Below are 72,089 nucleotides of genomic sequence, written 5' to 3'. Positions count from 1 at the left end.
TTAAAAAATGACAAGGCTACTTGCTACGTCACTTGCATAGCATAAAACAAACAACATAGATATATACAGAAAAGTATCAAAGTGGAATTATTTTCTGTACTCTTGTGTGATGGAAAGCATGGTTCTTCTGTGGTCACTCGTTGTTCTCAGGTGGTCAAGAGGAGTACGTGCTGTCATACGAGCCAGTCAGTCAACAGGAAGGTGAGCTTCTTTTTCTCCATCACAGTCAAATACCTTCGGTGCCTTGTTAACATTTAAATGACATTTGATTTCAATGTGTAAAGCTTCAGGAGGCGTTGGTGTGTAAAAACACAATTTATATCAGTTAGAAGTATGATGTTTTTCCAAATTGCTTGACTGTGTTTGGATTTTTCAAACACAATCTTAGCGGTTGGCTTTTTGTTCTCCCATCAGTGAACTACACCCGTCCAGTGATTATTCTCGGTCCCATGAAGGATCGGGTAAACGACGACCTGATATCGGAGTTCCCCGACAAATTTGGGTCCTGTGTACCCCGTGAGTGTAATGTTACTTGTCTTACGTGTTTGCCCTGGTAAAAGACAGCGCTTTTACAGGTTATGTAGTTCCTCAAACACAAGTTGTGGCTGAGAGAACGTGCACCATTCATTACAATGGTAATGTTCCCTTTATGCATAATATTGTTCGTGGTGAAAATAGGACATTTTTCTACTTGCAGGCCAACCATTTTGTCACGCAGTCTGATAAACACAGTCATCAGTCTGAGTTGATCTCTTCTCACTAATTCTCACAAAATATGCATCCCAAATGGCACTCTTTTATACTCTGTTCAAAAGTAGTGCAATATAGAGAGCAATTTGGAACTTTTGCATTCTTCCCCACATATTTAAAAGCATTGGATTAATGTAAGGATGGGAAAGAGGGAGTTTCCGCCATACGTCTAACACTGGTCCTTTCCTTTCCCCCCAGACACAACCAGACCTAAGCGGGACTATGAGGTGGACACCAGGGACTACCACTTTGTGGTGTCCAGGGAGCAGATGGAGAAGGACATCCAGGACCACAAGTTTATCGAGGCGGGCCAGTACAACAACCACCTGTACGGGACCAGCGTACAGTCGGTGCGTGAGGTGGCAGAGAAGGTACGTGAACCGAATAGAAGGCCATCCTTAACGGAACTTCTTCACTGTCTGCAGTCCCACCACAGCAGGCAAAACTGGTTGAAAAAAACAGCAGTTTCTGGTTGTATTGACGTACTTTCAACCAAGGCAAAGGTGTTCAGCCTTAAAAGCAACAGTCTGTAAGATGCCCTGTAATTTCCAGTTGATAAATATGCCCTTAGATTTTTAGGAATATGCATAGACACACTAGCGGTAAAAGTTTTAGAAAACCTACTCATTCAAGGGTTTTTCTTTATTTTTACTATTTTCTACATTGTAGAATAATAGTGAAGACATCAAAACTATGAAATATCACATATGGAATCATGTAGTAAACAAAAAAGTTAAACAGATTCTTCAAATAGCTACCCTTTGCCTTGATGACAGCTCTGCACACTGTTGGCATTCTCTCAACCAGCTTCACCTGGAATGCTTTTCAAACAGTCTTGAAGGAGTTCCCACATATGCTGAGCACTTATTGGCTGCGTTTCCATCACTGTGCGGTCCGATTTATCCCAAACCATCTAAATTTGATTGAGGTCGGGGGATTGTGGAGGTCAGGTCATTTGATGCAGCACTCCATCACTCTCCTTCTTGGTAAAATAGCCCTTACACAGCCTAGAGGTATGTTGGGTCATTGTCCTGTTGAAACTTTTGACCGCTAGTGTACATGTACCCGAGGTAGCTAAAAGGGGTCGCCATTGTTTAACTTTAGGTTCACTCACTAAGCAAAGGTGCTCATTCAGGGCTCTGTGAAATCCTGCTCCAGTTAATAGGAGTTATGCCTTATGTTGTCACCCAGTCATGTCTTTTATTTTCCAAGCTACAGCATATCATTTAAAAAGAATTTGGGACAGTACAGCGGGAAATATAGAGGGAGACCGATAGTAGGGGCATAGACAGAAGGTGGCCAAGACGGGGCTCGAACCCCCATCGCCAGGGTGCATATGTGGTCCAGAGTCGGAAGCTTAGGCAACTACTCCTGACTCCGGCACAGCAAACAATGTTTTACATAAAGCATATCATAGAGTTCAGTCTGGTTTGTGTTTCTGTATCGTGACAACACTGCACCCACCAGATTTCTCTGTTCCCCTCCCTAAGGGCAAACACTGCATCCTAGATGTGTCGGGCAACGCCATCAAGAGGCTGCAGCTGGCCCAGCTCCATCCCATCGCTGTTTTCATCAAACCCAAGTCTGTGGAGAACATCATGTGAGTGGGAGCTGATTCTCTGTCAGCTTTAGATGCATATCCACCTGGTACAACTGTCAGCTTAGTTTAGCAGACTTGATGGTTGCTGTCGGTTTGGAGCTTAGCTGGCACAAAAGCCTGTGTCATGCAATCTGCAAATAAAATTTTAAAAATAAAAAAGAAGTTTAGGTAGGTCTGGTATCGGTGTGTCTTTCTACAATTGTTTTGGATTGCTAGTTGTTCTTGCCGGAATTAGTACCTGGCTCTAGACACACTGTTGTGTACAGGGTTTTCACTGTGCTGTTCTCTCCCTTTCTATCAGGGAGATGAATAAGAGGCTGACGGAGGAGCAGAGCAGGAAGACCTTTGACAGAGCCACCAAGCTGGAGCAGGAGTTCACCGAGCATTTTACAGGTGACAAACTAGCCCATTTCTCTGTGACCTTGGCATGACATGGGACGGTTAGTTTAACATTTAATTGTTTACTTTATTTATATGTGTGTATCACCCTTTTTTAACACAGGGAAATCTTAAGGGGCTTCACAGGCAAATAAATTACAATGAAAGCAACAGAGTAGACACAGCATTGCAAGTAGATGCATATAAAGGCTATTGGATGAGAAGCTACGCTTAACCAGTCACTAAGCCTTTTTTGTGTCTGTTTCAGCCATTGTTCAAGGAGATACCTTGGAGGAGATCTACGAGCAAGTCAAGCAGATCATAGAGGAACAGTCTGGCCCGTTCATATGGGTGCTATCCAAGGAGAAATTATGAAGAGGTCACAACACTTTCTACTCCCCTGTCATCCTCCTCTCCTTTTTATTTATGATTTATGCCCTGTTCTGCTGAAACTGGAAACACTACCCTACCACCTCCAAAACGGTTCGAACCTTATCACCCCCCTTTTCCTCAATCGCCCTCCTCTGCCAGGCTTCTCTCATGACCTAAGTCTTCGGTCCCACCGACCGAGAAGTGACAGTGACGGCCAGTGATGTTGACAACGAATAGCCAGACCAGCAGAGCAAAGCACAGAGGGGCAGATGATGTTGTTCAAACGGTACAGTTCCTTAATGTTTAAAGGAGGTGACTTTCAAAGAAAAAAGGAAAGTGAAAGAACTTTTTAATGGCTTAAGGCTTAATAGTACCTCCGATTTAAGTCTAGTTATTTTTCGGCCGAAGACGAAGGAAGTTCAGGCATTAGGTTATAAGTAGTGGAAACACAAAGCAAAACGTTGCACGTGATGGCTTTAACAGCATGTCTTTTTAGTACCTTTTTTCCACTTTCTTTTACCCCCCAACCGTCATCCTTCAACATATTTATCATAGTACTCTTTATTTTTTTTTTAACACAGTTGTATTCACTTTCCCCCCCGCTCCTTACTAGTGTATCCATGTTAGAAAGCCATTGAATTTTGTGTCTTTGAGCGGCACACAGATGTTTCTTGTGCGGCACTTGATTGAACAGGGTTCTTCAACTCAAGTCCTGGAGGGTAGAGTGTGTGTAGTGTGTCCATTCAAAGGGTTTAACGCTGACCTCTGCTCTTAACAAAGAACTGTGTGACGCAAACAGCATTACTGTTTGTACGGTTGTAATTATCGTTTGCATCCTACATGTGTGTTTGATTCCTGGAATAATATTGACATTTTCATAAGCAAAATGTGATATCGCTCCTACTAAAACACATACTTCCCTCTAGAACTTGAGTTTGAGATCAGATCAGTGTAAGAACTATGGAGACTTTTTAAGCTGTGTCTTGCTGTTTAAATGACCATCTTTGATCGTTTTAATTGTTTTTGAGAGTGCTTTTACAGATGCGAAAGTAAGGAACTGCCATTTTTAGGTGTCCTTAGGTTTGTCAGCAAAATGCAGATGCAAAAATGTAACAACTTTATTGTACAATGAGATTTTAACATATATTTAACCCTCCGTAAACTGCCTATTTTGTTATAATAAAAGTCTATATTGAACTTTACTTAAACACTAATACTATGGGAATTATTTTGATTGCATTTTTAATCATATATAAATAAAAAAGTATAAAAGATATTTAAATATAAAAATATATTTTTTTGTTTTCTTTTACCACCACCTCCTTTAAAAATGTTTTTTTTAAAGAAATTATTAGTCTACATCAGAAAAACGATTATTATAATACAGTGCTCCCTTATTGTGGTTCTAAAGAACCTATGGGTATGCTCTTTCCCCCTACAACTAATACCTCAATTATTGATTAAACTGTGAAATTATGAACAGGGTGTCACTATTGTGAAACATTATCCCTGTTTCAAGTTTGAGGTGTAAGGTGAAGTTGCCCCTAGATGCTGATCTTGGGTCAGTTTAGCATTTTCTCCCCAATGGTTAAGGTTAGGATTGATGGAGGGGAAGCTGATCCTAGATCTGCACCTGGGGGAAACTTCACACCGGAGCAGTTAGTCTCTATTGTACCAGGACTATAGAGACCACTTTCCCTGCCCAGGTAAAACCCATGTTTTAGATTGGAGAGCAATCTCAGAGAGGGCCACTATGGCAGCTAGAATCCTCCCGTGTCCTATTATAGTAACCGACTAGTTGTCTTTACATCATGTGATGGCCTACAAGATTTTGAAAAAAACGATGTAACCCATAAAACTACAGATGACTAGAAGTAATATAACAAAAATATTAAATAACATTTGTTTATTACACCTGCCAAATGTTTAAAGGCCCTGACTTGAAAACAACACAGCTTCACGTAAGGAATGTAGTGGCTATTCTTGAGTGTTTTTTTCCCAGAATGCAATGATGCCGGTTCTATCGTAGATATAGGAACTGAAGGTCCAGACTTGACCCATTGGACTTTTTTTTATAGACTTCGTTCAACGGAGGGCTCTGCACATGGCTTGTGTCCCTCAGCGAGGCCTCCCCCATCCTCGCCTTCAAGATAACGGCTTTTTCTACACTACAAAACTGCTTCTTCCATCACCTCACCACCTCCACTTTTCTTCAGAATTTTTGGGGACTGTCTGGAAACATGTAAATAACCTACCGATTCTCATTCATTCCATTAATCAGAGAGGAGAACGGCTCATAATTGAATAAAAAAATATAACATTTCTCATACAACTTACTGTGGTGTGGGTGCGAGTATTTTCTTTCTGTTGTGTGTGTGGAGTGCCAGATCGTAAACCCTATTTCAATTGACCACCCCTCCAATTGTTTGTTTGTGTGTGTGTGTGTGTGTGTGTATTGTAGAAATAGATGTGGGTCTGAAGATGGCTGTTGATGATTGTTGAGATATCCAATGACATTTTCATGTGCAAATTACACTTGATTTCAAGACATCTGTAGGCTGGTGCTCAAGGAATGACATTCCCATGAGCGCAACATTACTTTTTTAAACATTTGAAGATATACATCATTAGGTCATTGCAACAAACAAGCACACTCTGCCTATTGGGGAAGTCAGACAGAGGCAGCAAGAGTCAAAAGCCACACCAAACTAGTAACAGCAATATGGTCGGATGCCTCTAATAGGAGCCGGTTTCCTGGACTGCTCAAGCCTTCTCTTGGACTAAAAAGCATGCTCTATTCAGTCTATTGAGAATCTAATTTGTAAGGGCTTATTCTTTTCCACATACTGTTATGCTCACAACACTCAATAATAGCCCATACGGGGGGGGGGGAAAAACATATCAAATATATTTTTTTATACATTTTTTAGGATACGTGAAATATTTAAAATTGGATTACGGAATGTATGGAAAAGGTATACTGAAAAAAAATATAAACGCAACATGTAAAGCTTTGGTCCCATGTTTCATGAGCTGAAATAAAAGATCCCGAAATGCTCCATATGCACAAAAGCTTATTTCCCTCCAATTTTGTTTACGTCCCTGTTAGTGAGCATTTCTCCTTTGCAAAGATAATCCATACACCTGACAGGTTTGGCATATCAAGAAGCTGATTAAACAGCATGATCATTACACAGGTCCACCTTGTGCTGGGGACAATAAAAGGCCACTCTAAAATGTGCAGTTTGGTCACACAACACAATGTCACAGATCTCTGAAGTTTTGAGGGAGTGTGCATTTGGCATGCTGATTGCAGGAATGTCCACCAGAGCTGTTGCCAGAGAATTTAATGTTAATTTCTCTACCATAAGCCGCCACCAACGGCGTTTTAGAGAATCGCAGACCACATGTAACCACGCCAGCCCAGGACCTCCACAATCAGCCTCTTCTCCTGCAGGATCCTCTAAGACCAGCTACCCAGACAGCTGATGAAACTGAGGAGTATTTCTGTCTGGGGAACACTCATTCTGATTGTCTGAGCCTGGCTCCCCAGTTAGTGGATCTATGGCCTCCCAGGCCCAACCATGGCTGCGCCCCTGCCCAGTCATGTGAAATTCATAGATTAGGGCCTAAATTAATAACTGATTTCGTTATTTGAAATGTAACTCAGTAAAATTGTTGAAATTGTTGCATGTTGCTTTTTATATTGTTTTTCAGTATATGTCACAAATATATGTATTTATTGATATATTTGGTAAATATATATTAAAATGTATTAGAAAATGTTTTGTTAAATATATTCCAACATCTGTATATCTGTAAGATATACAGATATATAGTACCAGTTAAAAGTTTTAGAACACATACTCATTCAAGGTTTTTTCTTTATTTGTACTATTTTCTACATTGTAGAATAATAGTGAAGTCATCAAAACGATGAAATAACACATATGGAATCATGTATTTAAACATATCAAAATATATTTTTTTGAGGTTCTTGAAATAACCACCCTTTGCCTTGATGACAGATTTGCACACTCTTGTCATTCTCTCAACCATGCTTTCCCAACAGTTTTGAAGGAGCTTTTCCTTCACTCTGTCGTCTCGACTCATCACAAACCGTCTCAATTTGGTTGAGGTTGGGGGATTGTGGAGGCCAGGTCATCTGATGCAGCACTCCATCACTCTCCTTCTTGGTAAAAATAGCCTTTACACAGCCTGGAGGTGTGTAAATAAATCACAGACAGTGTCACCAGCGAAGCGCCCTTTAACTACATGATTCCAAAAGTGTTATTTCATAGGTCCCGTGTGGCTCAGTTGGTAGAGCATGGTGTTTGCAACGCCAGAGTTGTGGGTTCGATTCCCACGGGGGACCAGTACGGGGATTTTTTTTAATGAAATGTATGCATTCACTACTGTAAGTCGCTCTGGATAAGAGCGTCTACTAAAATGAAAAAAATTTAATAGTTTTGATGTCTTATTCTACAATGTAGAAAATAGTAAAAATAAAGAAAAACCCTTGAATGAGTAGGTGTTCACCCCCGTGCCCACCCCCGTGCTTCATATTTGGGATGGTTTTCTTTGACTTGCAAGCCTCCCACTTTTTCCTCCAAACATAACGATGGTCATTATGGCCAAACAGTTCCATTTTTGTTTCATCAGACCAGAGTATATTTCTTCAAAAAGTACGATCTTTGTCCCCATATGCAGCTGCAAACCGTAGTCTGGCTTTTTTATGGCGGTTTTGGAGCAGTGGCTTCTTCCTTGCTGAGCGGCCTTTCAGGTTATGTCGATATAGGACTCGTTTTACTGTGCATATAGATACTTTTGTACCTGTTTCCTCCAGCATCTTCACACGGTCCTTTGCTGTTGTTCTGGGATTGTTTTGCACTTTTCCCACCAAAGTACGTTCATCTCTAGGAGACAGAACGCGTCTCCCTCCTGAGCGGTATGATGGCTGCGTGGTCCCATGGTGTTTATACTTGCATACTATTGTTTGTACAGATGAAAGTGGTAATTTCAGGCGTCTGAGGTCTTGACCTTTTTCTTTTGATTTTCCCATGATGTCAAGCAAAGAGGCACTGAGTTTGAAGGTAGGCCTTGAAATACATCAACAGGTACACCTCCAATTGACTCAAATGTTGTCAGTTAGCCTATCAGAAGCTTCTAAAGCCATGACATCATTTTCTGGAATTTTCCAAAATGTTTAAAGGCACAGTCAACTTAGTGCATGTAAACTTCTGACACACTGGAATTGTGATAAAGTGAATGATAAGTGAAATAATCTGTCTGTAAACAATTGTTGGAAAAATTACTTGTGCCATGCTCAAAATAGATGTCCTTTCCGACTTACCAAAACTATAGTTTGTTAACAAGAAATTTGTGGAGTGGTTGAAAAACAAGTTTTAATGACTCCTACCTATGTGTATGTAAACTCCCGACTTCAACTGTATACTACTCTATCCTATGCATTCTTCAGATATACTGCATATTCTATCCACATGCTGTCCATAATGTATATACTGTACATCCCATCACATACAGTATATGTGTATATATGTGTATATATATACTCCAACAGTGCAGTATATATATATATACGCACAGTAATAGTGCGTATATATATATATATATATATATATATATATATATATATATATATATACACACTCCGGACTAGATATTACTGCACTGTTGGAGCTAGGAACACAAGCATTTCGCTACACCTGCAATAACATCTGCTAAATATGTGTATGGAAACAATAAAATTGATTTAATTTGATAATATTCTCACCTCTTTTAGAGGCCATCAAACCTCTGTTTTCTCACGCAATTGCATTGCATTCCATTCATCAATCAGCAACAGGTGATCCCATTCTGCAAAAAATGTTTGATTACATTTGCATTGATGTCAGAGTGATTAGAGGGACAATAGAGCGCTGAATACCAGGGGCCTCATTTATGAACGTTGCATACGCACGATTAATATGCGTGTGCTAGTTTCAGCAAAAGTTGGCATTTATTAAAACTTAACTTGACGTGAGAATGTGCTTAACCTCCCGCAAACTTTAGACCACAGTTTCTTGTGGTTGAAGTATTGCATTGCAAGAAGGCAAAAGTACCCTAGTAGCCTTGTGCAGGAATATACTGTATGATGACACTCTTATTCATAACAAAAAACAGGTAGATAAATATAATAACAAGATGCAATCATTTGCCATTAATGAGAAGAGCGGAAATCAATGTATTTTATCTTTACATCACCGTCTGGTATGGCAACTGCTCGGCAATCGACCATAAAGCACTACAGAGGGTAGTGCGTACGGCCCAGTACATCACTGGGGCCAAGCTTCCAGGACCTATGTACTAGGCAGTGTCAGAGGAATGAAAAAAAATTGTCAAAGACTCCAGTCACCCAAGTCATAGACTGTTCTCTCTGCTACCGCACGGCACCGGAGCGCCAAGTCTAGGTCCAAAAGATTCCTTAACAGCTTTTTTATTTTTATCCCTAATTGGTAGTTACAGATTTGTCCCATCGCTGCAACTCCCGTACAGACTTGGGAGAGGCAAAGGTCGAGAGCCATGTGTCCTCCAAAACATGACCCTGCCAACACAACCCTGCTTCTTGATACACTGCTCGCTTAACCCAGAAGCCAGCACCAATGTGTCAGAGGAAACACCATACAACTGGCAACCTTGTCAGCATGCATGCGCCCGGCCCACCACAGAAGTCACTAGAGCACGATGGGACAAGGATATCCTGGCCGGCCAAACCCTCCCCGGACGACGCTGGGCCAATTGTGCATCACCTCATGAGTCTCCCAGTCTCGACCGCCTGCGACACTGCCCGGGATCGAACCCTTGTCTATAGTGACGCATCAAGCACTGCGATGCAATGCCTTAGACTGCTGCGCCACTCGGGAAGCCTTAACAGCTTCTACCCCAAAGCCATAAGACTGCTGAACAATTAATCAAATGGCTACCCGGATTATTTGCATTGAACCCCCCCCCCCCCCCCCCTTTGATTTTACAATGCTGCTACTCACTGTTTATTATCTATGCATAGTCACTTTACCCTTACCTACATGTACAAATTACCTCAACTACCCTGTACCGGACTCGGTGCACCCTGTATATGGCCTCATTATTGTTATGTCATTGTAATTTTTTCTATTTTTTTATATATTTTCTTAACTTTTCTCATAAAACTGCATTGTTGATTTAAGGTGTTGTAAGTAAGCATTTCACGGTAAGGTCTACACCTCTTTTATTTGGTGCGTGTAACAAATACAATTTGAAAATAATTAGAAAAATGCCATCTATTTCCTATTATTTCTTTCATTTCCATGATCATTGCAAAATAAATTCTTCACCTTTTCTGACTGTGGTTTCATAGTCACGAAATAGCCTATAGGCCTACAACAAATTAGGATAGGCTACCATTCATCCCATTTCTCATTTAATTGGAACCACTTCACAGTAGTACAGAGATAAGCTATTTCAAGTATTTTGCTCTATGCGATCCGATTTTAGTTTAACTGTAGAACAGACGTTTCATTTTTCCATTCTACGTCTGAATACTGTAATATCAAATTTCTTGAGTAGACAATATTTAATTTATAAACATAATACATATAACCATTGCAGAATAAATTCAAACATTTTTCTGGCCATGACGAGTTCATGTTCCCGAAGTAGTCATACAACAACTTACCAACTTAACGCTTCTCTCATTTACTGTAATTGGGCCTATTAGATAGGGTATTATAAATTATTAGATAGGGTATTATAAATACGTTTTTACTCTATGCATCCCGAAACGGAGCACCGTTTATAACATAGAGTAGAATTTAAAGGTGCACAATGCAGAAATAACTCCCCCATTTCATGGTTGCGAAATTTCGAGTAGTTAGCTTAATTACACTTTCTGACAAAACAAGCAAGTGTAGTGTAGAGCAGGTATTCACAAACTGGGGTACGTGCAATGCAGTCGGGGGTCCGCCAAACAAAAAATGTATTTATTTTTAAAATTTTCCAACGGGGCTATACATTTGGGGGAGGTTTTTTTCTCGCCTGAGTAGCCTCGTTTCACTGCCAAAAATAAAATTAAACCATCTAGTGTTCAGCGAAATAACCACACAATGTCAAATGCAGGTAGCTTAGTCAAATAATTAACATCCAATCACATTAACCATTACTCTCTCACGGGAATTCCACTAATGGTCCGTATGTAGCCAAACGTAACTGCTGCTCATTCTGTTTGCTCGAAAATGGATTCATTGATTAATGTCAATAGAGACAAATACCAGCTCTACTGGTAGTACTGCTACTACCAGCAATACTGCACCTGTCGACGACACAAATTGTTCTGCTTCCACAAGCACATCCAATGCTAGCATCAGTAATTCTACATTTGTTGTTAGCCCAGCTAGCATGGACACTGACAGTTGTGAATCTGATGCAGCCGAAGACCTACTGCCCCCTTACCCGGGAAAGCTCCAAACAACAGACGTTGGACCATCGAAGAGGCGCAAATATGACGAGAACTTCATTGATTTGGGGTTCACTTATTGGGAGTAGTGCCTTTCCTCAGCCACAGTGTGTTATATGTGCAAAAATACTATCTCACAACTCGATGAAACCTTCCCTCTTGCGCAGACATTTAGAAACAAAACATGCCAATTTGAAAAATAAGCCACAGGAGTTTTTTGAGCGAGAATTAAGACGACTTTCGAGTAGTAAGACATGTATAAAAGCAACAGATACCATTAATAAGAAGGGGCTAGAAGCGTCTCACTTCCCACGAGCCGGGTTGTAACAAAAACTCACACTCATTCTTATGTTTAATAAATGTATTGTATTGTGTGTGTGTAGCAGGCTTACAATGATGGCAAAAAAACAATATTTGAGAGTGTGCTGACCCTGGTGCTATGGGGTACGCAGCTGGAAGTTGAATGTTTGAAGGGGTACGGGATTATAAAAAGTTTGGGAACCACTGGTGTAGAGAATGATTGTACCATCTAAACCGCTGTGAAATATCTTTTCCATAACCAAAATATTGTAATTTTTACTGTTTGAAGCTGGGTACAAAGCAGAAAATAAAAGACGCAAATACAAAATTTAAGAACAGGACACATAGAAATAGCGCACATAGAACAGATCTACTGGCTCTTAGACTTGCTTTTATTTTTTTTCTCCCCTTTTTCTCCCCAATTGCAATCTTGTCTCATCCCTGCAACTCCCCAATGGGCTCGGAGGAGGCGAAGGTCAAGTCATGTGTTTTCCGAAACATGACCCGCCAAACCACACTACTTAACACCCGCCCACTTAACCCAGAAGCCAACCGCACCAATGTGTCGGAGGAAACACTGTTCAACTTCATTGCAGGCGCCCGGCCAGCCACAAGGAGTCGCTAGAGCGCGATGAGCCAAGTAAGTGTGTAGGTCTACTGTAGTTTAAAAATTTTTTTAGAGTAGACAACGTTTCAGAATTCGCAGGCAGCGCAGCATATTTAGGTTTGGGAAAAAGTAAATGCAAAACATTATTGAATTCAAACGATCTGTGTATAGGTCCACAACAATTTGTAATTGTTTTTGTCTTTTAGAAATGTTCAGACAGGCTACAGCAAATGTCACTGCAAAATAAAACATTCTGCCAACACCTCCAAAGACATTTGATCATGTTGCCATTGCTATTTTCTTTAGGCGTTATTGACACCATAAAGTTGAATGGTGGGCGTTTTTTTATTGAAAATGCTTGGTCACTTGCACAGTTTCAAGACAGGTCTGATTTATACAGGGAGTCTTGCGTCAAGTTTATAAATCTCAATATTGTTGTGCGTGCGCAGTTTTTTTCCGTTTTTTTCATTTAGTGTAAAAATTTCGCAATATTATAAATGTGGCGCCAGGCCATTAGTGCAGTTTTGGAGAAGCCTAGTTACCATCACGTGGAATTTGACTGCGTTCATGACTCATGACTATAGGTGTGGCGGTAATATGGTCACTGTGTAACAGCCCTACCCTCGCTCAAAGTTGAATTGGAACAACACTCTGACTTGATGCGGCTCGCAGAATTGCGCAAAACGGAGGGAGGGCTAAGTTATTGGGTATTGGGATTTAGCTTATGACTACAGTTCATTTCAAACAATGGCTGCCACTCGGTTTGCAAATTATGGCAAGCACTCTGTTCAGATGTGCTAAGTACTCCGGCAATGCTACCAATGTGTCTGTGCCTTAAAATGCTGTGGTGCTTACAAACACAATAGGTAATGTTGTGGTAGATGTGATCCATCACAGGTGAGTTCGCAGCTCCATCCACTCCAGAGGGTCTATTTTAGGCTATACCACTCATACTCAGAGTATAACGAGGATAAGGTCTCATGAATGGATGGCACAGCAATCACCATGCTTACACCTGATGGTGTACGATAATGAGATACATTATGATGACTCCCGAATAGAAGCCTAGGCTAGGAGCTCTTGAAAATGTGTAAATATTGAATAATTTTGAAGTACTTTTGATTGCATTTTTATCAACGTTTTGGTTAGTTAATTTGTTAGCGATCGGCATTGGGTTGACTGGCAAGTCAGTTGGTTTCGCCTAACTAATGTGTCACTGAAAGCTTGCTAACTTGCTCGCAAACTAACTAGCTAGCTATATTTTGATTCAAAGTAAGGGGATGGTGTTTGGAGATGCTGAAGTTTAAGTTTTGAGCAGTTTTCTCCAGTGGTTAGCTCCAAGGTGGACTATTCTGGACTAATGTGCAGTGTGCTTTTTTGCCGCCTTCGTGGCTTCACCCAGGTGGGTGCTACTCAACGGTAGTGGGGAAGTTCTACCCATGGAGTCTGACTTCAGAGACTACTAATGAGAAGCGCTGCTTCAGTGATGGCAAGGGCCAGGGTGCCCTGATAAACGGCTCGGGACCAGTCTGACACCCCCTGGATGTGACCCCCCTCCATTTCATCTCCAAACTCCCTCTAGCCTTCATCCTGGCGCTGACTGCTCAAGCCATTAATGAACTACCCTGCCTGACATGCTCGTCCATAAACTATTCATTTTTCAAAATTGCATGTCTATTTTTTTGTTGTTGCTTAAAGCACTTTGAGATTGTAATGAAAAGTTCTATAAAAGTTAAATGTATTATTATGTGCCATGAGTCAGCTGTTTTGGAGCAGCAACTGTTGGAGCAGCGTTGCTGTCGTGCGTTCCACTACCAAATCATGCTCCGGCAACGGACATCTTCAAGATTGGTACAGAGGATGTCAGTGAAGTGAGTATAGCACTAGGCAAGGGTCCGCTCTTCCAAGTCATTGGCACGGTTACACAAGCCTTTTATAGATTTTACGCAGCACAAGAGACACAGAGGGACAAATTATTTATTATATAGTACAAATAATAAGCAAATAAAGAATGTATAACAACAGGGGAAAACATAGGAGGGGAATCAACCCCAGTAAATAACACTACTCTGCAGATTCTCGTCTCCCAAAATGAACAACTTATGTTATTAGTTGGCCAGAGTTTGCAATTATAAAGTGTTCGGTAAAACTTTACTTGAAGGTTATAGGAGAGAGTGGCGCAAGTTGAGACATTTTTACCTTCAGCATCACCCCGACAAGGGAAATATTATATTCTTTCTAAAAAAGAAAGTATGTTTACATAAGACAGAAGGTTACTAAAGGTGAATGGGTGGGTATATCATGCAAACATCTAGCAACCCAAAGGTTGTGTGTTCGAATCATATCCCTGACAACTTTAGCATTTTAGCTAATAAGCAATTTTGCATCTACGTAGGCTACTACTTTTAAGCTTTGAATCTACTTAGCATGTTAACTAATCCTTCACCTAACCCAAAAACCGTAACCCCTAGCCTAGCTAGCTTTAGCCACCTAGCTAACGTTAGCCACAACAAATTGGAGTTCGTAACATATCATACATATGGCAAATCGTGTATGAATTGGAATTTGTAACATATCATACACAAGATGATGGAAATCATACACCAGATGATGGAAATCCACAAATTAATACATATCATACTACACGTAATATATCATAATAAAAGGAGGGACACACATTTACCTTTACTATGTTACGTCAACCCCTGAGTCCAGGTTGAACCACCAGAGGGTGATAAAAGTGTATGCTGTCAAAGCTTCAGGGGAAGAGGGCGCCTTGAGAAAATCTCCAATCAAACCAATGAGGTAGACAGAAGGAGTGAGTTCTATGTGGAGCTAGGATATGTACGAAATGTAGTGAGTGTGTTCGTGATCAAGCCATTACAATGTGAGAACTGCAAAGGATATGGTTATGTAGAAAATGTTTGCAGACGGTTAAGATATGAAGACCGGAATAAAGCAGATCAATGATGCAACTGTGGTGGAGACCTGAGTTCCCAGAGTACCCTATAAGGGTAAAGGAGGTTGAGGAGGCAGAGATCAGGGCTATCCATCAGATATCTTATGCAGAGGCAGTGGAACGGGTTAAAGGAGAAAGTGCCATTAAAGAAGTTATGTGGTGGATGCACCGCAGCCATATCTGAATGTTTTTCATCAGTCAAGCAAACCAGATACTTTTATTGTGAAGAAGGTGGGTTTTGTGGCATTTATTGCTGCTGTTATAAACTGTACAGCACAAGTACCAACATTGTGACAATGGCCCAAATGTGTTTGGGACTTCAAGACCTCACAGCTGAGTCACTGTAGCCTGTGTAGGGACCTGATTAGATTTTTACATTTTAAAAGAAAATAAGTTGATTTTAATTTTTATAAAGAAATTGTAGTTTGTGTGAATATTCTTCCCCGCCCAGATCGTTTCCGATTTTGGGATATTTTTTCCATCCCGCACAGTAGGTGGCGGCATGCACATTAAAATTGTGCGAATGCCATTATACCAAAGAAGAGGCATTATATATATATATATATATATATATATATATATATATATGACATTGTGATAGCCCTCAATGGCGCTGCTCATGTTGTCACCAAAGTGAATTGGCAAAGAAATGGGTGAGCTCTCTTTGCCTGCAGTGTACCAGCAAAGGAAAGTAGCTTAGTGTTTTTCTTTGTTCAGGCCTGGTTTTTATAAAGCACTTGGATGAGAAATGCATTTGTATAAAACAATTCCAAAATCACATTTGATTGGCGGTACAAGGATTATTCACATGTACCCTTTACACACTATCATGCCAAAAAGTACTGGCCTGGCTCAGATATTTTCCTTTTACATTGTCCTTTTCAGCATAGTTTCAGCAACTATCATGGATGTGTAACCAGGCCAGCTCAGCACAGTTTGGCTTGGTTTGGCTCAGCACAGTGAAAATGATACTAAATATCTGTTAAAGGGGAAGCCAAAATAATATTCTGCTAACTTTAGCCAGTGGCTAAACCACGGATTACAGTTTAACCTGGCATATAGACTACTTTGAGGATGAGGACTCATCTAACATTAAGTTGTAAAATACTGAACCCCTTCAAGAGGAGTAGAGGGAGTTAAAAAGTCGATGCAAATTACATTTACGTATTTAGATGGAGAAACGCAGAGGGTTTCCTCTAGTTTGCTGACTCACTTGTCTGTGTAAAGCAGTAATACACGAAGCAAAATAGAGATTTACACTTATAATGACTCAATCCCTCCTGTTACCAGCCATCTGCCATGTTTCTGCATGGTGCCAATAGTTCATATAGCAGTGGATGGTAAGTCACGTTTTAACGAGCAGATAAATGCAAAGGTGGCTCCTTAGTCAGGCACAGAGGTGTGATGTCAGACTATTACATCATCAACATGCGTCACAGTTCCAACAGATCAGTGTGTAATGGAACCCACTCAAGCTGTAGATAGATATAAAGCCTGCTTGCTTGAAAAACACGTGGTAGTAATGCAGAGGTGTGGTAAAAATGAGTCAGATTCGTGGTTTGAAACAGAGCTAATTAAATACTCTACAGATGGATTTTTTTTGCTCTTCTTTTTAAGCTCCTTTCACACTACATGATATTTGCCACTAATTTACCGTTCGTAAGACGTCCCAAACTGTGTTCTATGAGGACTGTCTAACTGCCTCCTGATGGTCGTATGGGCTCCTGAACTGCAGATGATGGTCGGCCAATAACTGTGTTTTGGCCCATCATTGGTCCTGTGGGATGAAAACACCCTACCACCACACCCCTATCAAGCATCCTCACAGCTTACCCATTGTCGAGAGCCGCACTCAGGGTGAAGCCACTCTCACACCTCAGCCCCCTTCCTGGTAGTTCCTACTCACCACCCAAACCTCCCACATCCTCTCTTACTCCAGCACACCCTATCTGGGTGGGAGTCCCAAGGCAGGGTGGGTGGAGAAAGGAATGCCAGGGAGTCCCTAAACCCATCGCACCACCCCCTGTTAGAGAGGTAGTCCTGCACCACCAGAGACCAGTGACATCAAACGAGAGGATTCAGGTTTTATATACCAATCATTCATGGACAAACCGTTCCGGATATGTGCGTTAGAACATTTGATAACGCTTTATTTCAAAGAGGAAAACATAAGGATTCATAATGCCTGATATAAAGACTACATAACACCTTCATGTGTGTTTATTTAAGTTTGACACTGAGTGTACAAAACATTAAGAACATGACAGACTGACCAGGTGAATACATGTGAAAGCTATGATCTCTTATTGATGTCACTTGTTAAATCCACTTCAATCATCTACACTGATTGAAGTGGATTTAACAAGTGACATCAATAAGAGATCATAGCTTTCACATGTATTCACCTGGTCAGTCTGTCATGTTCTTAATGTTTTGTACACAAGAAGGATTTTTAAGTCTTGAGATAATTGAGACATGGATTGTATAGTCACTTCACTCCTACCTACATGTACAAATTACCTCAACTAACCTCTACCCCCGTACACTGACTCGGTACCGGTACCCCCTGTATATAGCCTCGTAATTGTTATGTTATTGTGTTACTTTTTATTTTATTTTATTTTTGACTTTAGTTTATTTGGTAAATATTTTCTTAACTCTTCTTGAACTGCACTGTTGGTTAAGGGCTTGTAAAGTAAGCATTTCACAGTAAGGTCTACACTTGTTTTATTCGGCGCATTTGACAAAGTTTTTGTTTTCTGTGTGTGACATTCAGAGGGTTAATGGGCAAGACAAAAAATGTAATTGCCTTTGAACGGGGTATGATAGTAGGTGCCAGGCACACCGGTTTGTGTCAAGAGCTGCAACGCTGCTGGGTTTTTCACACTCAACAGCTTCCCATGTGTATCAAGAATGGTCCACCACCCAAAGGACATCCATCCAGCCAACTTGACACAACTGTGGGATATTGGAGTCAACATGGGCAAGCATCCCTATGGAACACTTTCGACACCGATGCCCGGACGAATTGAGACTGTTCTGAGAGCGCAACTCAATGTGGTGTTCCTAATGTTTGGTATACTCAGTGTATAATGGCGTTCATGAGAACACTCATAATGCTTGATTAAGTATTTCCTCGTAGTCAAAGTCCATTATAGCCTTTTAAATTTGTGTCTGACTGATTTAAGGTAAATTGGCCAGTTATTTGCCTCATGATGAACTACTACATTTAGAGCCAACTCTTTCTCCATCCACTCCAGAGGGTCTATTTTAGGCTATGCCACTCATGGTACAACAGCGATGAGTGCTCATCATGAATGGATGGCACAGCACTCTCCACGCTTACACCCGATGGTGCACGATAATGATATGCATGTGCCATGAGTCAGCTGGAGCGGCAACTGTTGGAGAGGCGTTGCTGTCACACGTTCCACTACCAAATCACGCTCGGGCAACGGGCACCTACTCACATCACGTTAGCACGGAGGATGTCAGTGAAGTGAGTATAGCACTGGGCAAGGGTCCTCTCTTCCAAGTCATTGGCAGGGATTACACAAGCCTTTTATAGATTTTACACAGCTGATTTTACAAAGATGATTATGTAACACCAACAACCACCACCTGGGAGAGAAAAAGGCTTGGGGTAAAAGAGGTCACAGGGAGTAAAGAGGGAAAGACAATGTAAAAAGAGTAGTAAGGTAAAAAGAAAGAAAGTCATGGCAGTTTACAGAGAATGATTTAAGATAGCATATCAGGAACATAGCCAAAATAAAGGAAAAGTGAAAGGGGGATACCTAGTCAGTTGTTCAACTGAAACGTGTCTTCCGCATTTAATCCAACCCCTCTGAATCAGAGAGGTACGGAGGGTTTCCTTAATCAACATCCACGTCTTTGGCGCACTGGGAACAGTGGGTTAACTGCCTTGCTCAGGGGCAGAACAACTGATTTTTACTTTGTCAAAATAGAGTGAAATGGAATCAGGGTAGAGGTAAATTCCATTTAAATTCAGTCAAGTTCAGGAAGTAAACTGAAATTCCAAGTCCAATTTTCCTCAATTAAAATAAATTTGGAAAATTGTCATTGTAATTCAGTTAACTTCTTGAAATTGATTCTTGAAATTGACTGAATTGAAATGGAATTCATCTCAACCCTGTTCAGAATAGAAAGAAGCAGCTCTGTATATCTGTTTGTATTCCTCTGAGGTAAGATTTATACCATTACCACAAGAGGGATTAGTGTTAGCTGTGGTTCCATTCTAATGGCATAGACATAATATGGTTTATTTCAGATTAGATATTCAATAAAACTGATGGATATTAAACTAAAACGATAGCATATATTTATTCACAATAAAATATATATATCAGTTCTGCTTGAAACCTGAGCATGACACAATAGAAGATACTGTATATTTAGTTACACATGACAAACCTGTCTGCAAAATGTGAAAAAATATCAGGTTCACATTAGACTATGGTGTTAGCGACCTTTGAGGGGCAATATCATTGAAAGCATAGAGTACAGTTTGTCAATATTCACCCAGAACATTTTTTTCATCATTTAAAACTAGAGGTTTTGTGTGGCCAGTTATTTGAAACAGATCCTCACTAGTCAACACACCTGGGTTCAAATAGTATTTGTTTTCCTTCAAATACTTGAGCTAAGCTTGAATGAACTTGCTTGGTGCAATGGAGCCAATTGAATAGTCCCAAATGCAAACAAACGCAGGCTCAATAAAACGCTCAAAGTGTTTGATAAAAAATATTGACACCTGAGACCCCTAGAGGCCTTTACATTGACTCTTGGGTACTACATTGATATTGACTACTGTGTTGTTGGATTTAGAGCTTGCAAGAAAGGCATTTCGCTCTACTTGTGCATGTGACCTTAAAACTTGAAACTGGGTCGAAGACAAATTCCCTAGAGAATCCATCCAACGTGAAATCAGTGGTACGATGACACTAGGTATGTAATGAATATAGCTTACTGTATACCTGTGTGTGTGTTGCAGCTGGAACTGAGACCAGTCAGTGGGCATGCCCGGTTTATCCCAGCTAGTACATTTGTTTCCTTGGAAGTTGTGGGGATGTACGTTTTTGGTTCTCCATTGATTCTGGGAACAAAGTCATACGTTTCCTGACCAGTATAAAGGAAAAACAATTTAACATTCTGAAAACAGAAGTGAACATTCCCCCATTTCTGGGAACTTAGATTTTTAGGTTTCAGGGAGGTTCTGAGAACATTTTACTATAGTTTTATTAACGTTCTGAGAATGAAAATGATAGGTTATTTGAAGGTAATTAAACACTTCTAGCTTAGTTTAACTGTTTTGAACTCCAAGCACAGCTAGGACACATGGGAATTAATTTGCTTAGACATTAATCATGCAATCACATTTATTTGTTATTGTGGCACGGCATCAGTAGGGTCAAACCTATGATCTTTTGTTCTCTATCCACGGACTTAGTCCACTGTGCCACCAGGATGAAACTAGCATCCCATGTTATTTTTTAATTTTTTTACTCATACTCATGTTCATTTTAGTCTATTCAAACAGACCCCATTTCAAAAGAAACAAGCACTCATTAAGATCACACCTGACCACACTTAACAAGATAGAGGACAGAGAGCATTTTTTGTTGATGCTGAGAACGGAATGTATACAGTTTTAAATAACATTCTTAGAGCGTTCTCTGAACATTACTAAAGTGTTCTTGAAGTTTTTTTTAAAGTTCTCGGAACAATTTGAGAACATTACTTTAAAAAGAGCCACGAAGAAACCTGTAGGAAACATTATGCTGAAGTACTGAAATTCCCACTGAAAAACGTTATTTCTTAATGTTTCCTGGACTATTTGAGAACACTACGAATGTCAAACCAGTTGGAGAACGTTCCTAGAACATAACCAAAACTAAATTTAAATGTACTCATGTTTGAACTTTTAGGAAAAGTAAAGTAAGAAAATACTTTTTTTTTTTGTGAAGTTCGTTAAATGTGCTGAGAATGTTCCAAAGCCAAGCAACTATCCTGCACCATTCCCAGAAAACTGTGGGAAGGTTTATGCAAAATAACCATAGGACAACCATGCTCTCACCAAGCTCTAAGAAACATATGGTTCTCAGAACGTTATGTGCTTGCTGGGGTGTGTGTGTGAAAATGTGGAAGAGGGTGAACACGTCTGTGTGTGTGTGTTGGTGTGTGGTATGAATGAATCAGGGAGACTCAGTGCGCACACAGTGCCTCTTCCGCCTCCTCCATCGTGACGTGCAAGAAAACCCCACAAGCATGCTACAAAAACCATCCAATGCAGACACTATATAGAAAGATAGCAAAACAGAGAAAGAAAATTAAAGCAAAAAACATAGACTAACTTGTGGATGTGACCTGACTGACTCTTGTGTTTGCCTGAAGTTTAACTTGTTAGTTAAAATTTAAAAGGATGAACACATAGTTGTGATTCGGAAGTAATGAAACACACAGTAGTAATGGGGGGTATAGAGGGAGGGATAAAGAAAGGGAGGGAGGTATAATTACAGTGAGAGGCAAAAGAGAGAGTGGTGAGAGTGAGAGGCACTCTAACCCTGCCCACTTCTACAAAGCCATTCAACTCCGATATAGTGAGCTCTCTGAGGCTTCTCCAGTGCTGTGGATATCAGCAGGACAGGACACCACCACACTTCTTTTTGCAAGGACTAAACTAGAGTGCACACTCTCACAAACACTTAATTTTTACAAAGACTGGACAAGATATTCTGTTTTTAGACAGTAAACCTTATTTTACCAACTGGACAAAATAAGAGGAAGGGTTTTACAAAGCCGACAGCTTGCTTTTCTGGAATTGACAGGAGAAGTGGTTTATGAGGACTGGAGCAAAGACCTAGTTTGTGAGGACCAAGTAATGATGGTAAAGTGCTTTACCCCATAGGAGTAATACAAGGGCATTGCCTGGTCTCAAATCTCTACTTTCCAACATCCAACTTTTTGAAGATAGCATCACCTCTCTCAGAGAAGGATTGTACTTTCCTCAAACTTGTTATTTCTGTCTCCCACACAAGTGCTTTGTTGGTGTCGGTGAAACCCCATCAACACCTTGTGAATCGGGAGAGATAAGGTGAGGAGAGCTGTCCGGTGTGCTGCTTCTCTTTCGTCACCCTCGCCACGGGTGCCGCTGTCCTCTACTCACCCTTCTCCAAGGAGTGTGTGCACGTGTGTGAGTCGGCGTTCTGTGGCACAGGATGCCCTCGTTAGCCGCGTTGGCCGGGGTGCTGGCGTTGCTTCTCGCCAGGCTTCAGACAGGATGTGGCTCCCCTACTTTGGCTGGACCACTGGCAGTGGTGGATGTGGCCATGCCAGAGCAGGGGCTGGTGGAGGAGACCCAGGTGACCCACTGTCCGTCCTGTGTGCTGGCCCAGATGAGGAGGGGTTATGACCCGGTCCCTCCTGGATTTGAATCAGCATCTGAATCTGTGTCTTTGGCTTTGGCTCAGACTTCGGGCCAGACGGACATGGTGGAAGCGGTGAAGCGGCACATCCTCAACATGCTCCACCTGAATGCACGGCCCAACGTCACGCACCCGGTGCCGCGCGCTGCCCTACTCAACGCCATCAAGAAACTACACGTGGGCCGTGTGGGTGAGGACGGCAGGGTGGAGATCCAGGAGGAGGGACCGGGGGGCGCTGGCGGTGAGTGGGCGGCGCTGCCCGAGCCGCCCTCCGAGATCATCACCTTTGCCGAGCCAGGTGAGTCAGCGATTTTGTGTGCCTCTGTGTTTGTGTGGTTAGCAGTTACAGTAATATCATCAATTACTTTCTTGATTTGTTTGACTCATTTAAAGAAGCACCACTCGGCACCATTAATCCTTTGTAATAGTACCTGAAAGTACTCACTGTTATCACATAATTATTTCCTGATAAATAACAGGTAAACCAGTGGAAACAGTTGTTTAAAAGGGCAGTGCAGTCCCAAAAATGTTAAATATTTTTAAATTATATTTTCACACTATGAGGTTGAAATAACACTCTGAAGTTGTGAAAATTATGATAATACCCTTTTAGTTTAAGAGCCTTAAAAAAAACTCCTGGAATTTCAGCCTGTTTAGATGAGATGGAATCTGATCTGATTATTCTGACCAATGACCAGTCATCTTTTATTTGCATATGCATCCTCCTACTTTGAAGGTCTAAGCTGGGTAGGCTCTAGAGTCTAGACGATCCTATCGACCAATCAGAGCTGTGTATGTAAATATATTTACATTAGTATCTTCATGATCAGACTGAGCATTTCAATGGGTCTGTTTCAATATTGACGTGTGTCTGTGGTGCTTAAGGCTTTCTCTTCGAACTTGTAGTCAACACGGCTTAGATTAAACTATTGACGTCCCTTTGCAATTTCTTTGTTCGGGGGTTATGCGCACCCACTACCCACGTGCCTTGGCATCCTTAGCTAGCACGAGTTCCCCACGCTTAAGCGAGTGTCGAATGCGGCTTTTGACTCCAACGATTTCAGTGTGTACTCAGCTACTAGAGAGCACTTAAGGATTTTGAAAAATATATTTGCCAGGTCATCATTGGAAATAAGAATTTGGTCTTAGCCGGGTTAAATAAAGGTTACATGAAATGTTGGTATGAGATTTAAGAACAAGGAATTGTAAATTATGTGACATGCTAGATGTGTATAAATGTAGTTCAAGATGGACTATAATTCATGACTAAATTAATATTCTCTCAAATGCTCAATAACCTGTATGTTAGTGAGTGTGTCAATAACCATGAGTATTAGTGTGTGCATGCATCTGCCTGTTCCTCATCCTCCTCTCTTGGAGTTAGTGTGTATGTGTTCGGGCACATCAATGGTAACAATTCATTTCTCCATAGCCATATCCAGGAAAATCATATACATTTCTCCGCTGTAGGTCTTGTCAATATAAACAGGGTAGCGAATTCGGTCACACTTTGTTGGTCTTGCCGATTTAAACGTGGTAGTGACTTGGGTCACACTTTATTTGTATAGTTCCATATAGATAATCTACAGATGGTCAATCCATCAGCAAACAATCTGTTGATAAGCAACTGCTTGCTAAGGCTAGGGTTAGGGTTAAAACAAGGATTGTGGCAAGGGTTGAGGTTAGGGCTATGGTTAGGGTAAGCGTTAACTTCTATGGGCTATGTGGGACGCTGAAATATCAGGGCGGCAAATTCAAAAACAACAAAATGTCATAATTCAACTTTCTCAAACATACAACTATTTTACACCATTTTAAAGATACACTTCTCCTTGATGTAACCACATTGTCCGATTTCAAAAGTCTTTACAGCGAAAGCAAAACATTAGATTATGTTAGGAGAGTACATAGACAAAAATAATCACACAGCCATTTTCCAAGCAAGGACATGTGTCAATAAAACCCAAAACACAGCTAAATGAAGCACTAAGCTTTGACGATCTTCATCAGATGACACTCCTCGGACATTATGTTACACAATACATGTATGTTTTGTTCGATAAAGTTCATATTTATATCCAAAAACAGTATTTTACATTGGCGCGTGATGTTCAGAAAATGTATTCCCACCAAAACGTCCGGTGAATGTGCACATCAATTTACAAAAATACTCATCATAAATGTTGACAAAATATATAACAATTTTTAAAGAATTATAGATAGACTACTCCTGGATGCAACCGCTGTGTCAGATTTTAAAATAGCTTTACGGCGAAAGCACATTTTTCAATATTCTGAGTACATAGCTCAGCCATCACAGCGAGCTATACAGACACCCGCCAACTTCGGGGCAACCTAAACTCAGAATTAGTATTAGAAATATTGTCTTACCTTTGCTGATCTTCGTCAGAATGCAATCCCAGGACTGCTACTTCCACAAGAAATGTTTTTTTTGTTCGAAATAATCCATATTCATGTCCAAATACCTCCGTTTTGTTTGTGCGTTCAGGTCACTATCCAAAGGCATAGTACCAGAGATGAAAAGTCAAAATGTTCCATTACCGTACTTAGAAACATGTCAAATGTTTATGGTATTTTTAACATAAAATTGCGATAATATTCCAACTGGACAATAGCATATTCATTCAAGAAGAAAAAGAAGGAACGGCGCGCTCGCGCGACCGAGCATATCCAAGCCCTTTGTTGCCAGGCAGTCCACTCAGTAACTGAACTCCAATTATCTGCCCAGTGACAGGAAAATGCTCAAACCACTTTCTGAAGGCTGTTGACAGCCAATAGAAGCCTTACGAAGTGCAACGTCACCCCACAGACACTGTAGTTTCGATAGAGAATCAAAAGGAGAACTACAATTCTCAGACTTTCCACTTCCTGCTTGGATTTTTCTCAGGTTTTTGCCTGCCATATGAGTTATGTTATACTCACAGACACCATTCAAACAGTTTTAGAAACTTCAGAGTGTTTTCTATCCATATCTACAAATTATATGCATATTCTAGTTTCTGGGCCAGAGTAGTAACCTGTTTAAATTGGGTACGTTTTTCATCCGGCCGTGAAAATACTGCCCCCTACACCCCAACAGGTTAAAGGCCCAATGCAGCCCTTTTTAAAAATATCAATATCAAATCATTTCTGGGTTACAATTAAGTACCTTACTGTAATAGATTTCCATTAAAATTACTTTTGCTAAAAAAAAATTATCATGCAAGAATTTAGCTTGGAGTGCTCTGAGTTGGGAGGGGAAACTGAAAACGATCTGTTATCGGCAGAGGTTTGGAACTTTATTTGTTATTAGTCTATTAACCAATGTACCGCATACTGCTTGATTGAATCACCTGGTAATTGTGTGTATAAAAAAACCTAGGCTGTTGGCTGTGGGAATTCCTAGGCAGGGAGTTTGCAGGGAATCAATTGTCTGGCAGTTGGGGCCAATCGGCCTTAAAGCTACTGCCATCCTACCAACGCTACCACAAGATCAGGCTCTGAATGGGACCTAACCCAGTTTAATTTATACCCAGCGTTTGGTTGGTGAAGTCTTGTGGCACTATGTATCGATACAGAAAACTTCACAGTACAACTGTGTCCTATTGTATCTGTGTTCAGCGCGTAAGAACTGAAAGTAGACACGTTTTTGCATTTTAGGCCTCGGTTTTCAGAATTTTACAACAGCGGGTCAACCACTTGATTGAGATACGTCAACCACGTTCACATCTATAGTTGGGAATTTTCATATGCAGGTGTGAAGTGGATGAATCAGAGATGAGATCAGGCAACGATGCGAAAACAACAATAGGAAAGTTTTAATACAATGCATCGGAACTACAACATGTATTCCCTCCACGTGCAACAGCGTGCTCTCATGCGCTGCACACCACCGCAACGAGGGGGATGCTCTGATTCTGGAGGCTCTCCTGATTGCGGGCTGGCCATTGTGTATGGCAGCAGAGCGGCGCAACCAGCGTGTGACAAAGCGCATTCTTCTCCTGCTTGTTTGCTTACATAAACGTGCATAATGGCTTGGTGCTTTAAATAACCACCCTTTTGTATGAACCTTGGATAAAAAAGTGCCGGTGAAATTAGGGGGGCATTAAAGATGCGGCGGCGGGGGGGTGGGCGAAGGGCCCGACCGACATACCTACGGGGTTCCTAACCGTACATAATCACTTCATTCATCCAAATATGGGGCCAAATAATTACTGTGGAGGCTATAAGTGGATATGGGGATGGGGGAGAGAGAGAGAGGATAGAGAGGGAGAAAAAGAGAAAGAATAAAGAGAAAGAGAAAAAGAGGGGGGACCAAGAGAGAAAGAGGGAGAGGACCAAAATAGTGAGAAGGGAGGGGACAGAGAGAGAGAGAGGGAGAGAGAGAGGCGCCTGCCACCTCTCACAGCAATCAGCACTACTGTCTTCTCTGAATGAATAGTCAGGAACCAATAACACATCGTTAATGACATTCCTGTAGTGGCGATGGTCTTTCCTCGCCGACTGAGATATCTTGGAAGATGAAGATGCTTTTCTTTTTTTATCTGCTGCGCTATCTAGCCAAATATATTTAGAGGCGCTTAGCTTTCAAGCTATTCTATTCTCCCTGTTTTGTTTATTGATTCATTCATTACAAGTAAAAGGAAAAAGAGATAGAGAGCCTTGCTAGGGAGGGAGGGATTTCTGTTGTCGAAAAAGTATGAATAAATGTCGTGTTGTTTGGTTTTACTGTACATGCATATCCATATCCATATGAGATATGAGTTGCTCCCTTTTCAGTACAAAAGCCCCCAAAAGCACCCCCCAAAAATGTACAACCCTGACTGTTTTGGTGGTGACTGTGCTTTGTTTGGTTAGCTAAAGTAGTTGTCCTATTTGTCCGTGATAAATTTGGTGCGTTTCCCAGGACACCGCTGAGCACCAGCTATGCAGGAAAATTCCTCAAATGGTCCTAGAACACATTCAGCTTTACTGGTCAGGAAACATATGGCTTTGTTCCTAGAACCAATGTGAAACCAAAATCAAACGTTTCCACAACTTTCAAGGAACCAAACGTGCTAGCTGGGTAGCTATAGACATTTTTGAGTGTACATTTTTAAAACGTGTTTTAAAACTGGAGTGTTAAAATAACACTGTGTGTGTTAAAAGTATTGAACACTAATAGTTATAACATTACAGATGATTAACCACTTTTGCTGTGCAGATCCTCATGCGCATTTTTGAAGTGCTATCTTATACTGGACACTGGAAGTGCTACAGGAGAGGGTTGAACTTTAATTTAGTGAGATGAAATGGAGGAATTCTATACATGGGCACAATTGAATTTAGTCCAGGACAAAGTATCCATTGTTGTGGTCACCTAAAGATTATTTATCTGTTGTTATTTCATGTCATGATCTGAGGGGTATACTTCTTCGTGGGATAGAGTTAGCGAGCTAACTTTGGTAAATTCTGAGTTCAACTTGGGATAACCGTTGACACCAAGGTGGCTCACCTTTTTACCCATGCAGGTACATTTCTATGGCAAGAAATCCTTCAGCTCTAACCTGCTCCTGGGCAGGCTAACTCCACTTTATCCTGAATGAAGTGTCTGAGTTGTGCCTCTTTCCTTAGAATAGGTGTGCAATGTGAGATGGGCTGGCATATGGGGATGTGTGTTGGGATGTGTGTTGTTACGTGACGGGTTGCACACGGTTGACCTTTGTCTCAATTGCAGCGTGGTGACAGTGGAGAGAAACTTCTCAGTAGCTCTCTGTAGATAGGCCACCACTCCTGGGTCCATTTTAAAATGTAGGCCGAAACAAGTGTTTCTTATTGGACAAGTTCAGGTAGTTACCTCTTCCTATCAAAAAATGTTCTCCCTACTGGACATGACCCAGGACTGTGGCGTGTGAACAACCCACAAAGGCCCTCTCAATCCTGCAGGACTCAGAGAGATTAAAGAAGACAGTTTGTGTTGTGGGTTAGAATGTCCTACACGCTCTGATTAACTCAAGTTTGTTTGAGAGTATGAGATTAAAGGGGGATCTGTTTTAGAAATATCACTTTACAAGAGCTTTCATGAATAAGGATGAGTACATTAGTATTTTATTTGAAAACATTTATTCTAAGCAATATAAACATGAAATTCATAAGTTTGTATAACATTTATTATAATATATTTTTTAAGCATTTAAGCGTGAACAATAGCCATATCAGACAATAATTACGTCCAATTGGTGTCCATGAGGCTGTCCTAATATGGACACCGTACACATGTCCAATCACTGCATCTCCAGGACCCAAACCTACAGTTTATTCATGAAAGTAACTAGGAGGTTATTATAAAGTGTAACCAGGCTCACAACGACCCTCCCATAGCCCATTGCTTTCCAAAGTAAACAGATGCCAAAGTGACTGGGGAAGATACATCCGAGCCCACCTAATCAGACATGACAGACCTTGAACAAATACAGTCTTGTACAGAGTATGGAGTTTGGATAGAATGGACTGTCCACTGTCAATAGCATGCATAATACACTATATATACAAAAGTATGTGGACACCCCTTCACCCCTAGTGGTTTTGGCTATTTCAGCCATGCCCGTTGCTGACTGGTTTATAAAATCGAGCACACAGCCATGCAATCTCCATAGACAAACATTGGCATTAGAATGACCTTAAAGAGGAGCTCAGTGACTTTCACCGTGGCACCGTCATAGGATTCCACCTTTACAACAAGTCAATTAGTCAAATTTCTGCCCTACTAGAGCTGCCCCATTCAACTGTAAGTGCTGTTATTGGGAAGTGGAAATGTATTGGAGCAACAACAGCTCAGCCACAAAGTGGTAGGCCACACAAGCTCACAGAATGGGACCATCGAGTGCTGAAGCGCATAAAAATAATCTGTCCTCGGTTGCAACACTCACTACCGAGTTCCAAACTGCCTCTGGAACCAACATTGCACAAGATCCAACCCCCCCCCCCCCCCCAAAAAAAAAAACGACAAAAAACGATTAGTCGGGAGCTTCACGAAATGGGTTTCTATGGCCGAGCAGTCACATACAAGCCTAACATCACCATGCGCAATGCCAAGCGTTGACTGGAGTGGTGTAAAGATCGCCGCCATTAGACTCTGGAGCAGTGGAAACCTATTCTCTGGAGGGATGAATCACGCTTCACCATCTGGCAGTCCGACGGACGAATCTGGGTTTGGCGGATGCCAGGAGAACACTACCTGCCCCAATACATATAATGTCTGGGGCTGTTTTTCATGGTTCTGGCTAGGCACCTTAGTTCCAGTGAAGAGAAACCTTAACGCTAAAGCATACAACGTCAACAAAACAAAGGAGATGATCGTGGACTTCAGAAAACAGTAGAGGGTGCACCCCTCTATTAACATCGACGGGACCGCAGTGGAGAAGGTGGAAAGCTTCAAGTTCTTTGGTGTACACATCACTGACAAATTGAAATGGACCACCCACACAGACGGAGCAACAGAGCCTCTTCAACCTCAGGAGGCTAAATAAATTTGGCTTGTCGCCTAAAACCCTCACAAACTTTTACAGATGCGCAATTGAAAGCATCCTGTCAGGCTGTATCATCGCCTGGTACGGCAACTTTGGCTTGTCGCCTAAAACCCTCACAAACTTTTACAGATCCGCAATTGAAAGCATCCTGTCAGGCTGTATCACCGCCTTGTACGGCAACACCGCCTGGTACGGGTAGTTTGCCCCCAGTAATGAGTTGGGCAGACTGCACCACCCTCTGGAGAGCCTTGTGGTTGCAGGTGGTGCAGTCTGTCCAACTCATTACCGGGGGCAAACTACCCGCCCTCCAGGACACCTACAGCACCTGATGTCACAGGAAGGCCAAAAAGATCATCAAGGACATCAACCACCCGAGCCACTGCCTGTTCAACCCACTATCAGCCAGAAGACGAGGTCATTACAGGTGCATCAAAGCTGGGACCGAGAGGCTGAAAAACAGCTTCTATCTCAAGGCTATCAGACTGTTAAACAGCCATCACTAGCACATTCGGGGCTGCTGCCTACAGGCATAGACTAGAAATCACTGGTCACTTTAAGGAATGGAACACTAGTCACTTTAATAATGTTTACATATCTGGCATTACTCATCTCATATGTATATACTGTTTTCTATACTATTCTACGGTATCTCATTCACTTAATAATGTTTAGATATCTTGCATTACTCATTTCATATGTATATACTGTATTCTATACTATTCTACTGTATCTTAGTCCATTCTGCTCTGACATCGCTCGTCCATACAGTGAGGGGAAAAAGTATTTGATCTCCTGCTGATTTTGTACGTTTGCCCACTGACAAAGAAATTATCAGTCTATAATTTTAATGGTAGGTTTATTTGAACAGTGAGAGACAGAATAACAACAACAAAAATCCAGAAAAATGCATGTCAAAATGTTATAAAATGATTTGCATTTTAATGAGGGAAATAAGTATTTGACCCCTCTGCAAAACATGACTTAGTACTTGGTGGCAAAACCCTTGTTGGCAATCGCAGAGGTCAGACGTTTCTTGTAGTTGGCCACCAGGTTTGCACACATCTCAGGAGGGATTTTGTCCCACTCCTCTTTGCAGATCTTCTCCAAGTCATTAAGGTTTTGAGGCTGACGTTTCGTAACTCGAACCTTTAGCTCCCTCCACAGATTTTCTATGGGATTAAGGTCTGGAGACTGGCTAGGCCACTCCAGGACCTTAAAGTGCTTCTTCTTGAGCCACTCCTTTGTTGCCTTTGGCCGTGTCTTTTGGGTCATTGTCATGCTGGAATACTCATCCACGACCCATTTTCAATGCCCTGGCTGAGGGAAGGAGGTTCTCACCCAAGATTTGACGGTACATGGCCCCGTCTATCGTCCCTTTGATACAGTGAAGTTGTCCTGTCCCCTTAGCAGAAAAACACCCCCAAAGCATAATGTTTCCACCTCCATGTTTGACGGCGGGGATGGTGTTCTTGGGGTCATAGGCAGCATTTCTCCTCCTCCAAACACGGTGAGTTGAGTTGATGCCAAATAGCTCCATTTTGGTCTCATCTGACCACAACACTTTTTCCCAGTTGTCCTCTGAATCATTCAGATGTTCATTGGCAAACTTCAGACGGGCATGTATATCCGCTTTCTTGAGCAGGGGGACCTTGCGGGCGCTGTAGGATTTCAGTCCTTCACGGCGTAGTGTGTTACCAATTGTTTTCTCGGTGACTATGGTCCCAGCTGCCTTGAGATCATTGACAAGATCCTCCCGTGTAGTTCTGGGCTGATTCCTCACCATTCTCATGATCATTGTAACTCTACGAGGTGAGATCTTGCATGGAGCCCCAGGCCGAGGGAGATTGACAGTTTTTTTGTGTTTCTTCCATTTGCGAATAATCGCACCAACTGTTGTCACCTTCTCACCAAGCTGCTTGGCGATGGTCTTGTAGCCCATTCCAGCCTTGTGTAGGTCTACAATCTTGTCCCTGACATCCTTGGAGAGCTCTTTGGTCTTGGCCATGGTGGAGAGTTTGGAATCTGATTGATTGATTGCTTCTGTGGACAGGTGTTTTTTATACAGATAACAAACTGAGATTAGGAGCACTCCCTTTAAGAGCGTGCTCCTAATCTCACCTCATTACCTGTATAAAAGACACCTGGGAGCCAGAAATCTTTCTGATTGAGAGGGGGTCAAATACTTATTTCCCTCATTAAAATGCAAATCAATTTATAACATTTTTGACATGCGTTTTTCTGGATTTTTTGTTGTTGTTATTCTGTCTCTCACTGTTCAAATAAATCTACCATTAAAATTATAGACTGATTATTTATTTGTCAGTGGACAACCGTACAAAATCAGCAGGGAATCAAATACTTTTTTCCCTCACTGTATGTATATAGTCTTAATTCATTCCTACTTAGATTTGTGTATATTGGGTATGTGTTGTCTAAATTGTTAGATGTTACTTGTTAGATATTACTGCACTGACTGAGCTAGAAGCACAAGCATTTCGCTACACCCGCAATAACATCTGATAATCACGTGTATGTGACCAATAAAATATGATTTGATTTGATTTACAATGTCATTGTAGACAATTTTGTGCTTCCAACTTTGTGGCAACAGTTTGGGGAAGGCCCTTTCCTGTTTCCTGTGCACAAAGTGAGTTCCATGCAGAAATGGTTTGTGGAGATCGGTGTGGAAGAACTCTGGCCTGCACACAGCCCTGGCCTAAACCCCATCAAACACCTTTTGGGATGAATTGGAACGCTGACTGCGACCAGGCCTAATCACCAAACATCAGTGCCCAAACTCACTAATGCTCTTGTGGCTAAATGGAAGCAAGTTCCCGCAGCAATGTTCCAACATCTAGTGGAATGAGTGGAGGCTGTTATAGCAGCAAAGGGGGGACCAACTCCATATTAATGCCTATGATTTTGGATTGAGATGTTTGATGAGCAGGTGTCCACATACCTTTTTTTTGGTCATATAGTGTATCTCTCCTTTAGCCCAAAGCTCTATTTAATACACAGAGTTAGCATTTGAATTGATTTAAAGAGGCTATACAGCTTTTACCTCTGGTGTTGCTCTTAAGCCAAAAGGGGTGCCCTAAAAGGACAGAAATATTTTTATGAAATTACATTATTGGACAGAAAGGGGAACAGCTCCAGTCAGCATTTCTGTACAGCCTTTTTTCGACATACTTTTTTTGCAGAGCCCCAAAAACATGCATGTGTTGCCTAACCAAAATGACTGTGAACATTTGAAGCATTGCTCTCATTGTGATGACTAAATGCCCTATTCCCTTTCCTGCTCTAGGCAACTCTCCATCTGCCATGACCTTTGACATTTCCAAGGAGGGCAGCGAGCTCTCGGTGGTGGAGCAGGCCAACGTGTGGCTCTTCCTGAAGCTGGCCAAGGGGAAAGGGCGAGGCAAGGGAAAAGTGAACATCCAGCTTCTGCAGCGCCGCCGGCAGAAGCTGAAAGCTCCAGGCTCTGCCTCCACCTTCACCGAGACCCAGGGTGAGGAGGAGGAGTTGGTGTCGGAGAAGATGGTGGACACACGGCGCAGCGGCTGGCATACTCTCCCCGTGCCACGCAGCATCCAGTCCCTGCTGGATGCCGGTGGCAGAGTCCTGGACCTGCGAGTCTCCTGCCCACTGTGCACCGAGGTGGGTGCCAAACCCATCTTGGTCCCCACTGAGGATGAGCAACCGGGATGGGAGCGGGAACAGTCCCACCGGCCGTTCCTCATGGTCGTACTGCGGCCTGGCAAGGAGGAACACGCTCACCGCCGTGCCAAACGAGGCCTTGAGTGCGACGACAAGATGCACATGTGCTGCAAGAGGCAGTTCTATGTCAACTTCAAGGACATCGGCTGGAACGACTGGATCATCGCGCCCTCGGGCTACCACGCCAACTACTGCGAGGGTGACTGCCCCAGCCATGTAGCCAGCATCACTGGTTCCTCGCTGTCCTTTCACTCCACTGTCATCAACCACTACCGCATGCGGGGCTACGCGCCTTTCCAGAACATCAAGTCATGCTGTGTGCCCACGCGACTACGCGCCATGTCCATGCTCTACTACAACGAGGAGCAGAAGATCATCAAGAAGGACATCCAGAACATGATCGTAGACGAGTGCGGCTGCTCGTAGGAGACAGTACAGAGCAGTAAAGACTCATCCATAATAAGAAGGCACCATTGGTATGATGGACATAATATAACTGGTATGATGGACAATACATTTTTGGGGAGTTCAATGACTGATCTGTCTGTTTTGTCTTATTATCTGACAGGGTATCGTTAAATCGGAATAGTCTATGTGGCACTTTCAGATAAAAAAAGAGATACATCATATATTTTTGTTAAATGGAGACTAAGATTGGGACTACTTATCACTGTTTATGCGCAATGTGATTCCTGCTTCTCTGCACTGCAATGAAAATGGAACAGTTCCCTGAAGAAAAAAAACTATGCAACGGATGAAGTATTACGATGTGTTGTATATGTGTTGTATTTTTGTTAATGTTTCTTTATATGTATTTTGTTTCTTAATTGTATACAAAGTAGACTTTTTTATACTTTTTTTCTCCAAATGTGTGTCTGTGTTTCAAATGTTTGTATTGCTATTGTTGAGAGATACTTGAAAGACATAGGTTTGACCAGCTACTGGAGCCAAACACTAATATAATTATTAACAAGGTTTATTATTATTATTATTCATTTCTGAACTACTTTGTCTTTGTACATAAAAATAATGAATGTTGAAATTTGCACTATACCAACATTCTTGCCAGCTTGATCACATTGACGGTAACTGGCATTTGGGCCTGCGTGAAGAGATACTGCAGGTAGCCTAGTGGTTAGAGCGTTGGGCCAATAACTGAAAGGTTGCTGGATCGAATCTCTGAGCTGACAAGGTAAAAGTCTGTCGTTCTGCCCCTGAACAAGGCAGTTAACCTGCTGTTCCTTGGTAGGCTGTCATTGTAAATAAGAATTTGTTCTGAACTGACTTGTGTAGTTAAATAAAGGTTACATTTAAAAAACAATTTTTTTAAAGAGAAGACAATACACAAGACAAATTTAACACATAAACAGCACATACTATAGCTACGGACAGTCTCTCAATCAAAGTAACGCCAAAGATAGGAGCACCATTAGCTTTCAATATGATTAATTTACTAGAAGGACATTCTCTACTAAAGCATCTTGATTAATCTTCCTAACAACTGGTGATGACAAAGAAAAATAAACCACTTTGACCAATCTATGAAAATTATGAAACTAACACTTCAAAGAGTCTGAAAATGTCTTCCAATGGTTAAATCAATTGTTATGACTTTTTTCCTGCTTCTTTTGTTCAACACTTCTTTCAAACTGAAATTGGAGAGCAGTGGTGTTCCAAATATATGACATATATGATGATATTTATAACATTACATATGTCCTAAATGACAAACATACAAAGATCAGTGAATGTGTTTGAATTTGGCGTGTTATCCTTCCAATGGCAAAAGAGAAGACACTGAAACAACACATTTAGACAACTTTACAAACTCTTGATTTACTGAAAATAAGGCTTATTTTGCTTTGTTGTACAAATCAGAACTGTTGCTTGTGGATATTTTTTTATATAATTTATTTGGCAGCAATTATTTTGCTTCATCATTAAACACAATGCGTTATACTATTTCTGTCGTGTTTTGTTTCAGTTATCGGTAACACTTTACTTAAAGCGTCCAGGTATAATGCATTTTAATGCAGTTATGGAAACCTCCGAATTCTTTAGCATTTCATTTTAAAGGGATACTGTGAGATTCTGGCAATTAAGCGTATGCTACCGTACTTGTAGACTTCCAGTCATTACGCTAACACTAGTACCGCTAAACCTCCTTCATACTGCACGCAGACAAACAAATTATATCCATGAGTTCTTCTGACTCCGGGTAAGTAAAAAACGGCTTGCCAGAATCTTGCAGTATCCCTTTATTGGTTGTACGTTCTCTTTCAATATCCTTACCTACTACGCAACTTCCAATTTCATTATAGTATAATGTTCTAAGATCCTAATATGGCCATCTCATTAAACCTTTAGGAACATTTATTCGAAGGATCTGTACTCATAAAGCCGATTTCCAAGACACAGATTATGCCAAGTAAAGGTTTGAAATGCTATTTCAATGGAGATTCTTTATTTAGCATGTGTTTTAGTCCATTACCTAGGACAACTAGCACCATTCACAGTTCTGTACTTTGGGGTAGACACATAGAAAATGGCAATCATATATTAGCTGGCTGCGTTGGATTCTAAGGAAGTGACTGCAATGATGCGTTTCCTGTTCCATGTGCTGCATGTGTGAACATGTCCAGCTCCTGGGGAGAACTTCACAGCTATGGCACGATGTTTGTAGAAAGCATCTGGATGAGACAAGGGCTCTGATTGTACACTCTGAAAACACATCCGTCCCTCCTCCCTTCCTTGAAGTAATCTATAGGACCTACAGTGGCCGGATTGATATAGTTCCTTAAATAAGTTTGATTGACGTACACTACCAGTCAAACGTTTTAGAACATCTACTCATTCAAGGGTTTTTCTTTATTTTACTATTTTCTACATTGTAGAATAATAGTGAAGACATAAAAAAAAACTATGAAATAACACATATGAAATAATGTAGTAACCAAAAAAGTGTTAAACAAATCAAAATATATTTTATATTTGAGATTCTTCAAATAGTCACCCTTAGCTTTGATGACAGCTTTGCAAACTCTTGGCATTCTCTCAACCAGCTTCATGAGGTAATCACCTGGAATGCATTTCAATTAACAGGTGTGCCTTCTTATAAGTCATAGTTTTGATGTCTTCACTATTATTCTATAATGTAGAAAATAGTAAAAATAAAGAAAAACCCTTGAATGAGTAGGTGTTCTAAAACTTTTGACTGGTAGTGTATGTGCTAAGAGTTTTTGGTATGTTTGTAGAGTACCGACACAAATGAATGGAAACTAATTAGGTGCTAATGTTAGGAAAATGCTAACAGGACAAACTACTATACTCAAACATTTCATTGAGGTGATAAATCATTCATGGAGTTATTTCAAGGTAAGAAAGAAGATTTCGACATTAAAAGTCAAAGGCAATGTCCCGAACGTCCAAGCGTGCACTTGCACCCTTCCCGTCATGGATTTCACAATTGTTGAAACTTCCTCCAGTCAACGCTTACTCCAAATCCAATGCTTTTAAATTTATGACGGGAGAAAAAGGCAGAAAATGTGCAAAATGACGCAAAAAGTCCAGCAGGCTGTCTTGGACACAAAGTGGCTACTGTGGAGCCAACACCAGCAGGGAATGCAACCCCAGAGAGGGACACTCCCTGGCAGACAAACTAGCCCTGCCACAAAGCTGGTTGGCTGGATGCTTGTGAGTGACATTGAGCTGCAGTTGCAGGGCCATGTCTGACCATAAACAAGGCGAGCAGCAAACATTCCACAGGCTTCAATGGCAAGAGACTCGAGTGCTCGCTGATAACCCCTCGTAAGATGCCAAGGAGGACGATTGGAGTGATTTGGCAAGCAGGCCTCAGAGGAGTGCCATCTCTTGGCCCTGAAGATGGCCCAGGGCCCCTTGTTGGCGCGTGCTTGTTTTTCAGATCCCTGGCTTGAAATATCCTGGGAGGGAATGTATGTAATGATGCTAAGGCTAACAGGAGTTCCAATAAAAATTTGCTTAAAGTAATTGTCCAGTGTTTCCAGATTTCTATGAAACATGACCTATAATTAATTACAATATGAGTGAAATAGTTTTCCTTCCAAATAATTGTAATGAAATATGTTAAAAAGCAGCTATTCTGTGTTGGAATGGTGTGTGTATACTCCGCCAGCAGAATGGTGTGGGTAAGCAGACCCGCGATCAACTGCGGCCCCTCATGATGAGTTCAGGTTTTTTGTGATACAGAGTTTAATAACTGTGATAGGAGAAAAAATTAGGATGGATCAACAACATTGTAGTTACTCCACAATACTTCCAAAAGAAGAAAGCCTGTACAGAATAACAACTATTCCATCCTGTTTGCAATAAGGCACAAAAGTAAAACTGCAAAAAATGTGGGTCAAATCCAACACAACACATTCTGAGTACCACTCATCTGCATCATGTTATGGGTATGCCTATTATCGGCAACGACTAGGGAGTTATTTATGATGAAAAGAAACGTTCCTGAGTGGCCCAATTTACGTTGCAGATGCACATACAAACACTTCTAGAAAACACACGGAAAACATGGTCCCCAGCCAAACTTTGTGTCATAATTGGCTGAAGACAATAACCTCTGAGGTAGTGTGGGAGGAGCCAGAGTCCAAATGTCCATTCGGGCACACAGATTGGCTGAAACCAAGAGGCGGTAATAGACCCCTGAGGGGAAGAACTCACTCCAATGAGACTGTAGGGAAAGTCACGTGCACAGGCATGGCCTTTTTTACAGTAACATAATTGATGAGGCTTGACATTAGTTATGATTATGACAGTGGATGCCTTTCAAACTCACAAAATTCTAGGCATGATGCAAAATAATATTATAAACAGATGTAAGTAACAGTTATTGGCTATCTGGTAAACTAGCTAGCTAAGTTTACTAACAGTGAGGAGAAACAATAATACAACAATTTACTGTTGTAAATCTCTGAAACTGATAAGCTGGTTTTACTACAAAAATATTTGTCTAAGCATCCCTGATAGATATGGATGTAGCTAGATACTGTCTGCCTACGTACATTTGTACAGTCTGGTCACTATGAAAAAGTTGAGGGATATGCCATATTTCTTTCTATTAGGCTAAATATTGTTCTAAATGTAATGTCTGTGCACATTATGTTATGTTACAGCCTTATTCTAAAATTGATTACATACTTTTTTCCCTCATCAATCTAAACACAATAACCCATAATGACAAAGTGAAAACAGGTTCTTTGAAAATTTTGCAAATGTATTAAAAATAGAAAACAAAAATGCATCCTGTTTACATTGATCATCCTTGAGATGTTTCTACAACTTGATTGGAGTCCACCTGTAGTAAATTCAATTGATTGGACATGATTTGGAAAGGTACACACCTGTCTATATAAGGTCCCACAGTTGACAGTGCATGTCAGAGCAAAAACCAAGCCATGAGGTCGAAGGAATTGTCCGTAGAGCTCACAGACAGGTTTGTGTTGAGGCACAGATGTGGGGAAGGGTAACTAACCATTTCTGCAGCATTGAAGGTCCCCAAGAACACAGTTGCCTCCATCATTCTTAAATGGAAGAAGTTTGGAACCACCAAGAGTCTTCCTAGAGCTGATTCCCCAGCTTTACTGAGCATTCGGGGGAGAAGGTCCTTGGTCAGGGAGGTGACCAAGAACCCTATGCTCACTCTGACAGAGCTTCAGAGTTCCTCTGTGGAGATGGGAGAACCTTCCAGAAGGACAACCATGCAGCACTCACCAATCTGTATTTAAGTATTCAGACCCCTTGACTTTTTCCACATTTTACAGCCTTATTCTAAAATGGATTAAAAAATAAAATGTCCTCAATCTACACACAATACCCCATTACGAGAAAGCAAAAGCAGGTTGTAGAAACATCAAGGATGATCAATGGAAACAAGATGCACTTTAGCTCAATTTCGAGTCTTCTAGCAAAGGATCTGAATACTTACGTATGTAAATAAGGTATGTTTTTTTATTTGGAAAATGTGTTAAATGTCTAAACCTGTTTTCGCTTTCTCATTATGGGGTACTGAGTATAGATTGACGAGTAAAAAAAAAATATTTTTCCCATTTTAGAATAAGGCTGTAACGTAACAAAATGTGGATAAAGTCAAGGGTCTGAATACTTTCCGAATGCACCGTATATAAATATCTTTGGCGAACCCATTAATGCAGTCAAATTTTGAATATTGATAGAAAATATCCATATTTATGGTGTTCTACATGGTCTTAGGCTGAGCCACACTGTCCTTTATCCGGCACACTGGCAATGGTGTTTGGCATGGTGGGCTGGGGAAGATGAGACTCCTTGTGGCGAATGGTCTTGTCCTGTCTGCGACGTATGGCCAGCTGGATAAGATTCTGCTGGAAGTGGTGTAGGAACTCTGGACCTCTTGCACAATATTTGCTGGTACTGTACATCTGCTGGAAAGACATGTTTGTGGTGTTAGCATTTGACCCTTTTTGTGGAAGGGACATTTTACAGTTGGTAAAGGTGTGAACCGAATGGAACCTACAGTAAGTGTTTAGAGACAGGCTAGTGTATTGTTTAGGACATTGAGAGATATTGGGAGCTGCTTTTGAGAGGAAAGATCAGTAAACAGATTGACTGGGCCGGGGGGCTGCATAGGGTGTGAAAAGTCTTAGGAGGGCAGTTCTTACACAATATATTGTTGTGTATGGGAGATTGAGGAGAAATGGCACCTCTCAATCGTTCTCATACACAACAATACGAACACGACTCAGGATAAGACACAGATGCAGACAATTTGAATCTCAGATTTTTATTACAAATCAGGGGGCAGGCAAATGGCAGGTCAAGGGCAGGCAGAGGTCAGTAATCCAAGGTAGCGTCAATCAGGGACAGAACTGCAGGCAGGGTCAGGGCAGGCAGAATGGTCAAAACCGGGAAGAGAGATACAGGAAAACACGCTGGTAAGACTTGGCAAGACATGACAAACTGGCAGCAGACCAACAGAAACCGCAGGTATAAGTACACAAGGGATAATGGGGAAAAATGGGAGACACCTGGTGGGGGGTGAAACAGATCAGTGCGTGACATATATTTACTGTCTTGAAGCACAACCAAAAACCTCTCCCTCATGTCAAAGACCGGTCTGTAAACGTCGCCAGCCTATTGAGTTTGACAGATCATTCATGTCAATAGCAACTCTTGGCAGAGGATTGTGTTTTGAGAATCTACTGAGAGAAGAATGAGGTGGTTGTGTCATTACTGTTGTAGTCTTGATTTTATACCTTTCAGTGTCCTTGCTGGTTTCTGTCACACAATCTTGTGCTCCTTAATAACCGCAAGGTGTGTCTGAACGTCATCCTTGTATACTCAAAATGCTGCAGCTTTGGGGTATTTTTCAGCAGGGCACTGTGGAAGGACTAACTACCTGTAACCCTATAACAAAAACCTACAAACACTACCCAATTCATGTTTATGCCATGCTTATTGTAAATTGAACTATCGTAGCCGTCGGATTGTAAATAATGTTGCCAATTTACCTTCACCTTGTACCGAGCTAGGGGTTGGAAGCAGATTATGTACGGCCTACAACAAAATACACAATTTAACCACCACACTAATTGTATTGTTCTCTCTTAAACTGGATATTTTAGCACACCTAACATGGACATTTCAATAGTATCACTTTGCTGTTAGCTAGCGGCAAGATTGCTAGCCAGCTGAGAATCAACTAATTAACCATGGATGATTTATAAACATTCATCATCGCTACCAACACACTAAGAGAGAGTGAGTTAGCTATAGTGCCAATTCTATTTTAGTAACAGAGTTGTCTTGACAAGGGTGGAATAGATGGCTACCAGATTAAGCTACTCTTATTTGCTAACGTTAGCTAACACTAGTCAAAGATAAAAACAAACAAACATGTTTACTCTGCTGAAGGTAACTACCAGTCTAGCAGTGACTACCATGGCATAGGCGAAATTGATTGGTTGTGTGTATCCAAAAGACAGCTATATGATTTAGTTGATGGCTTTCAGAGTTCAATACATGACTCTAATGTTAGCTAGTTAATTTACCTACTCCAGCTAGGTTAGCAAGCTAGCTAACGTTATGTTACCTCTAATCGAAAATCTTCATTTTTATTGTGAAGGAAAATATTGGTGATATAGCATCACTTCTCAGCTTTCGTCAAAATGGATTACCCATCAGTTCAGTCTGAAAATCGTTCTGATAATATTTTGTCACCATAAGCATCGTTCTCGATAACCGCAAATCACTGGCAGCATTGGGGTAGAACGGTAAAAAAATAACTTATTTTCCCTGTTGTTTGTAATTAGCACAGGACACCGCACGGGCATGATGACACACATTAATGAAACAAAACCTTACCTAGAGAAGTTCTGAGATGACTGTGTTCGTTTGAAGTAAACAACGCCATCATCCAAGTTTGTGGGCAAGCCCCATCTACTTTGCGGGGCGGTATCTGCATTCGGTATAACAAACTTTGTGGTTTTATATGAGCAGACGAATACCCAGTGAAATGAAAATGCTAGTTTCTGGTTTGGATAATTTGGATGTTCATGACATAAACGTAATGTTGTTAATATAGTGACGACTATATGCCAGGGTGACATTTCCTCACATTTTCTATTCATTCTCTATGGTCTTATCACTACAAATGTCTTATATTTTTTGCCACTGGTTGGTTTTGTGTCGCTTTTCCACTCCATGTTGGCCACTGTAGAAAGGACAGTTTCAGTCTGTCTACTACCTCACGGAGAAAGAAGCGAAAAACCCTCATCGTAGACACAGATCGCAGTTATTTAACGTTAATTATTACAGACCAATCTGGCATTTCTCCATCTGGAAATTACTACTCACAAAACAACGGCAATGGCTTTATTTAATTTATTTACAAGATAGCTAGCTAGAAAGCTAATTGGGTAGAGCTGCTAGTTAACTAACTAACCTCTCAATCCCCCCCCTCCCCCCCCCACACACACACACACACACACACACAAATCCCCCTCCCGCTCATGGTGTAGTGCACATTTTTTAGCTGCCGTAGAGCAATAAAAATTGAAATTACATCATCATTTTCCAACATTTGTACCGACAGATGTAGCCTATTTAATATCATTATAGAATATGCATAAAATGCACCCGCCAATTGCAACTTCTACCTATGCCCACACCGTACCTCCAGAAAGTATTCATACCCCTTATTCCACATTTTGCTGTGTTACAGCCTGAATTAAAAATGTATTAAATATTTTTTTCTCATCCATCTACACACAATACCCCTTAACAACAAAGTGAAAACATGTTTTTAGAAATTTTACCAAATTTATTGAAAATTAAATACAGAAATACCTAATTTACATAGAGCTTTGCACACCTGGATTATACAATATTTGCACATTATTCTTTGTAAAATTCTTCAAGCTCTGTCAAGTTGGTTGTTGATCATTGCTAGACAGACATTTTCAAGTCTTGCCATAGATTTTCAAGCTGATTTAAGTCAAAACTGTAACTAGGCCACTGAGGAACATTCAATGTGGTCTTGGTAAGCAACTCCAGTGTATATTTGGCCTTGTGTTTTAGATTATTGGTAAAATAGGAATTTGTCTGTTGGAAAGCAGACTGAACCAGGTTTCTCTCTAGGATTATTCCTGTGTTTAGCTGTATTCTGTTTCTTTTTATCATAAAAAACTCCCTAATACTTGCTGATGACAAGCATACCCATAACATGATGCAGCCACCACCATTCTAGAAGATATGAAGAGTGGTACCCAGTGGCCCAAACATAATGCTTTGTATTCATAAATTCCATTGCTTTGCCACATTTTTTGCAGTTTTACTTTAGTGCCTTATTGCAAACAGGATGCATGTTTTGGAATATTTGTTATTCTATACAGGCCTTCTTCTAGAAAGTATTGTGGAGTAACTACAATCCATTTTCAGTTTTTTCCTATCACAGCCATTAAACTCTAACTGTTTTAAAGTCAACATTGGCCTCATGATGAAATCCCTGAGCGGTTCCCTTCCTCTCCTCCAACTGAGTTAGGAAGAACGCCTATATATTTGTAGTGACTTGTTTAATTACCATGCTCAAAGGGATATTACATGTACTTTTTAACAGATTTTTTTTACCCCTCTACCAATAGGTGTCCTTCTTTGCGAGACATTGGAAAACCTCCCTGGTCTTTGTGGTTGAAACTGTGTTTGAAATTCAATGCTCGACTGAGGGGCCTTACAGGTAATTCATTGTATGCGTGGGGTACAGAGATGAGAGTCATAATAATCTTAAACACTATTATTGCACACAGAGTGAGTCCATGCAACTTATTATGTGACTTGTTAAGCAAACTTTTACTCCTGAACTTATTTATGCTTGCCATAACAAAGGTGTTGAGTACTTATTGACTCAAGACATTTCAGCTTTCAGTTTTAATTCATTTGTACAATTAAAAAAATATATTATTCCACTTTGACATTATTGGATACTGCGTGTAGGCCAGTAAAAAAAATATTTATATTCAGGTTGTAACACATCTAAATGTGGAAAACATTTAGGGGTGTGAATACTTTCTGAAGGCACTGGCTGTATGGTAAAAGGACAGTTTTTGAAAGGATGGCCAATAGATTGGGCCGAACTTATACTGAACAAAAATATGAACAATTTCCAAGATTTTACTTAATTACAGTTCAAATGAGGAGATCAGTCAATTGAAATAAAATCATTAAGCTCTAATCTATGGACTGGGAATACAGATATGCATCTGTTGGCCACAGATACCTTCAAATAAATGGGCCTCAGGATCTCCTGGTATTTCTGTGCATTCAAATTTCCGTAAATAAAATGCAATTGTGTTTGTTGTCTGTAGCTTATGCCTGCCCATACCATAACCCCACCCCCACCATGGGCACTCTGTTCACAACATTGATATCAGCAAACCGCTTCCCCACACAACACCATACACGTGGTCTGCAGTTGTGAGGCTGGTTGGACGTACTATCAAATTCTTTTAAAACGATGTTGGAAGCGGCTTATGGTAGAGAAAGGAACATTTAATTCTCTGTCAATAGCTCCCTCAAAACTTGAGACGTCTGTGGCATTGTGTTGTGTGACAAAACTGCACATTTTAAAGTGACCTTTTATTGTCCCCAGCACAAGGTGCACCTGTGTAATGGTCGTGCCGTTTAATCAACTTCTTGAGACCAGTGTAGCGTTGAGGTGAAAGATAACACCTTTTACATTACTTGAGAAATGAGAGAATTGAAACAGAGGAGGGTTGAAGAGGAATGAAAAGAGAATGATGAGGAGCAGAGCGGGGTTGAGCGTGAATATGTATTAGCAGGAAGCATGAGAAAGGATGAGTGTGTAAGTGTGAGCTATTATGATAGTACCCCAGGAACTTGATTTAGAGTGACGCTATAGTAATTAGGGTGAAAAGATCAGATCAGAAAAAACAAAATAACGTGACGAAATAAAAGTGATAGGAGTTGTGAATGTGCCATTAGAAAACAAGAAGAATTGCACCGATGGAGATGGCTACTGTTTTACAATCCCATAACCAATTGTGCTGTTGTGTATGTTTTTTGTGTTATTTGTAACTTATTTTGTACATAATGTTTCTGCCAGCCACTGTCTTATGACCGAAAATAGCTTCTATATATCAGGACAGCGATTACTCACCCCGTGCTGAAGGAATACTTTTTCTTCAACGAGCTGGTCGGAAAGGATTTATATCAGACACCCAACAAGGCCCTCATCCCTGTCATTCGCAAGAGAAAGAGACGGCGTTATCGAGGATGAAGGTCCGGGTGCCTTGTAAGAATCCGTCGCCGAGAGTGTTAATCTACCTTTACCATCAGTCCTATTAGCCAACGTACAATCAATCGATAATAAAATAGATGAACTACGGTCATGTATATCCTACCAACGGGACATTAAAAACTGTAATATCTTATGTTTCACCAAGTCGTGGCTGAACAAGAACATGAATAACATACAGGTGGCGGGTTTTAAGCTTTTTCGCCAGGATAGAACAGCGGCCTCTGGTAAGACAAGGGGTGTCAGTCTGTGTATATTTGTAAACAACAGCTGGTGCACGAAATCTAAGGAAGTAGAGTATCTCATGATAAGCTGTAGACCACACTATTTACCAAGAGAGTTTTCATCTGTATTTTTTGAAGCTGTCTATATACCACCACAAACCGATGCAAGCACTCAATGAGCTGTATACGGTCATAAGCAAACAGGAAAACACTCTTCCAGAGGTGGCGCTCCTAGTGGCCGGGGACTTTAATCCAGGGAAACTCATGTTAAATGTGCAACCAGAGGGAAAAAAAACTCTAGACCATCTTTACTCCACACACAGAGACGCATACAAAGCTCTCCCTCGCCCTCCATTGGCAAATCTGACCATAATACTGTCCTCCTGATTCCTGCTTACAAGCAGCAATTAAAGCATGAAGCACCAATGACTCGGTCAATAAGAAAGTGATCAGATGAAGCAAATTCTAAGCTACAGGACTGTTTTGCTAGCACAGACTGGAATATGTTCCAGGATTCTTCTGATGGCATTGAGGAGTACACCACATCAGTCACTGGCTTCATCAATAAGTGCATCAATGAAGTCATCCCCCAGTGGCTGAATGTACCCCAACCAAAAACGATGGATTACAGGCAACATCCACACTGAGCTAAAGGGTAGAGCTGCAGATTTCAGGGAGCAGGACCCTAAACTGGAAGCATATAAGATATCCCGCTATGCCCTCCGACGAATCATCAAACAGGCCAAGCGTCAATACGGGACTAAGATTGAATCGTACTACACCGGCTCTGATGCTCGTCGGATGTGGCAGGGCTTGCAAACTATTACAGACTACAAAGGGAAGCATAGCCGTGAGCTGCCCAGTGACACAAGCCTACCAGATGAGCTAAATTACTTATATGCCGCTTCGAGACAAGTAACACTGAGGCATGCATGAGAGCATCAGCTGTTCCAGACATCTGTGTGATCACGCTTTCCACAGCCAATGTCAGTAAGACCTTTAAACAGGTCAACATTCACAAGGCTGCAGGGCCAGACAGATTACCAGAACGTGTACTCTGAGCATGCACTGACCAACTGGCATTTTCCTCATGTCCTTGTCTGAGTCTATAATACCAACATGTTTCAAGCAGACCGCCATAGTCCCTGTGGCCAAGAACATTAAGGTAACCTGCCTAAATGACTACCGACCTGTAGCACTCACGCCTGTAGCCATGAAGTGCTTTGAAAGGGTCACATCAACACAGTTATCCCAGAAACACTAGACTCACTCCAATTGCATACCGCCCCAACAAATCCACAGATGATGCAATCTCTATTGCACTCAACACTGCCCTTTCCCACATGGACAAAAGGAACACCTATGTGAGAATGCTATTCATTGACTACAGCTCAGCGTTCAATACCATAGTGCCCTCAAAGCTCATCACTAAGCTAAGGACCCTGGGACTAAACACCTCCCTTTGCAACTGGATCCTTGATTTCCTGACGAGCCACCCCAGGTGGTAAGGGTAGGTAACAACACATCTGCCACGCTGATCCTCAACACGGGGGCCCCTCAGGGGTACGTGCTCAGTCCCCTCCTCTACTTCCTCTTCACTCATGACTGCATGGCCAGGCACGACTCCAACACCATCATCAAGTTTGCCGATGACACAACAGTGGTAGGCCTGATCACCAACAATGATGAGACAGCCTATAGGGAGGAGGTCAGAGACCTGGCCGTGTGGTGCCAGGACAACAACCACTCCCTCAACGTGATCAAGACTAAGGAGATGATTGTGGACTACAGGAAAAGGAGGACCAAGCGTGCCCCCATTCTCATCGACGGGGCTGAAGTGGAACAGGTTGAGAGCTTCAAGTTCCTTGGTGTCCACATCCCCAACAAGCTATGATGGTCCAAATACACTAAGACAGTTGTGAAGAGGGCACGACAAAGCCTATTACCCCTCAGGAGACTGAAACTATTTGGTATGGGTTCTCTACTAACCGGTGCCTCCGCACATTGACTCTGTACCGGTACCCCCTGTATATAGCCTCGCTATTGTTTTTTTACTGCTGCTGTTTAATTATTTGTTACTTTTATTTTCAGTTTTTTACTTAACATATAAATATATATTTTTTTTATTAACTTCTTAAAGCATTGTTGTTTAAGGGCTTGTAAGTAAGCATCCGGCGCTTGTGACAAATAACATTTGAGGGAAACATGGAAAACCAGTAAGTAGACAGCCTCACAAAAATGTCAATGAGGAGGGAAACTGCCCTGTCTGAGGGCTGCAAGCACATGTTATTGAATAGGAAGTAGCAAGAAGTTTAGTTTTGAGGTTTAAAACTGTTGTGTTGCAATTTTAAGAACAGTCGCGCTGACTGAATTTGAATGGACAAAGATGGCACGAGACAAAGTAATGTGATTCACCTTGTGTGCGACATGCTGTCACTAGGCCTAGAGTTACCAATGATCCGTAATGTGAGGGCAATGACGTACAGAATACTGAACCTAAAAATCCCCCAAAAGTACACGGATGGGAAGCATCCGTAGTAAAACCTGTACTCAGATGGCTAGCTGTCTAACACATAATGAGATCTTGAGGTCAGACGCTGTTGCAACATGACCATAGAAACTATAGGACCAACCATTAAAAGGCACTTGAGTAAAAGTGTTATGAAGACTGAGTGCTAAACGGATGAACCTTGCACACTAGCAGTGAGGGAACCAACCTTGTGAAACCCATTGCTGGGTAGCCTTAATTTACAAACAGATGGTGGTGACTGTGGGACCAAACTGTTGTTTGTTGGGTAGAATGGTTTAAGCTTGCATAGAGAAGCATTTTGCCGAATCAGATCAAGCAAGGTGTAACCCGATTCTTAGTAACTGAAACTCCACCTGTGACAATGAACACATTTATTAGAATTATGACAAAAACCATTAAATTAGTGTTAAATAGGCTGCAGGCAACGTACTGAAGCTGAAAGACACAGTTCTTAATTTATATATTACTGCCAATATCCACTTTACCACTTGGTTTGTTGCAGGGAGACTGGATAATATAACCATTATTCGAGATGGAACTGATTGCAAGGACTGACTCAACATATCAAGTTATTGCAGAATACATTTTGTTTATGACGAGATTAAATACAAATGAAAGGAAAATGCCTAGAGTGATGAGAGTTAAAGGCAGTAGTAAGTCTACCTGAGCTCATAAAGCATGGATGAAATATTTAATGTTTTGAATTGCTTATGAATCAATTGATACAATTACTGTGATGTTGCAAAGCAACAGATGTGAAACAGCAATACGATTATGCATGTAAGCCAACTTAATGTCAAATATGAATGACTAGCTTACATATCGTCTCTGATTATTTTACAATACCAATCCATGCTGGTGATGGAGTGTCGGCGAGGCCGTTCGACAAGCTCTTCTTGGGTTCACCTTAGTTCCAGTCCACTCCTATGCAACCATATGTATATCTGCGAACGCAGGACAGCAATTGGCCTGTGTAGACCAGTGGATGGGAGTTCTCACAGCCGGCAGGGCATGACCATGAAAGACGCGCCGGTGTTATATGGCGTTCCATACATTCTAATGGAATGAATAGAGAGGGAGAGGAAACAGCACAACATTTTAAGTGGAAAGAGTATGCTCGTGGGCTACACAACAGAAACCAAACAAACCCTAGACTGCAAACGTGCGCTAAATTAACATTGCCCAATGAGTGAATAAGATTGCCACCAGTAAGCATTTAATTGAACTGTGAAACCTACACCATGTCTATCCTGTACATACTGTATGACAATATTATTTTATTGTATTAATTTGTGCAGGCAAGATAGGCACTACATTGAAGGCTATATAATAGCTATGCCTACGCATTGTGTGCAGAATTTATGAATGAAGTGACAGTAAGTAACAATGAATATCATCAGATAAATATAGGCTAATCATAAATTATACTTGTGAGCCACTACCAGCAGCATATACAGTTGAAGTTGGAAGTTTACATACACTTAAGTTGGAGTCATTAAAACTTGTTTTTCAACCACTCCACAAATTTCTTGTTAACAAACTATAGTTTTGGCATGTTGGTTAGGACATCTACTTTGTGCATGACACAAGTAATTTTTCCAACAATTGTTTACAGACAGATTATTTAACTTATAATTCACTGTATCACAATTCCAGTGGGTCAGAAGTTATCATACACTAAGATGACTGTGCCTTTAAACAGCTTGGAAAATTCCAGAAAATGATGTCATGGCTTTAGAAGCTTCTGATAGGCTAATTGACATCATTTGAGTCAATTGGAGGTGTACCTGTGGATGTATTTCGAGGTCTACCTTCAAACTCAGTGCCTCTTTCCTTGGAATCATGGGAAAATCAAAAGAAATCAGCCGACTTCAGAAAACAAATTGTAGACCTCCACAAGTCTGGTTCATCCTTGGGAGCAATTTCCAAATGACTGAAGGTACCACGTTCATCTGTACAAACAATAGTACGCAAGTATAAACACCATGGGACCACGCAGCCATCATACCACTCAGGAAGGAGACGCGTTTTGTCTCCTAGAGATGAACGTACTTTGGTGCGAATAGTGCAAATCAATCCCAGAACAACAGCAAAGGACCTTGTGAAGATGCTGGAGGAAACAGGTACAAAAGTATCTATATTCACAGTAAGATGAGTCCTATATCGACATAACCTGAAAGGCCGCTCAGCAAGGAAGAAGCCACTACTCCAAAACTGCCAGAAAAAAAGCCAGACTACGGTTTGCAGCTGCACATGGGGACAAAGATTGTACTTTTTGGAGAAATGTCCTCTGGTCTGATGAAACAAAAATGGAACTGTTTGGCTGTAATGACCATCGTTATGTTTGGAGGAAAAGTGGGAGGCTTGCAATCCGAAGAACACCATCCCAACCGTGAAGCACGGGAGTGGCAGCATCATGTTGTGGGGGTGCTTTGTTGCAGGAGGGACTGGTGCACTTCACAAAATAGATAGCATCCTGAGGAATAAAAATTATGTGGATATATTGAAGCAACATCTCAAGACATCAGTCAGGAAGTTAAAGCTTGGTTGCAAATGGGTCTTCCAAATGGACAATGACCCTAAGCATACTTTCAAAGTTATGGCAAAATGGATTAACTTCTCAAGGGTAGGGGGCAGTATTTTGACGTCCGGATGAAAGGCGTGCCCAAATTAAACTGCCTGCTACTCAGGCTCAGAAGGTAGGATATGCATATTATTAGTACATTTGGATAGAAAACACTCTGACGTTTCCAAAACTGTTTGAATAATGTCTGTGAGTATAACAGAACTCATATGGCAGGCAAAAACCTGAGAAAAATCCAACCAGGAAGTGTGGAAATCTGAGGTTTGTAGTTTTTCAAGTGATTGCCTATACAGTATACAGTGACTTAGGGTTCCTTTTGCACTTCCTAAGGCTTCCACTAGATGTCAACAGTCTTTAGAACGTTGTTTCATGCTTCTACTGTGAATATGGAGCGAACAAGAGGGCCTGGAAGTTGATGAGTGAGAAAATGACATGAGCTCAGAGGCGCGAGTGTTAGCTGTGTTCCTTTTCTTTTCTGAAGACATTGGAATTGTCCGGTTGGAATATTACTGAAGGTTTATGTTAAAAAAGTCCTAAAGATTGATGCTATACATCGTTTGACATGTTTCTACGAACGTAAATATAACTTTTTTTTACTTTTCGTCGTGACATTTTGAGCGCACTTCCTGCATTTGGAGTAGTGGACTGAACGCGCGAACAAAAAGGAGGTATTTGGACATAAATTATGGACTTTATCGAACAAAACAATGATTTATTGTGGACCTGGGATGCCTGGGAGTGCATTCTGATGAAGATCATCAAAGGTAAGTGAATATTTATAATATTATTTCTGAGTTTTGACTCCACAAAATGGCGGGTTTGGTTTCGTGTCTGAACGCTGTACTCAGATTATTGCAAAGTGTGCTTTCGCTGTAAAGTTTTTTTGAAATCTGACACAGCGTTTGCATTAAGGAGAGGTGTATCTATAATTTTTTGAATAACAGTTTAATATTTTATCAACGTTTATGATGACTATTTCTGTAAATTGATGTGATCATTCACCAGATGTTTTGGGAGGCAAAACATTTCTGAACATTACACGCCAATGTAAAATGGGGTTTTTGGATATAAATATGAACTTTATCGAGCAAAACATACATGTATTGTGTAACATGAAGTCCTATGAGTGCCATCTGATGAAGATCATCAAAGGTTAGTGATTCATTTTAGCTGTATTTCTGATTTTTGTGACACCTCTCCTTGCTTGGAAAATGGCTGTGTGGTTTGTCTTGTCTCGGCGCTGTCCTAACATAATCTAATGTTATGCTTTTGCCGTAAAGCCTTTTTGAAATCGGACAATGTGGCTGGATTAACGAGAAGTGTATCTTTAAAATGGGATATAATAGTTGTATGTTTGAGAAATTTGAATTCTGAGATTTTTGTTGTTTTGAATTTGCCGCCCTGCTATTTCACTGGCTGTTGGCGAGTGTGTCCCACATACCCCAGAGAGGTTAAGGACAACAAAGTCAAGTTATTGGAGTGGCCATCACAAACCCCTGACCTCAATCATATAGAAAAGTTGTGGGCAGAACTGAAAAAGCGTATGTGAGCAAGAAGGCCTACAAACCTGACACAGTTACATCAGCTCTGTCAGGAGGAATGGGCCAAAATTCACCCAACTTATTGTGGGAAGCTTGTGGAAGGCTACCCGAAATGTTTGACCCAAGTTAAACATTTAAAGGCAATGCTACCAAATACTAATTGAGTGTATGTAAAATTCTGACCCACTGGGAATGTGATGAAAGAAATAAAAGCTGAAATAAATAATTCTCTCTACTATTATTCTGACATTTAACATTCTTAAAATAAAGTGGTGATCCTAACTGACGTAAGACAGGGAATTTTTACTAGGATTAAATGTCAGGAATTGGGAAAAACTGAGTTTAAATGTATTTGGCTAAGGTCAATGTAAACTTCCAACTTCAACTGTATGCGCCTTTTGTCCCTACAGAGGAGAGCTATATTTGGAAATACTGTAACTCTGTGCTCTCCCTGAAAAATAAAATGTATGACATAAGACATGTTGTTTAACAAACAGCCATCGTAAAATATGAATTGTAATGATGCTAAATGCTTCCACAAACTCTGTGATGGAAAGGATATGCTATGGCCTGGGATCAGAAGTTTTAAAGACAGCTGGATAGCTGCCAACACCGGGTCCTTGGTCACGGCAGCAGTGAGAGGGGTCCGGGTGGAGGCGTAGTGAGCGGAGGAGGAAGGGCCAACCTGGTTGGAGACAACCATAGCCTCTCGTCTTGGAATTTCCCCCCTTCGCTGGTGAATACGATTTCAGGAGCCTTTTCTTCCCTCTGGGAAAAACAACCTCTTCTCCCGAGAAAGGAATGCCGTTGTCTGGGAGTGGAGCGATGAGCCGAGTACATTTGTAGCCATTTGGGAGGAGCTAATGGCTTGAAATGCCTGCAACCATTGTGATTCCCTTCTCGGCCAGGATTCCCAGAAGTTGAGCATCTGAAAATGGCCCTAATGCCGATTATCTAACTTCTTCTTGGGGAATCCTAGTTGTGGAGGAATCACCTGGATCGCCTGGTAGTGTGTGTAGATCGATCACTGGAACAAGGAATGTATCATCTCTCTCAGGGGAGATTTGACTTCTGACATGACATGTGTTTGACATGACTTAACCTCTTACGACACCAATCGCATATGGGGCAGTATTATCACTTTCGGATTAAATACGTGCCCATAGTAAACTGCCTCCTACTCAAACTCAGAAGCTAGGATATTCATATTATTAGTAGATTTGGATAGCAAACACTCTGAAGTTTCTAAAACTGTTTGAATGATGTCTGTGAGTATAACAGAACTCATATGGCAGGCAAAAACCTGAGAAAAATCCAACCAGGAAGTGTGGAAATCTGAGGTTTGTAGTTTTTCAAGTGATTGCCTATACAGTATACAGTGACTTAGGGTTCCTTTTGCACTTCCTAAGGCTTCCACTAGATGTCAACAGTCTTTAGAATGTTGTTTCATGCTTCTACTGTGAATATGGAGCGAACAAGAGGGCCTGGAAGATTATTTTTAAAAAATATATATATATGAACTTTATCGAACAAAAAATGCATGTATTGTGTAACATGATGTCCTAGGAGTGTCATCTGATGAAGATCGTCAAAGGTTAGTGCTTCATTTAGCTGTGTTTTGGGTATTTGTGATGCATGTAGTTGCTTGGAAAATGGCTGTGTGGTTATGTACTCTCCTAACATAATCTAATGTTTTGCTTGTAAAGCCTTTTTGAAATCGGACAATGTGGTTCGATTCAGGAGAAGTGTATCTTTAAAATGGTGTAAAATTGTCGTATGTTTGAGAAATTGAAATTATTGGATTTGTGGTTTTGAATTTGGCGCTCTGATTTTTCACTGGCTATTGTCAAACTCGGTGTCGTATTTAAATAAAAAGGAAAAACTGTTGCTGAAAAACAGCAAGTGAGAGAAAATGGGTTAATTGACATATAAACTCAGCAAAAAAAGAAACGTCCTCACTGTCAACTGTGTTTATTTTCAGCAAACTTAACATGTGTAAATATTTGTATGAACATAATAAGATTCAGCAACTGAGACATAAACTGAACAAATTCCACAGACATATCACTAACATAAATGGAATAATGTGTCCCTGAACAAAGGGGGGGGGTTCAAAATCAAAAGTAACAGTCAGTATCTGGTGTGGCCACCAGCTGCATTAAGTACTGCAGTGCATCTCCTCCTCATAGACTGCACCAGATTTTCCAGTTTTTGCTGTGAGATGTTACCCCACTCTTCCACCAAGGCACCTGCAAGTTCCTGAACATTTCTGGGGGGAATGGCCTTAGCCCTCACCCTCCGATCCAACAGGTCCCAGACGTGCTCAATGGTATTGAGATCCGGGCTATTCACTGGCCATGGCAGAACACTGACATTCCTGTCTTGCAGGAAATCACGCACAGAATGAGCAGTATGGCTGGTGGCATTGTCATGCTGGAGGGTCATGTCAGGATGAGCCTGCAGGAAGGGTACCAGATGAGGGAGGAGGATGTCTTCCCTGTAACGCACAGAGCTGAGATTGTCTGCAATGACAACAAGCTCAGTCCGATGATGCTGTGACACACCGCCCCAGACCATGACGGACCATCCACCTCCAAATCGATCCCGCTCCAGAGTACAGGCCTTGGTGTAATGCTCATTCCTTCGACGATAAATGCGAGTCTGACCATCATCCCTAGTGAGACAAAACCGCAACTCGTCAGTGAAGAACACTTTTTGCCAGTCCTATCTGGTCCAGCGACGCTGGGTTTGTGCCCATAGGCTACATTGTTGCCGGTCATGTCTGGTGAGGACCTGCCTTACAACAGGCCGACAAACCCTCAGTCCAGCCTCTCTCAGCCTATTGCAGACAGTCTGAGCACTGATGGAGGGATTGTGCATTCCAGGTGTAGCTCGGGCAGTTGTTGTTGCCATCCTGTACCTGTCCCACACGTGTGATGTTCAGATGTACCGATCCTGTGCAGGTGTTGTTACACGTGGTCTGCCACTGCAAGGATGATCAGCTGTCCGTCCTGTCTCCCTGTAGCGCTGTCTTAGGCGTCTCACAGTACAGCAATTTATTGCCCTGGCCACATCTGCAGTCCTAATGCCTCTTTGCAGCATGCCTAAGGCACATTCACGCAGATGAGCAGGTACTCTGGGCATCTTTCTTTTGGTGTTTTTCAGAGTTAGTAGAAAGGCCTCTTTAGTCTCCTAAGTTTTCATAACTGTGACCTTAATTGCCTACCGTCTGTAAGCTGTTTTCTGCCCCTCCCAAAAGATAGAATTTGTAGATAACTGGCCCTCTTTCTGGGATTCACCCACAAACAGGACCAAGCCTGGCCTGCTGAGGAGTGACGGACTCCATCCTAGCTGGAGGGGTGCTCTCATCTTATCTACGAACATAGACAGGGCTCTAACTCCTCTAGCTCCACAATGAAATAGGGTGCAGGCCAGGCAACAGGCTGTTAGCCAGCCTGCCAGCTTAGTGGAGTCTGCCACTAGCACAGTTAGCGTAGTCAGCTCAGCTTTCCCCATTGAGACCGTGTCTGTGCCTCGATCTTGGTTGGGCAAAATTAAAAATGGCGGTGTTCGCTTCAGTAATCTTACTAGTATAAAGACCTCCTCCATTCCTGCCATTATTGAAAGAGATTGTGATACTTCACATCTCAAAATTGGGTTACTTAATGTTAGATCCCTCACTTCCAAGGCAGTTATAGTCAATGAACTAATCACTGATCATAATCTTGATGTGATTGGCCTGACTGAAACATGGCTTAAGCCTGATGAATTTACTGTGTTAAATGAGGCCTCACCCCCTGGTTACACTAGTGACCAAACCCCCCGTGCATCCGGCAAAGGCGGAGGTGTTGCTAACATTTACGATAGCAAATTTCAATTTACAAAAAAAAAAACAATGACGTTTTCGTCTTTTGAGCTTCTAGTCATGAAATCTATGCAGCCTACTCAATCACTTTTTATAGCTACTGTTTACAGGCCTCCTGGGCCATATGCAGTGTTCCTTACTGAGTTCCCTGAATTCCTATCGGATCTTGTAGTCATAGCAGATAATATTCTAATTTTTGGTGACTTTAACATTCACATGGAAAAGTCCACAGACCCACTCCAAAAGGCTTTCGGAGCCATCATCGACTCAGTGGGTTTTGTCCAACATGTTTCTGGACCTACTCACTGCCACAGTCATACTCTGGACCTAGTTTTGTCCCATGGAATAAATGTTGTGGATCTTAATGTTTTTCCTCATAATCCTGGATTATCGGACCACCATTTTATTGCGTTTACAATTGCAACAAATAATCTGCTCAGACCCCAACCAAGGAAGATTAAAAGTCGTGCTATAAATTCTCAGACAACCCAAAGATTCCTTGATGCCCTTCCAGACTCCCTCTGCCTACCCAAGGACGTCAGAGGACAAGAATCAGTTAACCACCTAACCGAGGAACTCAATTCAACCTTGCGCAATACCCTAGATGCAGTTGCACCCCTAAAAATTAAAAACATCTGTCATAAGAAACTAGCTCCCTGGTATACAGAAAATACACGAGCTCTGAAGCAAGCTTCCAGAAAATTGGAACGGAAATGGCGCCACACTAAACTGGAAGTCTTCCGACTAGCTTGGAAAGACAGTACCGTGCAGTATCGAAGAGCCCTCACTGCTGCACGATCATCCTATTTTTCCAACTTAATTGAGGAAAATAAGAACAATCCGAAATTTCTTTTTGACACTGTCGCAAAGCTAACTAAAAAGCAGCATTCGCAAATGGAGGATGGCTTTCACTTCAGCAGTAATAAATTTATGAACTTTTTTGAGGAAAAGATCATGATCATTAGAAAGCAAATTACGGACTCCTCTTTAAATCTGGGTATTCCTCCAGGGCTTCATTGTCCAGAGTCTGCACAACTCTGCCAGGACCTTGGCTCAAGGGAGATACTAAAGTGTTTTAGTACTATATCTCTTGACACAATGATGAAAATAATCATGGCCTCCAAACCCTCAAGCTGCATACTGGACCCTATTCCAACTAAACTACTGAAAGAGCTGCTTCCTGTGCTTGGCCCTCCTATGTTGAACATAATAAACGGCTCTCTATCCACCGGATGTGTACCAAGCTCACTAAAAGTGGCAGTAATAAAGCCTCTCTTGAAAAAGCCGAATCTTGACCCAGAAATTATAAAAAACTATCGGCCTATATCGAATCTTCCATTCCTCTCAAAAATGTTAGAAAAAGTTGTTGCGCAGCAACTCACTGCCTTCCTGAAGACAAACAATGTATACGAAACGCTTCAGTCTGGTTTTAGACCCCATCATAGCACTGAGACTGCACTTGTGAAGGTGGTAAATGACCTTTTAATGACGTCAGACCGAGGCTCTGCATCTGTCCTCATGCTCCTAGATCTTAGTGCCGCTTTTGATACCATCGATCACCACATTCTTTTGGAGAGATTGGAAACCCAAATTGGTCTACATGGACAAGTTCTGGCCTGGTTTAGATCTTATCTGTCGGAAAGATATCAGTTTGTCTCTGTGAATGGTTCGTCCTCTGACAAATCAATTGTAAATTTCGGTGTTCCTCAAGGTTCCGTTCTAGGACCACTATTGTTTTCACTATATATTTTACCTCTTGGGGATGTCATTCGAAAACATAATGTTAAATTTCACTGCTATGCGGACGACACACAGCTGTACATTTCAATGAAACATGGTGAAGCCCCAAAATTGCTCTCGCTAGAAGCCTGTGTTTCAGACATAAGGAAGTGGATGGCTGCAAATTTTCTACTTTTAAACTCGGACAAAACAGAGATGCTTGTCCTAGGTCCCAAGAAACAAAGAGATCTTCTGTTGAATCTGACAATTAATCTGGATGGTTGTACAGTCGTCTCAAATAAAACTGTGAAGGACCTCGGCGTTACTCTGGACCCTGATCTCTCTTTTGAAGAACATATCAAGACTGCTTCAAGGACAGCTTTTTTCCATCTACGTAACATTGCAAAAATCAGAAACTTTCTGTCCAAAAATGACGCAGAAAAATTAATCCATGCTTTTGTTACTTCTAGGCTCGACTACTGCAATGCTCTACTTTCCGGCTACCCGGATAAAGCACTAAACAAACTTCAGTTAGTGCTAAATACGGCTGCTAGAATCCTGACTAGAACCAAAAAATTTGATCATATTACTCCAGTGCTAGCTTCCCTACACTGGCTTCCTGTTAAGGCAAGGGCTGATTTCAAGGTTTTACTGCTAACCTACAAAGCATTACATGGGCTTGCTCCTACCTATCTTTCCGATTTGGTCCTGCCGTACATACCTACACGTACGCTACGGTCACAAGACGCAGGCCTCCTAATTGTCCCTAGAATTTCTAAGCAAACGGCTGGAGGTAGGGCTTTCTCCTATAGAGCTCCATTTTTATGGAATGGTCTGCCTACCCATGTGAGAGACGCAGACTCAGTCTCAACCTTTAAGTCTTTACTGAAGACTTATCTCTTCAGTAGGTCCTATGATTAAGTATAGTCTGGCCCAGGAGTGTGAAGGTGAACGGAAAGGCTGGAGCAACGAACCGCCCTTGCTGTCTCTGCCTTGTCGGTTCCCCTCTTCCCACTGGGATTCTCTGCCTCTAACCCTTTTACAGGGGCTGAGTCACTGACTTACTGGTGTTCTTCCATGCCGTCCATGGGAGGGGTGCGTCACTTGAGTAGGTTGAGCCACTGACGTGGTCTTCCTGTCTGGGTTGGCGCCCCCCCCTTGGGTTGTGCCGTGGCGGACATCTTTGTGGGCTATACTCGGCCTTGTCTTCGGACGGTAAGTTGGTGGTTGTAGATATCCCTCTAGTGGTGTGGGGGGCTGTGCTTTGGCAAAGTGGGTGGGGTTATATCCTGCCTGTTTGGCCCTGTCCGGGGGTATCATCGGATGGGGCCACAGTGTCTTCTGATCCCTCCTGTCTCAGCCTCCAGTATTTATGCTGCAGTAGTTTATGTGTCGGGGGGCTAGGGTCAGTCTGTTACATCTGGAGTATTCTCTTGTCTTATCCGGTGTCCTGTGTGAATGTAAATATGCTCTCTCTAATTCTCTCTTTCTTTCTTTCTTTCTTTCTTTCTCTCGGAGGACCTGAGCCCTAGGACTACCTGGCATGATGACTCCTTGCTGTCCCCAGTCCACCTGGCCATGCTGCTGCTCCAGTTTCAACTGTTCTGCCTGCGGCTACGGAACCCTGACCTGTTCACCGGACGTGCTTGTTGCACCCTCGACAATTACTATGATTATTATTATTTGACCATGCTGGTCATTTACGAACATTTTAACATCTTGACTATGTTCTGTTATAATATCCACCCGGCACAGCCAGAAGAGGACTGGCCACCCCTCATAGCCTGGTTCCTCTCTAGGTTTCTTCCTAGGTTTTTGGCCTTTCTCAGGAGTTTTTCCTAGGGAGTTTTTCCCAGCCACCGTGCTTCTTTCACATGCATTGCTTGCTGTTTGGGGTTTTAGGCTGGGTTTCTGTACAGCACTTTGAGATTTCAGCTGATGTACGAAGGGCTATATAAATAAATTTGATTTGATTTGATTTGATTGTCTTAACGACCGTTCCACAGGTGCATGTTCATTAATTGTTTATGGTTCATTGAAGATATGTGAAGTTATTTGGATTTTTATGAATTATCTTTGATAGACAGGGTCCTGAAAAAGGGACGTTTTTTGTTGTTGCTGATTTTAAATACATCCCTATATTTATGCCCATTGGTTGAGAGAGGAAAGTGATGATTGCAAGAGTGAGCTGAATGTGCATTATTGTGTCGTACTTATACGTTAAAGGTAAATAGGTGAATGACATTCCACACAGGCTAATAGGAAAGAGTAGAAGAAGACACTATGCTGATGATGATACATTTGTATTCATTCCCACTATGCACGTATAATAAGAAACAGAGTGAATTATGTTATGCTTACTGGATGAAGTTGAATGAACATTCAGACCAGCCTTCCTGATTTGAACTTTTGTAAGCTACATTTTATCAATTGAATGACAAGTAACGGAGATTGGAGTAAGAGAGACAAAAGGTGAGTTATTCCTATTAAGATCTGGACAGACCAGTTCCACATACTAAAATGTTCACAAGGATTTTGACGCATGTTACTTCTCACAATGGCAATGTTTGACACAGTGCTCAAAAGAAATATGAATTCTTGAAGCGATCGGTACTCACATGCCAACACATAACAGGCAATAGACTGGCAGTAGTGAGAAATGTAAATGGTTTAAGTAATTGAGGTAGCTATGTACATATGAGTAGGGGTAAAGTGACTATGCAACAGGATGGATAATAGACAGTAGCAGCAGCGTATGTGATGAGTGTGAAAGTGTGTGTGAGTGAGTGTCTGTGGTGTCAGTATACATGTGCATGTTATGTGTGTTAGGGTATCAGTGTAAGCATGTGTGAGTGTGTAGGTGTGAGTGTGAGTCCAGTGTGTGTGCATTGAGTCAGTGCAAAAGAGTTAGTGCAAAAAAAGGTCAATGCAGGTAGTCTGGGTAGCCATTTGATTAGCTATTTAGCAGTCTTGTTTAGCAGTCTTATGGCTTGGGGGTAGAAACTGTTCAGGGTCGTGTTGGTTCCAGGCTTGGTGCACTGGTACCGCTTGCCATGTGGTAGCAGAGAGAACACTCTATGGTTGTAGGTGGCTGGAGCCTTTTACAAGACTTACTCTGACTTTCATTGCTGAATCACCACACTGACTTTATATTTTCAGATGCGGCACCAAACATATATTGGACCGCAAGAGCAACAGAGGGAACTCAAAAAACTCAAATGTCATGCCAGGTTAGTTTATAAATGTGAACCAATCCATACAGTAATCAGTTCTGAAAAAATTAGCAGTGTAAAATACATTTTTTGTGATTTGTAACCTGGAGATTTCAGTGTTGAACACCTTCTGTTAATTAGGCAGAATAACACTTTGTCTCCATTTCACAGGCTTTGGTCAGTCGTGAAGGAGCTTACTACTGAAAATTCTTATGTCAAGTTATTAAAGGCAGCCTGGTGCGTGGTGCTGGCTTGGGATGTGCCAGACTGGAGACACGCACCTCAGGGCTAGTGCGGGGAGCGGGAACAGGCTGAGTTGGACCGGGCTGACGCACTGGATGCCTGGTGCGTGATGCTGGCTGTGGATATACCGGGCCGTGGAGGCACACAGGCGGTCTTGAGCGCAGGACTGGCACCGCCCGTACTGGCTGGTTGCCCACTTCTCCCTGGCAAATGCGGGGCGCTGGCACCTCGCACACCGGCCTGTGAATACTCGGCCTCAACGCCATGCGTATCACCCCATAGCACGGGACCTGACAAATGACAGGCTGCTTCCTATAAGCACGGGGAGTTGGCTTGGGGCTTAATCCTGGCCCAAACTACCCGTGTGCCCCCCCCCAAAAAATTATTGGGGCTGCCTCTTCACCTCCACCTGCTTCCCCGGCAGGTTGTTGCAATGGTCAAATAGCTGTTCCCAAGTCCAGTCTATTCTTCCCTCCAATTCCTCCAGCGACCAGGATGCCATCACCTCCCGAGCACGCTGCTTCCTCCACTCCTGGTGCTGCTCCCCTCCACTCTGCTTGGTCCGTTTTTGGTGGGTAGTTCTGTAACGGCCGTCGTTGAAGAGAGAAGGGGACCAAGGCGCAGCGGGTACGTGAATACTCATACTTTAATTTATTTAATTAAAGTGAACGCGAAAACAAGAAACAAAGAACGATAGACCGACAGTTTCACAGGCTATAATAACAGCAGTGCAAAATACAACTACCCACAATGAGACAGGTGAAAACAAGCTCCCTAAGAATGACTCCAATCAGGAACAACGATGTACAGCTGTTCCTGATTGAGAGCCACACCAGGCCAACAAAGAAATACAAAACCTAGAAAACCTAGAAACCCAAAACAAGAACATACACCAAAAACCCCGGAACACATAAATACAATACCACTCTACATACACATAACCCCCGAACCATATAAAACAAATACCCTCTGCCACGTCCTGACCAAACTACCATAACCAATAACCCCTATACTGGTCAGGACGTGACAATCTCAGTGTAAGTGGTGTCACTACAGTCCCTGGTTCGAATCCAGGCTGTATCACATCTTGCCATGATTGGGAGTCCCATAGGGCGGCGCAAAATTGGCCCAGCGTTGTCCGGGCTTGGCTAGGGTAGGCCGTCATTGTAAATAAGAATTTGCTCTTAACTGACTTGCCTAGTTAAATAAAGGTTAAATAAAATAAATAAATACATGTAAGTGACTCAACCCACTCAAGTCGAGTAGAGCAAAAAAAGTCTGACACCACATGACGCACCCCTCCTAGGGACGGCATGGAGAGCACTAGTAAGCCAGTGACTCAGCCCCCGTAATAGGGTCAGAGGCAGAGAATCCCAGTGGAGAGAGGGGAGCCGGCCAGGCATATACAGCAAGGTCGGTTTGTCACTCCAGTGCCTTGCCGTTCACCTTCACACCCCTGGGCCAGACTACACTCAATCATATGACCTACTGAAGAGATGAGTCTTTAGTAAAGACTTAAAGGTTGAGACCGAGTCTGCATCTCTCACATGGATTGGCAGACCATTCAATAAAAATTTAACTTTATAGGAGAAAGCCCTGCCTCCAGCTGTTTGCTTAGAGATTCTAGGGACAATAAGGAGGCTTGCGTCTTGTGACGCACGCACGCACACACACAAACACCATTTCTGCTACTTTTTATAATTTTTTATATAAGCTGCTAAACCATGTCTAGGACATTTCATATTATATATTGTATATTCTTGTGTATATTTTGTTCAAATATTCCCCTCTTCCAGGCTGCATCACATCCTGACGTGATTGGGAGTCCCATAGGGTGGCGCACAATTGACCCAGCGTTGTCCGTGTTTGGACGGGGTAGGCCGGGGTAAATAAGAATTTGTTCTTAACTGACATGCCTAGTTAAATAAAGTTTAAAAAAATGTACTTCTCTTTATTACTTTTTTGTATACATTTCTTGATGTTGTGTATTTTTTCATACATGTGTATTGCACTGTTGAGGAGAACTTGCAAGTAAGCATTTCACTTCCATTTACATCCTGGTTCTTGAGCACGTGCCAGTGAAATTGTATTTTGGGGTATTTCATTTAACTTTGTTATTTAACTATTTATTTTTTGGAAGGGGTTTGGGAATATTTTTTTTATGTCTGTTATCTTGTACAATTATTTTAATATATATTTTTTTCATTAGAGATGTTGTATTTTATAATTTTACTTTTGAACTTTTCTGACAAATAAAATCATGTTTATATACTGTGGTAACACTTGGCCTTTACTTGATTTGGTGACAGAATTAGCACTCAGTGTGACAATAAAGGGAGAAGGAGGGGGGGTTGTAACAATGGTGAGGTATGAGTGTCAGGATAATTTAATGGCATGTCTCAGGCCAGACACATTGGTTGGCATTCAGGATCTTTAGTCTCCACCGATTGTTGTTAACACCAACTCACTGGGCTGGCATAGTGTGCGACCAATTCAACCAAGTGTTTCCGTCAACAGCGCTGACCAACCTGCTAATAAGGTCAGTGCACTTTGACTGTTTGCAGAATCCCTTCCTTATTTACTTTATTTCGAACCTGTCGCCACCAGATCCCCATTCACTTTTTTCTTTATCAGCATTCGTCCCCTCTTTTCCTCTCTGCACACAATGTATCCGTGTTAGCCAAAATAGCTTTAATGAACTTTGTCCATCGGTTTAGCTGAGTTGCTTTGCAGGTTCACTTAAGTGCAGTCGGGTAATGTGCATTATGAAATCCCACTGCTAGTCAAGTAGTAAAAAAATTAAATCCTTTTCAAAATCAAAACGGTTTAGGGAAGAAGCATGAATGGAAATTAGCCTAAGCAAATTTGCCAATGTGATAGTTTTACCATAGATACTGAATGAAACAGTAGAATATAGTCATGGCTTGTAGTGACCCTAAGTGTTCAGGGCATGGTAGCATGAACTACCGTTCATCTCACTCATGTGGATCAAGTTTGTTGATATTAAGTTGACTTGAGGTTATCATTCACATTAGGCTTTAATACTGTGTCGAAAGTTTCTGCTGACGTTATTCAAGTCCCTCAAACTTTAAAGATACACTATGGAAGTTAAGTTGCTAATAATTTACTTCAAATTTTGACTTAAATATTGGCTCTATAATTCATATACATATATGATATAATAATTTATAAATTTCTTATCATGAAACCACACAATCTGTTTTAGGCTAATAATATACACTGCTCAAAAAAATAAAGGGAACACTAAAGTAACACATCCTAGATCTGAATGAATGAAATAATCTTATTAAATACTTTTTTCTTTACATAGTTGAATGTGCTGACAACAAAATCACACAAAAATAATCAATGGAAATCCAATGTATCAACCCATGGAGGTCTGGATTTGGAGTCACACTCAAAATTAAAGTGGAAAACCACACTACAGGCTGATCCAACTTTGATGTAATGTCCTTAAAACAAGTCAAAATGAGGCTCAGTAGTGTGTGTGGCCTCCACGTGCCTGTATGACCTCCCTACAACGCCAGGGCATGCTCCTGATGAGGTGGCAGATGGTCTCCTGAGGGATCTCCTCCCAGACCTGGACTAAAGCATCCGCCAACTCCTGGACAGTCTGTGGTGCAACGTGGCGTTGGTGGATGGAGCGAGACATGATGTCCCAGATGTGCTCAATTGGATTCAGGTCTGGAGAACGGGCGGGCCAGTCCATAGCATCAATGCCTTCCTCTTGCAGGAACTGCTGACACACTCCAGCCACATGAGGTCTAGCATTGTCTTGCATTAGGAGGAACCCAGGGCCAACCGCACCAGCATATGGTCTCACAAGGGGTCTGAGGATCTCATCTCGGTACCTAATGGCAGTCAGGCTCCTCCACGTCTCCTGATGTACTGGCCTGTCTCCTGGTAGCGCCTCCATGCTCTGGACACTACGCTGACAGACACAGCAAACCTTCTTGCCACAGCTCACATTGATGTGCCATCCTGGATGAGCTTCACTACCTGAGCCACTTGTGTGGGTTGTAGACTCCGTCTCATGCTACCACTAGAGTGAAAGCACCGCCAGCATTCAAAAGTGACCAAAACATCAGCCAGGAAGCATAGGAACTGAGAAGTGGTCTGTGGTCACCACCTGCAGAACCACTCCTTTATTGGGGGTGTCTTGTTAATTGCCTATAATTTCCACCTGTTGGCTATTCCATTTGCACAACAGCATATGAAATGTATTGTCAATCAGTGTTGCTTCCTAAGTGGACAGTTTGATTTCACAGAAGTGTGAATGACTTGGAGTTACATTGTGTTGTTTAAGTGTTCCCTTTATTTTTTTGAGCAGTGTATTATTTTGGTCATGGGTGTGGGGAAGTGTGCACCCTTCTGTCCAATTGGCTCAAGAGCACCCCCAGAGGGCACATTTCATTAAAGCCTCTAAATTCAAGTTCTAAACTTTATTATATTTTTTGGTTGTAAACATTGAAAAGTGTCTTGGGCTTACAGGCATATGGCTCAGGCACATCACAGTACTACTGTAAGTTGCTCTAACTCTATTCTTTTAGTATGTTTTTAAACAAATGTTTGTACACATCATTGCTATATTAAAGGGGCAATCTGCAGTTGCTACATCCATTTTTGGACTTAGAAATTAATGATATGTACCCATTGAGTCTTATAGAACATAACTTAGAAATGCCTAATGAGCTTACTGTAGTTCAACCGTCATACTCTATCATAACCCAAAATATATGCTTGTTTTACTCCAATATTTGTAAATAAAGTAAACAAACACTATATAGCCTCAAAACATGGTTAAAAGTATAATTTTGATATCTTGAATAGTCTGTCCTTGCATCTGTAGAGAGTGAATTTGAGAGTGGTAACATTTCTCCAGCCCATCCCTCAGCTTTTTACCAAAACAAAGGTGCTGAGTAGTACCCTTTGTTATTGTTTCAACTGCTGATTGTCGCTTTAAACTGTGTGATAAAACAGTTGAAAACACATTTTAAAATATATATAAGCAATGGACTGAATGGTCATAATCATGGTTTCAACTTTTGTTACCCGCCGTGTTTTCACATGGTTCACAAGCACTCCGCTCCGTAGTCTTTGGTACACAAGCCTTTCTTTTCCTTAACCCGTATTGCAGACTCATTGATGCAATTTTTAGGTCAACGAACAAACAGTCTTGGAAATGAAGTCCATCCCTGTGGATGCCAACCCCTGTTTATTTGGGCTGCACTTTTTCTATCCCTCAATGCCGCTCTAGTGCCTTGGTTTTAGTTTACATGGGCCCATGTGCGATTGTGCGCCAACGCACCATAAACCATAAAAGAGTTCACGTCTAGACTGAAGAGTAGCCTATAGGGGAGGAGCGAAAGAAGAAAAGGAAGTCGGGGGGATAACACGGAGGAGCCGCGCAGTCTGTAGGTTGTCGCTCTAATTTTCCCCAACAAACAAAGAGGCGAGTGTTGGATTTCCCAGTCACTCTTATTCTCAGCCTTGGAAACAACATATCACTTTGTGGCGGGATCCAACTGGACATAAGTTGCCACTGCGAGGCAAGGGCTCTCTCCTTTTTTTGGACTGAGGCCTGTTCTTTTTCAACACTGCTCTTGTAATATATTTATATTAAGAGTGTTTGTTGGAGGCTTGGAAGCGTTGTGTGACATGAAGCTATGGACAATCTTGACATAACTTTTCTGTCTCTCATCCCTCTCATTCCCAGGTGCTAGGCCACATAAAATTACTGTTAAGCTCCCTAAGCGTCTGTTGTGATGTTGAGTCTCACACAAGACAGGGCTGCTGCCAGATGCCAGAGTCATCTGATAGAAGGAACTGAAGTTTACAGAGGACTGCTTGTGGGAGAGTCACAGGAGTCACAGGAGCCACAGGACCCCTCGTCTGTTCAATAGGGTACAACGTTGCAGAACGTTCCGATATAAATGTATTATGCAACACAGATACAATTGGCTGTCAAGTAGAGTCAGGTATGTACAATTACTGCGACTCAGGGATTCATAAAATGCATTGAATTGGATTGTCAGTGTCAGCTTTTTTCGCAATAAAGTTCTATCTGCAACATTCTGAACGTTTCACCTCATTGAATGCACCCCTGGCCTCCCCAAGTAGAGCAGACTTCATAACAACAACACAAGGAGTCGTTAAATTCACTAAATAGTCGCCTTGTTGCCAAGTTATCTTTATTTTTCTAGGCAATGTCGCATTACGATAAGATATCTCCTTTACAATGGAACTTTTGTAGAGAGCCAGCAATACAAGCATCCACAACAATGAGAGTCAACAATTTACAGAACACTGTGGATCACTGACTATAACAGCATCGCACCTCTGTTATTGTACTGCAATGTAAGACTATTACAAGGATCATCAACAGGCGGCATGTAGCTCAAATCTGATTTAATGTGGCCTACCAAGGTGGTGTTAGTAAATGCACAAAAAATATATAACAATTATGTGTTTTCTTTCAAATTCTTTGAGTATTCAATTGAGACTGCCTGGAGTTCCATTCCATTCCATTGGTTCCATTGCGCTAGGCAAGCTCAAATATGTGGAAGGAAACAAATACTATTTGAACCCAGGTCTGCATGTCTGTTCTCCCAAAAATGTATGCACATTTCGATTGGTATACACTCAACATTGCCCTGTAACAAGAACATTTCAAATGCATATCAAATCAAAGATGCTTACCCATTTTGAATAAGACATGGATTAACAAATCAAATCAAAGTTTATTTGTCACGTGCGCCGAATACAACAGGTGTATTCCGAATACAACAGGTGTATTCACCTTAGAGTGAAATGCTTACTTACAGGCTCTAACCAATAGTGCGAAAAAAAGGTGTGTGTGTGTGTGTGTGTGTGTGTGTGTGTGTGTGTGTGTGTGTGTGGGTAAGTAAAGAAATAAAACAACAGTAAAAAGACATTTGAGAATAAGAGTAGCAAGGCTATATACAGACACCGGTTAGTCAGGCTTATTGAGGTAGTATGTACATGTGGGTATGGTTAAAGTGACTATGCATATATGATGAACAGAGTAGCAGTAGCGTAAAAAGAGGGGTTGGCGGGTGGGGGCACACAATGCAAATAGTCCGGGTAACCATTTGGTTACCTGTTCAGGAGTCTTATGGCTTGGGGGTAAAAAGTGTTGAGAAGCCTTTTTGTCCTAGACTTGGCACTCCGGTACCGCTTTCCATGTGGTAGTAGAGAGAACAGTCTATGACTGGGGTGGCTGGGGTCTTTGAAAATTTTTAGGGCCTTCCTCTGACACCGCCTGGTGTAGAGGTCCTGGATGGCAGGCAGCTTAGCCCCCAGTGATATACTGGGCCGTACGCACTACCCTCTGAAGTGCCTTGCGGTCAGAGGCCGAGCAATTGCCGTACCAGGCAGTGATGCAACCGGTCAGGATGCTCTCGATGATGCAGCTGTAGAACCTTTTGAGGATCCCAGGACCCATGCCAAATCTTTTTAGTTTCCTGTGGGGGAATAGGCTTTGTCGTGCCCTCTGCACAACTGTCTTGGTGTGTTTGGACCATTCTAGTTTGTTGTTGATGTGGACACCAAGGAATTTGAAGCTCTCAACCTGCTCCACTACAGCCCCGTCAATGAGAATGGGGACGTGCTCGGTGCTCCTTTTCCTGTAGTCCACAATCATCTCCTTAGTCTTGGTTACGTTGAGGGATAGGTTGTTATTCTGGCACCACCCGGCCAGGTCTCTGACCTCCTCCCTATAGGCTGTCTTGTCGTTGTCGGTGATCAGGCCTACTACTGTTGTATTGTCTGCAAACTTAATGAAGTCGTGCCTGTCAATGTAGTCGTGGGTGAACAGGGAGTACAGGAAGGGACTGAGCACGCACTCCTGGGGAGCTCCAGTGTGGGCCACCTGGGGGCGGCCCGTCGGGAAGTCCAGGATCCAGTTGCAGAGGGAGGTGTTTAGTCCCAGGTTCCTTAGCTTAGTGATGAGCTTTGAGGGTACTATGGTGTTGAACGCTGAGCTGTAGTCAATGAATAGCATTCTCACATAGGTGTTCCTTTTGTCCAGGTGGGAAAGGGCAGTGTGGAGTGCAATAGAGTTTGCATCATCTGTGGATCTATTTGGGAAGGTATGCAAATTGGAGTGGGTCTAGGGTTTCTGGGATAATGGTGTTGATGTGAGCCATTACCAGCCTTTCAAAGCACTTCATGGCTACGGACGTGAGTGCTACGGACGTGAGTGCTACGGGTCTGTATTCATTTGGGCAGGTTGCCTTTGTGTTCTTAGGCACAGGGACTATGGTGGTCTGCTTGAAGCATGTTGGTATTACAGACTCAATCAGGGACATGTTGAAAATGTCAGTGAAGACACCTGCCAGTTGGTCAGCACATGCCCACAGCACACGTCCTGGTAATCCGTCTGGCCCCACAGCCTTGTGTATGTTGACCTGTTTAAAGGTGTTATTCACGCCGGCTACGGAGAGCGTGATCACACAGTCGTCCGGAACAGCTGATGCTCTCATGCATGCCTCAGTGTTGCTTGCCTCTAAGCGAGCATAGAAGTGATTTAGCTTGTCTGGTAGGCTCGTGTCACTGGGCAGCTCGCAGCTTTGCTTCCCTTTGTAGTCTGTAATAGTTTGCAAGCCCTGCCACATAAGACGAGCGTTGGAGCCGGTGTAGTATGATTCAATCTTAGCCCTGTATTGACGCTTTGCCTGTTTAATGGTTCGTCGCAGGGCATAGCAGGATTTCTTGTAAGCTTCCGGGTTAGAGTCCCGCACCTTGAAAGCAGCAGCTCTACCCTTTAGCTCAGTGCGAATGTTGCCTGTAATCCATGGCTTCTGTTTGGGGTATATACGTACAGTCACTGTGGGGACGACGTCCTCAATGCACTTATTGATAAAGCCAGTGACTGATGTGGTGTATTCCTCAATGTCATCGGAAGAATCCCGGAACATGTTCCAGTTTGTGATAGCAAAACAGTCCTGTAGTTTAGCATCTGCTTCATCTGACCATTTTTTTATTGACCGAGTCACTGGTGCTTCCTGCTTTCATTTTTGCTTGTAAGCAGGTATCAGGAGGATAGATTTGTGGTCGGATTTACCAAATGGAGGGCGAGGGAGAGCTTTGTACGCGTCCCTGTGTGTGGAGTACAGGTGATCTAGAATTGTTTTCCCTCTGGTTGCACATTTAACATGTTGATATAGATTTGGTAGAACTGATTTAAGTTTCCCTGCATTAAAGTCTCCTGCCACTAGGAGCGCCGCCTCTGGGTGAATGGTTTCCTGTTTGCTTATTTCCTTATACAGCTGACTGAGTGCGGTCTTAGTGCCAGCATCTGTTTGTGATGGTAAATAAACAGCCACGAAAAGTATAGCTGAGAACTCTCTACACAAGTAGTGTGGCCTGCAATTTATCACAATATACTCTACTTCAAAATCTAGAGACTTCCTTAGATTTCGTGCACCAGCTGTTGTTTACAAATATGCACAGACTGCCCCCCCTCGTCTTACTGGAGTGTGCTGTTCTATCCTGCCGGTGCAGCGTATATCCCGCTAGCTGAATATCCATGTCGTCATTCAGCCACGATTCCGTGAAACATAGGATATTACAGTTTTTGATGTCCCGTTGGTAGGATATTCGTGATCGTACCTTGTCTAGTTTATTGTCCAATGATTGCACGTTGGCGAGTAATATTCACTGTAACGGCAGCTTTCCTACTCGCCTTCTGCGGGTCCGGACGAGGCATCCGACTCTTCATCCTCTGCGTCGCTTCCTTTTGCGAATAATTGGGATGTCTGCCCTGTGGGGTGTTTGGAGAATATTGTGTGAGTCCTGCTTGTTGTTGTTGTTGAAAAAATCTTTGTCTAATCCGAGGTGAGTGATCCCTGTCCTGATATCCAGAAGCTCTTTTCTGCCATAAGATACGGTTGCAGAAACATTATGAACAAAATAATGTACAAATATTGCGAAAAACCCCCACATAATAGCACAATTGGTTAGGAGACCGTAAAACGGCGGCTATCTCCTCCGGCGCCATCTTGACATGGTGGCATATCAATGTAATAAGAACATTCGTAGATATATAACTGTGAAATTGTGTCTTCAACCAATGTGGTAAAAGTATGTTGATGCACATTGTAGCACATATGCATAGATCCCTGCACACTTTAATCAGCTCATTCTCACTGCTTTTATTTGGGAGAACTGTGTCAGCT

General features: G+C 41.8%; 2 protein-coding genes and 1 long non-coding RNA gene across 21 annotated transcripts in view; 2 read left to right on the top strand and 1 right to left on the bottom strand.

Moving 5' to 3' along the window:
- Nucleotides 1-5,434, top strand: part of LOC115156587 (disks large homolog 1) — a 285,164-nt gene extending 279,730 nt beyond the window's left edge. For all 19 annotated transcript variants that reach the window (XM_029704079.1, XM_029704077.1, XM_029704076.1 and 16 more), the window contains 6 exons: nucleotides 151-201; nucleotides 415-516; nucleotides 949-1,121; nucleotides 2,241-2,350; nucleotides 2,652-2,743; nucleotides 2,997-5,434. In XM_029704079.1, coding sequence (XP_029559939.1) covers nucleotides 151-201; nucleotides 415-516; nucleotides 949-1,121; nucleotides 2,241-2,350; nucleotides 2,652-2,743; nucleotides 2,997-3,103 — 635 coding nt within the window. In that variant the 3' untranslated portion in view covers nucleotides 3,104-5,434. The remainder of the gene's footprint in view (nucleotides 1-150; nucleotides 202-414; nucleotides 517-948; nucleotides 1,122-2,240; nucleotides 2,351-2,651; nucleotides 2,744-2,996) is intronic.
- A 16,998-nt stretch (nucleotides 5,435-22,432) lies between these two features.
- On the top strand, nucleotides 22,433-35,308 carry LOC115156586 (inhibin beta A chain-like). Its single transcript, XM_029704059.1, has 2 exons — nucleotides 22,433-23,197; nucleotides 33,712-35,308. The coding sequence occupies exons 1-2, from the start codon at nucleotides 22,693-22,695 to the stop codon at nucleotides 34,548-34,550; spliced, it is 1,344 nt and encodes a 447-aa protein (XP_029559919.1). The 5' UTR covers nucleotides 22,433-22,692; the 3' UTR covers nucleotides 34,551-35,308.
- Nucleotides 35,309-40,210: 4,902 nt separating this feature from the next.
- Nucleotides 40,211-43,103, bottom strand: LOC115156585 (uncharacterized). Its single transcript, XR_003868290.1, has 2 exons — nucleotides 42,504-43,103; nucleotides 40,211-40,561 (listed from the first exon to the last, which is right to left on the bottom strand). It is a non-coding gene; the product is annotated as an uncharacterized LOC115156585 (long non-coding RNA).
- Nucleotides 43,104-72,089: the final 28,986 nt, after the last annotated feature.

The sequence above is a fragment of the Salmo trutta genome, chromosome 21 (assembly GCF_901001165.1).
Source record: "Salmo trutta chromosome 21, fSalTru1.1, whole genome shotgun sequence".
NCBI lineage: Eukaryota > Metazoa > Chordata > Actinopteri > Salmoniformes > Salmonidae > Salmo > Salmo trutta.
Note: the sequence above shows the minus strand (reverse complement) of the source record. Positions and strands in the feature narration are given on the sequence as shown.

What these genes read in the sequence shown, in the direction of transcription:
- LOC115156586 (XM_029704059.1), top strand. Translation starts at nt 22,693, where the DNA reads ATGCCCTCGTTAGCCGCGTTGGCCGGGGTGCTGGCGTTGCTTCTCGCC. An exon ending in CATCACCTTTGCCGAGCCAG is followed by an intron (nt 23,198 to 33,711) that starts GTGAGTCAGCGA and finishes TTCCTGCTCTAG; the next exon opens with GCAACTCTCCATCTGCCATG.